The following is a 72,089-nucleotide window of genomic DNA, read 5'->3' as shown; positions in this document are numbered from 1 at the left end:
TCCCAAACACAGTCACCAGATAGATCCCCAGGAACAATACAAAAAGCAGTACCTGAGTCTGAGGATCATCAGAGAGACCCAAAAGGAGAAATTCTGCCACCCAGGTATGGTTGGTCTGGCTCATGTTCTTTCTTCTTTAGATGAGAAGCATTAGGTATTTGATGTGGGGATGTTACCTATAGAGAAGCAAAGAAATGATGACATCTGTTCATCCTGCTGCCTAACCATTATTAGGTGCCTAAACACATTTGTAATGAATATTTCAAGTGATGAGTAATGTACTGTGATAAAAAGAAGACATTTTGTTAACAGCTCAAAGTTTCAGAAAACATATTTTATTAAAATATTGAGGGACATCATGATATAGTGGAGAGGTAATGATATTGATGGTGCCTGAACAAAATTGATAAATAGAAATATTCTCACTTTAATTCTTTGCTTATTGAATTTTGACTCATCTTTCAAATATTAAATATTAAATCTTCCCTAACACTCATGATTAGTAATGATCTTTCTCCTCTGCTCTCACATGTTGCATTCTTTGGCATATCTTGGCCTCAATTCACTGAAGATCTGAACTAATATTACTGAGATCATTGTTTTTCCTCAGGAAGACCTTATCTATGCACATGATTTGGGAAAGTGGATAGTAATACCATATGATTATGGACTATCTCAACTGTGATCCTGAATAAAGTGGTGATGGTAGATATAACATTCATGAAGAATAAACTTATCCTGGTCAATTAGTTGGTGAATCATATGGGCAATCACGTTTTCAATAAAATTAGGTAAAAAGAAAAATTACTTTAAAACTCTAAGAGTTCTAAGACAATTCCCTCAGGGACTCCAGGTACATTTCTTTCTTCTTATTAAATCTACACTTCTTTCAGTACCAACATTCTTTTTCAAATAGAGGGAGTTGTTCAATTTTATTGACTATTTCTCCCACATCTGTCAAAAGATATGAATATTTATAAATAGTTTATCATTTCTAAGGGGCAGTGAAGTCTGAATTCCAATCCTCTGACATAAAATGAATTTCTACATTCATTTGATTATGAGTTTTGGATGCTACCTAAGTAGAAAACATAAAGTGGAATTGCTGGTCATTCCAATGGAAATGATCTGAAATCAATTCTAAATAGTTGCTGCTTATCATACTCCAATTTTATCTATTTGTTAAAGAGTTCTTCTAGGATTTTTACAATTTGTGAACATTTGAAAGAAATGAATTGCCTTTCATTACAAATATTCTAAATTTCAGGCTTATTCAATCTGATAATGACCCAGATTCATGCAACTTAGTGATAGTTGTCTGTCCTTACTCTTTACTATATTTAAAATATGAAGGTAAATCAGATAAGATAATTTTAAGTTGAGGTTATGGTTAGAGTCCATACTAAAATTATTATGGAAATTATGGTAAGTTTCTCATTATATCTGTTATGGATTTTTGGGTTTGTTGCTTTTGCTTCTAAGAATTTTCCTATATTCGGGGGCTTAAGTCTTGTAGCTAGTGGGGGCTTAAATAAGTGGGAGCTGGAATTCCTGGGTTTTCAGTTTTTATCCCACATTAGATTTGTTCCATCCATATTTGCATTTTCTCTATTTCCTCTCTCCCACTTTATTTCTTATTTCTATCTTAGCATAATCATGTCCAGGTCCCAAAGCATACAGAAAAAATTCATCTGGGAGAAAAACTTCATCTGCTGTGCTGTGATGAGGCATACAGAACAGCAAAATCATAAAACTGTAGAATTGTGCTTAAATATATGTACATATTAAATATGTACACATGTAATTATGTTAAGAGGAATTATATCTAGTGCATTCTATTAATTTTTGTTAAGTCATTTCAGTTATAGCTGACTTACTGCCTCTGCTTGTGGTTTTTTTGGCAAAGATACTGGAGTGATTTGCTGTTTCCTTCTCCAGCTCATTTTACAGATGAGGAAACTGAGGCAAGCAGGATTAAGGGACTTGCCCTTAAGATCACAAAATCGCATAGTTAGTGTCTGAAGGCAGATTTAACTCAGGTAGATGAATCTTTCTGACTTCAAGCTTCGTTCTATCTGCTTTATTTGCTTTAGTTTCCCCAAGTGTAATATGGTTTTTAAAAAGTACAATTATTTTACTATTCTACATTTAGGGAAACTAATAGGTTTGTTGTGAGGATAATGGAAGTAATATTGGTAAAATGCTTAGTGAAATGCCTAGCACATATTAAGAGCTTTATAAATCCTCAGTCCCTCTCCTTCCCTTTCTTCTTCCCGCTTCCTCTTAACTTCCCTACTAATGAACATAACAGTCCTATAAGTCTCTCATTATTACCACCACATGTGTCATCATAAGCCAGGAACAGACAGATGAGACCCCATACAATAGAATTCTGTTCTCAGTATGACTTTGATGAAACTTTGGAAATAAGACAGACAGAAAGACAAATAAAGATGAGTAAAAAGTTCAAATATCCCTTTTTATTTTAGAAATGTCTATTTTTATTGTTTATCATATACTTGCATTCCTTTTCTTGTTACCCCCAACTTTTATTCCTATAATCTATTTGTCCTTCCCTGAAACCTTTTCCTTCTTGGGTTCTAGAGAATATTCATTTCACTTACATTATACTTTTGATTTTGGTACCTAATTATTGTTCATTTAATCCAGAGGAAGGGCACATCTATTCTAGTTTTTATAAATAGCAAAGGAAGTTAAGGGAATGGAAGTTTTTTGGGTGTGTCAAATATGTTCTAAGCAACATAAATTTAAAGGGCTGGCAGATTACCACACCAGGATCAAAGTCCAAGATTGTGCACTGAAACATCTTAGTTTTTCAGAGCTTGCTGATCCAGAATGAAACAAAGATGTCATCTATCTCTTGAGTTTCTGATGTTTAAAAATCTATTCTGAGATATTTCTTGGTTACTGATGCTTTGCCAAGGATGGTGCTGTTTTCCTTTTTCCCTCTACAAGTCTTATCCAAGGAATGATACTAGTTTCCTCACAATATAATACTTATTTTTTCCTTGATTTTTAACTGGAATGGTCCAGAAGATGGTTTTTCTCACAATGATGATGATGATGTTGATTACTGTCTTTTAAATAATACTTTAAAGTTTACAGGTTTGTTATTTATATGTGTCTCTATACATGTATATACATAATGTTTATACATTATGTTTAATGTTTATATTATGCATATATATGTGTTTACCCATATCTATCTATCTCTTCCTTTTTGATACTCAAAATAATCATATCAAGTAGATACTATTATCATGTCCTTTGTTCCAAAAAGGAAACAAACTGAGGCAGGTTAAGTCACCTACTCAGGACCACACTTAACCACCTACTTTATGATTTCAATTTCAGCACTCTATTCACTTTGCTGGTGTTCCTAATAAAGATTTACGTAAATAGAATTCAAGTAGCCCAAACTTCAAAGTACCTATTCTTTTCATTTAAGCCATCAACCATTCATTTCATGCCAGTTCCTGATGAAGCTCTGGTGGGAGACACAGGTCTCATATGGAAAGTCATTTTTCTGCATCTACTATGAAGGGGAAAATATTGGGATATCAGCTTTGGTGGACAGAAACTCAAAACTAAAAGAATAAACTCAGAAAGAAGTTGCACTTAAATCCCCTTAAAACATCCAGTATCAAAGTTCTCCTCCTTTAGGAACCTGTTTTATTTTATCTCTTCTCTGTTCAACATCTAACTTCCTCACCTGGAAAGTAGGAAGGATGAGAAATACATTTCATAGCCAGGAAGGAGAATCCAAATGTCAAAATACTTAAGAAAATTCTTAAGAAGTAACCACTGGGCTCTGTGGGTGGAAGAGAAATCACTGGGGTCTTGTTCTGAAGACAGCGAGCACATTTCAAATTTTTGTAAAAGGGTCAAGGAAAAGGAAGCATGCAAATTTGAAAAGGAAGAGTGCAGATTTGAGTTGAAAGGGAAGGATAGAAAATGGCTTTAAACCAACTCTAACCAACACATCTCCTTGGTGATCTCCTTGCCTTCCAAATAAGAGGTGATTCTTTGGGGAGAGTGCCTATTTAATGGGTTTTGGTGTGAGTTGATGCTCTAGAGAATTCCTTCTCATTAGATTAGATCTCATATCACTTGTTTCTTTTCAGAAGAGTTTTCAGGTAGTAACAGGGGAAAAATTTTGTACAGTTTATTCAAAGCTTTAGCTCCAAATCTAAACTCATCTCTACTCTTTTCTTTGCCTTCTCCTCTGGGTCCATTTAGATGTATGAACCTGACTACCTGTGTCCCCTGTATATATCTTGAAAATTTGATCTGTGTAAAAAGTAACTGATATAAAACTTGTTTTCTTTCTTTCCCTGTTGTAAGCTTTCATTATATTCTTAATTCTGTTGATCATTAAGCAAAGACTTTTAATTAATTTTTTAGGGTAACTGAAATGATTAAATTTTTCTTTTTTGATTATCTGTGGTGTTTCACCCACTCATTCTTTAGGATTAGATTAGTTAGTTGCCAATTTAGGATTAGATTATTTAGTTGCCAATTATCTTTGGTCTATTTTCCCCTTTTATTACATGTAATTTTTATTGCATCATGATCTGAAAAAATCCATTTCTAATTCTACCTTTCTGTACTTGATTTTGAGGTTTTTATACCCTAGTACATGGTCAATTTTTTGTATAGGTTCCATGTACTGCTGAGAAAAAAGTATATTCATTTCTGTATCCATTCATTCTCCAAAGGTTTGTCATACTTAACTTTTCTAGAATTCTATTTACCTCTTTAACTTGTATATTATTTGTTTTTGTGGTTCAGTTTATTTAGTTCTGAGAGAGCAAGGTTTAGATCCCCATTAGCATAATGTTGCTGTCTATTTTTTCTCATAGCTTTCAACTTCTCCTCTAGGAATTTTTATGCTATTCTACTTGGTGCATATATGTTAATATTGATATTACTTCATTAGCTATGACACCTTTTAATGGGATGTAATTTCCCTATCTCTTTTAATTGTATCTACTTTTGCTTTTACTTGATCTGAGATCACAATTACTATCCCTGCTTTTTTTTTACTCCAGCTGAAGCATAATAGATTCTACTCCAGCCTTTTCCCTTAACTCTGAATATATTACTGTGCTTTAAATATGCTTTTTAAAGCAATAAATTGTAGGATTATGACTTTTAATCCAGTCTGCTATCCACTTTTGTTTTACAGGAGAGTTTTCCTATTCATATTCACAGTTATAGTTACTAATTCTATTTCCTACCATCTTGTTTTCCTTAGTTACACTTTTCTTTTTCCTTTTCCCTTTCCATTCTCCCCAGTATTTTGTTTCTCACCACTGCCACCGTGAAATGGCCCTCCCCTTTTGTAGTCCCTCCCCCTTTCTTATACATTTCTCCTTCTACTTCTGTTCTCTCTTCTATTAGCCTCCCCTCTTCCTTTCTACCTTCCTCTCCTACTTCCCTAGAGGGTGAGACAAGCTTCTCTGTGAAGCTAAATGTGTCTCTTATTCTCTCTTTGAGCCAAACCTGATGAGAGTAAGATTTACACAATGCTCATACACTTCCTTTCTTTCCCTCAATTGTAATGTCTTTTTGTCTATTCATGAGATGTAATTTACTCCATTTTAACTCAATTTTCCTCTTCTAGTAGAATCACCTTTCTTCCTCTAGTTTCTTCTTTATAACATCACAATAAAATAAAATTATTCCTACATCTTCTAAGTATACATATAACAGTGATACAGATATCAAGAATTAAACGTATCATTTTCTCACATAGGAATATAAGCTTCTTAACTTCTTAATTTTTTATTAAAGCTTTTATTTTCCAAACATATGCACATTTAATTTTTCTATATTGACCCTTGTCAATTATTTTGTTGCACAAGAAAAATCAGAACAAAAAGGAAAGAAAATGAGTAAGAAAACAAAATGCTAGTGAACAACAACAAAAAGTGAAATTGTTATGCTGTGATCTGTAAAGGGCTAGACCTGAGCAAATGCACTTGGATAATGGAGCACGTGAGACTAATTGCCAATTGGATGGTTCTCTAGTAACATGATTGAAGGTTGACCCTCCCCAGCTCTTCTGTGCTGACTTGATTGGTGGGACAAAGAAGGGGAAGTGACATGTGTGGGTGGAGTAGGAGGAGGAAATTGAGGAAATCTCATGGCTGTAGAGAGAGAGGAAGGTGGTGTGGAGATTACTAGACATCGAGCTCAAGAGATCAAGAATAAAGACTTTTGAATAGCCTGACTCCTGCTGATTCATTGGAAGACAGAGTTCCAGCAGTGATTCATACTCCATTCCCACAGTCCTCTCTTTGGGTGTAGATAGGTCTCTTCATCACAAGATCATTGAAACTGTCCTCAACCATCTTATTGCTGTAAAGAGTCATGTCCATCAGAATTGATCATTGAATAATATTGTTGTGGCTATGTATGTGGCTATCATCTCCTGGTTCTGCTCATTTCACTTAATATCAGTTCACGTAAGTTTCTCCAAGCCTCTATAATATCTTCCTGCTGATCATTTCTTTCTTGTTTTTAAGTAAAAACCAAGAGTTTATTTTTATTTTTCTGTATTTTTAGAAGCACTATCACCAATCTAGCGCTTTGATTCTATGATATAGTCCCCAAAAGATGCCACATTTCTTCAGCTAATTAGGAAGCAAAAAAAAAGCAAACTCAGTAGCCCCTGATGACATCGATTGCTGATGGAATACCATTTTCACTTTGTGAAATAAACATGCTCTCCCAGTTATTAAACATCACCCCATAATGAATGACTCTTCCTATTGGCATATATTATATCTAGGTTATACTGTAATACATGTAAAATGTATGAGATTGCCTGTCATCTAAGGGAGGGAGTAGAGGGAGGGAGGGGAAAATCTGGAAAAAATGAATACAAGGGATAATGTTATAAAAAAATTACTCATGCATATATACTGTCAAAAATGTATAATTATAAAATTAATTTTTAAAATGTCATTAAGCCCCCACCACTCTATGCCAGATTATTTATTATTTTAAAAGTACACATTCATGCATCTTTTTAGGCACATTATCAATTGATGTAAGTCTCTCCAAGCCTCTCTGTATTCATCCTGTTGGTCATTTCTTACAGAACAATAATATTCCATAACATTCATATACCATAATTTACCCAACCATTCTCCAATTGATGGACATCCATTCATTTTCCAGTTTCTAGCCACCACAAGAGGGCTGCCATAAACATTTTGGCACATACAGGTCCCTTTCCCTTCTTTAATATCTCCTTGGGATATAAGCCCAGTAGTAGCACTGCTGGATCAAAGGGTATGCATAGTTTGATAACTTTTTCCAGATTGCTCTCCAGAACGGTTGGATTCTTTCACAACTCCACCAACAATGCATCAGTATCCCAGTTTTTCCACATCTCCTCCCACATTCATCATTATTTTTTCCTGTCATCTTAGCCAATCTGACAGGTGTATAGTGGTATCTCAGAGTTGTTTTAATTTGCATTTTTCTGATCAATAGTGATTTGGAAGAAGATAAATTTGTAGTGGATTTAGAACACTTGCATGATTTTCTCTACTTTCATTTAGCCTCACACATGAAGGCAAAAAGAAGACAAAAGTTGGGAGTGGTCCAAGCTGAAACTTCCTTGACCATAATTGAGGACTTGATAAAGGGAGATAGATAGATTCAAAAGAGAAACTCAGTGTAGAACTGAATTGATTGAACAAAAGGTGTCTAAATGGGGAGAAGAAGAGAAAATGTTTAAGTGTAAGAGTGATAAGCTAGGAGAAATCTGAGGGTCAAGGAATTGCAGGTCAAGGTGCAGATGAAAAGTAAAGTTATATAAGTGATGGCAGAGGGAGAGGTGAAAAGTTTAGAGTATGGTTAAATAATTAATAAAATTGCATACAAATAGATAAGCTATTTTTCTTTGGATTTTTATTCCCAAATATTAACTTTTTAGATCTTTTATATCATTGATCTTTATATATAGGCACATATATATACATATATAGAATAAAAAAAAATTCAGTTATAGAGAAGTGGTAATTTTCTGTCAGAAGGCAGTATTTATACTATATATATATACTGGAAAGAGAGACAGAATCTAGGTTATGAAGGGATCTGAACATCAAATAGAGAATATTATATTTCATCCTGGGAATGAAAGACAACCTCTTGAGTTGGGGAGACACATAATTGGCTTTTGCACTGTAGGAAAAACACTAGAGTAATTGCTTAATATTTTTGACTGAACTAACAAATCAACTTAAATATTATTTACTACTTGATGGTTTCCTTGACACCTCTATTTGGTAATGACCTTTATCCTTTACCCTCATATATGACTTTGTTTTTTAGTAATCTTATTAGATTACTTATGATGCCTTTCTGTTTTAGAATCTTACTTGTTTAATAAGTAAAAGATCTGCAAGGGAAGAAACTTTTATCTACATTTTTTGTTTCTTCAATGTTTAGCATATTATTCTGCTCAAACTGAATACATAATTAATGGTTGTTGAATCAGAGAGCTAGTTCCATGGCTAAGTTTAAAGAAGATTTTAATCAATACTTCTGATATCATTGTTTATCTTCAGTGAAGTTCTATGGGCTAATTTGGGAACAGAAGCCTCCAAAGTTTGCTATTTATTCAGTGATATTGATAAGCTGAGAGAATAGTTAAATGAAATTCAAGGGACTGTAGCATACAGTCTACATATTACTGTAGAAGAATCCCACACAGGATCTGTGACTACTCTATCATCTTTAGCTGCAGTCTGTTTTGTTCTCTTTACCCATATTCTAGGATTAATGGAAAGTAAGGTAAGATGAATGTTAATTATTGTTTCATATTTTCCAAGATTTTTTTTCAACAAATCTTGATATGTATGTTAGCCTTTGTTACTGATATATTTTAAGCTATTGCTCTAAACCAGGGGTTCTCAAACTGCTGCCCACTGAGGACATTGCCGGTTATGGCAAATGGGCTGAGGGGCAGAGAGAGAGTGTGAGCTTTTGTTTTTACTATAGTCCAGCCCTCCAACAATCTGAAGGACAGTGACTTGGCCCCTATTTAAAAAGTCCTCTAAACTAAGACATTTCCTGAGGAAGAAAGGGAATCTTCTTTGGAGAAACTATCATTAGGTCACTATGGAGGCTATATGGAATCTATGATAATTTCTACAAAACTATTCTATAATGCATGGTTTAGTGGCAAGTTCACTGAATTTGGAGTCAGAGGATATTCAAAAGTCCACTTGCTACTTATTGCTCATATGATTTGGGGCAAATCACTTAAAATCTCTTTATTTCATGTCTTCAAATGTAAGAGAATGAATACTCTCTAAAGTTACTTCAAGATTTACACCTGCCATATTCTTGACCATTAACTATATCACTGAATGTTTATACTTTTCCTGCATGGGAATTTTTAGAGTGTAATTGAAATGTTGGAGACTCTCTGAGCAAAGCACTCACATATTTAGAACGATGTATTCATCGCTTTCCTTCCATGGTTGTGATGATAAGGAATTTTAAAAAAAAATTATGGGTGGTATATTTATCAAATTCATTCCATTGTGTTTTGCAACTAGAATTGATATTCAAAAATATGTATGACTATATATATATATATATATATATATATATATATATATATATATATATATATATATATATATATATATATATATATATACACACATATATATACCTTCTTAAGTTGGATGTTTTTATGACATTCTTCTTTTTCTTCTTCCTTTTCCTTTTCCTGTCCAACCTTTTCCATCATTTAATATTCCCCCTTTTATTTTTCATTCCTCTTCTATCCTCTTTTCTTGCCCTGTATTCTCCTTTTGTTCTTCTTCATCTTTCTTTTCCTTTTCCTCTTCTTTGTTCTTCTTCTACCACTTCCTATAACATTATTTGGTGATTTGTGGGAAACTGTCTTATGCATTATCTCTTTCCTAGCATTTCCTTTCTATTCAGGAAGGTTAATTTCTGTCTCTATCTGTTGCTGTCTCTCACTTTTCATGACTCTACTTCCCTTTCTCCCCAAACTTTCCTGGTCTTAATTTCATTTGTGAATTAATATGTTGGTCAATAAGCTTGTGCAAATCATGTAGGTGATTTAATGAAGTCACGAAAAATAGAAAAATAATATTTTGAACTAAGTTTAGGCAAAAAAAGTAATTAGTCTCATCATCATATAAAGGTTTTGTAATTTCTAAAATAATTAACTCCTCTACTTCAATATAAATTTCTCAAGCAAGAACACTATAGGAAAAACAGACTCATTCGAATTTAAGATGCTGTTTCATTTTATTCTTGTGATTTCAAATGTGTTATCTTTTATTTCAATAGAAAACATACCATTTTATAATAGGCTTTTAAGTATAGATATAAAAACCTAAGTACCAATAATTATATGATTTCTATTGCGTGCTAAGGTCCAAATTCTATACCTTTGACCTAAAAGTGAATTTCTATAACATCTGCTTATAATTTGGTAATAATCTATAAAGAAAACTATTGAAAAAAACCTATTGAAACTAATGGTCATTCTGAGTGAATTACTTTATATTACCTTCCATATGGTTCCAGTTTCTCAAAAAAAATCTTATCTTGTTAAGAAAATCTGCTAGAACAATATTTATTAGTATCTGATAAAAGTAAATTATCTTTCTTTATAAATATTCTAAATTTCTGACTAATTCAGCTTCATCATCACCTTTAGTAGTACTATATGATGAAATTTGATTATCCTGACTTCCTTCTAAATTATCAAAATTGATCTTCTTGGCCAATAAATACGATATGATTGTCGTAGATAAAATAATTGGGAGTCAAAATGTGTGGATTCTGTTTCAGACTGTACTTTAGATTTGCTCATGTCATGTTTCCATATTCTCTATTCCCTTCCTTACTTAACTCTAAAAAGTTTAGGACTTGGTTGTTTTCAGAGTTCCAAAAGATACAGAAAGGTAAATCCAGGAGAAGGCAAACTTTCAACTTGTATTACGCTCCCGTGAAATGAAGATGCAAAGAAGAACAAATTCAAAAATCCTTGGAATTACATAGATGAAATCCATCTCAGATCTAATCTTCTACAAATCATTTCTCACTAGAAACCATCTTTTTTCTCTTTCTACCAAATTCCCATTGTGTTCTTTATAAAACTTTATATTTTCTGCTCTGAATGTTTCCATTAAGTTTTCATATTATATCTCTAAGTTCTATCACCCTTAGCTTTGATTCAATTCATTGTCATTCATTCTAAGGTGTGATCCCCAGAACTATACAAAAAAGAAGGGTACAAGTCTGACCTCCCTTGATTTGAAACTGTTTCTAAGATTGCATTTACTTTTTTTTTTGTTGTTGTTAGTATGTCTCATTATTCAGTAAAATCAGATTTCAACATACTTGTAACATTGGTTTGAACTGCAGCATAAGAAATTGTGCTTGTGCTTATCACATTTTATGTTTTTATTTGTCCCTTTCCTTTTATCTAGAGCTTTTTAAATTTCAATATTTCTCCCAATATTTAGATATGTAATATTTTGGTGATTGCAATATCCATGTCTTAATCCAAATCATTGATTTTTAAAGGCAAGGAAGTAATTTTGATATGAGACTCCACCTACACCACTAGGGCAGTCAATTCCTTGTTAGAATTAGTCAATTCTTAAATTAGAATTTACTTTCTCCTCAACACTTTTAGGGATAAAAAATAATAAAGAGAAATTCTGAGTGGGTATAAAATAATTCATTATAATGGATTTTAGTTTTTTTGATGAAGACACAACAGAATATTTTGAGAAAAAACTTTGATGTCTAGAAGATAGTAAAGACAAAGGTATTGAGAGGCAGATAGTGGAAAAGAATCTGAATTTCCTTGAGATAGATGATTTTGACATATGAAGTGTTGCCAAAGTTCAATAATAAGGTAGGTGAGTAATCTTATTATAGATTCTGAGAATTCTAACTTCTATAAATGATTACTAAATATCACAATTCGTGGTAGAATTCTAAGATGGAGAGTTCCATTGATCCTCATAACCAATCATGTTTAATTTTCCAAATGAAGAAATTGGAGCCTAGAAATGTTAAATGATTTGCTCAGCATAACAAAAGTAGTTAGCACCAGAGCTGGGATTTTAATCTATCTTCAGTGACTACAGAACCAATTCTTTTTCCACTGTGCTATAGATTACCTTGGACATTGAAATACCCTATGGTTGGACATTAAAAATACCCTATGATCTTCTACAACTGGGTTTGTGAAAGTTTAAATAAACGTAACTTCCTCTTTTAATGACTGAAATTACATTTTGGAATTATTTGTTCAGCTTTTCTTCCACAAATCACCACCATTTCTGTATAAAATAGGGCTTTTTTCCTGAGTCAGCATAAGGGATTATGTACTCTCACATTTGGCCTATACCTATGAATGGATAAAGATATGGTTATTTCATTTCAAACCAATTTTTGTCACAATAATAATAATTTATAATATTTATATACTTACATTTATTACATATTTATGTGTTTGACATAAGCTTATGTATTTATATAAGTTTTAATTCTAACAATGCTCTTTACATAGATTTTCTCATTCAATACTCCCAACAATCCCTTGATGTAGTTGTTATTATTATCTATTCTTTTTTGGAAATTGAGGTGGATAGAAACTAAATGAATTATCTAATGTGACATAGAAAGGATTTGCACTCAAATCCTTTAAAATCCAAGTTCAGCACTTTAGAGACCGCTTAATCTCACCTAGGTATGCATCATGTAAATGACACTCATAGACTTTCTGCAACAAAGAAACTTTTCTTTTCATACAGGATTCATTCCAGGCCTGTTCCTGAGGAGTTTGGGCTGGTGATGTGACACAGCTCCCACATGGAAATTCATTTGCCTGTTTCTATTTCTAAGGGAAGAATATTGGCATGTCAGATTTGATATCCCCAAGATGATAATCACAGAGTCAGTAAGATGCATAATTCAGATCCATTTGACACATATAATATTAAGCCCTCTCTTTTTTAGTAAGTCTGTTCACTTTGCCCTTCCTCAATCTTAAAACTAGTATTCTCACCTGGATGGAAGAAAGTAATTGGAAAATGTCTCATAGCCAGGGAAGAGATTTTAAATACAGCATATGGAATATAGAGCTGAGAAGTAGCCTTTGGGTAAGATAGAAATGCAATGATCTTGTGCTGGAGGAAGAAAGTACATTTCAAATCCTTGCTAAAAGGAGAGAAAGAGAGAATGAAGCTAGGCAAGGGGAAGAAGAATTAAACCATCCCTATCATCAAATGTCCTTGGTGATACAGAGTACTTATCTTATAAGAGATGATTCTTTAAGAATAATAATGGTTTAATGGGCTTTGGTGTAAGCTAATCTCTGGAGCAACTGATATATTTTGGAGGATTCCTCCTCATTAGGGTAGACCTGGTAGTCTGTTTCTATTCAAGATGGTAGTCAGGTTTTATCAAGGGGGCCATTATAGTGCAGGCAATTCATCTTCATCTCTAAACTCTGAATATTTTTTCTCTCCATCCCCATATTCTTTGTGACCTCCTAGGTAGATGCATGGAAGAGTGACTAAGTAACTAGATATGTGACTTAGTCAATTTTACCATGATACCTGATGTTTTCTTTTCTGTTTTGACAATATGTCCATTTTAATGGTTTTATTGTCTGAATTCCTAAAAAAAATCATTTGAAGTATCCAAAAATTATATCTGTCAGTGTAAGTGTGTAATCTTGGTGTCTGATGATACTTTGATATTTGAAATTAGGAACTAGAATGAGAGAATCTCTGAAATGCTTCCTCAGAGGTCACTTAGACCAATACAAATGATCAATTATTTTATAACATCCTTGATAACAGTTTATATCACCCCTTCTTCATTCATCTCATGTGATCTCACTACTTTCTGAAGTACTTCTTTTTTTTTTTTTTTTAAACATTCATTAGTTATTCAAAGAAGTTTTTTTTCCTTTCAGGGTTGAAATTTATTGCCTTGTAACTTCTATCCATTTTCATTGTCCGAGCTTCTGCCAGAGTTGCAACTAACATGAATTTAATATATTCATATTAGCGTACCTCTCTAGGGAAAGTACATGCTTCATCAATAAGTTGATGGTTTTTCTTTACACCTGTCCTTACTATTTTTCCTTGGATCTTCTCACAATTTAGTCACCCCAGACAGCCAATCCCATTATTGCATTTCTATACTTCTGTGGTTTTTTACTTCCCCTTCTTTTATTAACTTAGGCCATACTCTCTGGGCAATGGGCTATCACATTCCTGAGCTAACTTCACTATTGGTCATATTGTTTTCTATGCTATTGTAGTCTCTTCTCTCTTCCAGGTAAAATTTCCCTAGGAACAAACATTTCTAGTTGTTGCTCTTATTTTTGGTACCAAATAGAGAAATTCTAATCTCTTTTCAATATAGTGACCATTCAAACATCTGAAGAGAGCTATCATGTTTGCTAACTTTTTCCAGGATAATTATTTTTTTCAGATGACTCAATTAATCTTCATCTGGCATGATGATTTATTTCTCATCTAGGAAAATACATCTTTGCTGGCCATTGCATGGATGAACCTTTCCTTGAATTGGTTTCTCTGCATTACTGAGAGCCTATGTGTCATAATATATCTTTGTCTTGCCCTCTCTGTTCTTTCACATTTCCCTCTTTTACATTTTCTTTCCTGCTCTTCTCCTAAAGGAGTAAGTTTTTTCTTGGAGCCATTCAGATAATTGTTCTTAAACTTTAAGTACCTAAGAAGCTTTCTCACTATTCTCCTAACCCTCCCCAAAACACCTAAATTATTAATGTAGTTTTTAAATAATGGTACATAAAAAGTGATATACCTATGGAATCTCTCAAGTAACTCACCTTGGATATTATAAAGTGAATTGTCTAAGACTGAGCTTAAAGAATAAGACTCTTCCCATCTCCCAGACCCACCACTGGACCAGGAACCAAATTTAAGGGTCTTCTGGTGGGATACAATTTATCAAGGTTTTCATAAACTCCAAAGAAAAAAAAAAAGTTTGTCAAAATTTATGTGTGAAATCAGTGATCTGAATGACCATAATTATGGTTATAAGTAGAAGCCCCTGACATTCAGGCTCTTTAACTTTAGGCCAGGAGAAAGGGATCTTTATAGTACTGAAGTGGCAGCATAGCTCCATTAAAAAATTCTAATGGTATTCAATGACTTAGAAACATTATTATGATAATCCAATTAGTCCTTTAAAAGGAAGTCAGGAAGGAAAATTCACAGAAAAATGGATCAGAGAATGCTGGACAGGAGAGAAATAAGTCATGCCAAATAAGACTTTAGTTATATCAGAATTTCCCCAGAATAAAGTCTAACTAGGAAACTCAAGAAAAATAAACCAATGTGTCATTTTTCCAATCGAAAACCAAGGATTTTTTTTTTTAGCAGGTTATCATTTCACATTACTCTTTGAGGTAGGAGGGGCTTTTTTGCTTCAGTGTCTTTCTCTGAAGATGAACTCGAATCTTCTCTATTCCCATAACTTTTTATTGTTTGGATTCTTTCTCCTTTTCTTCCTTATTTTTTAAAAGAACTGTTTGCTATTTTAATCATCTTTTAAAGAAGAAGAAGAAGGAAAGAAGAGGAAGAAAAGAAGAAGAAGAAGAAGAAGAAGGAAAGAAGAAGAAGAAAAGAAGAAGAAGAAGATAGATTTCCAAATATTTTATACTATCAGTAGTTACTTTAAATGGAATTTCTCTTTGTAATTTTAACTGTTGGATTTTATTAGTGATATATAAAAATGCTGATAATTTATGTGTGTTTATTTTGTATCCTTCAACTTTGCTAAAGTTGTGGATTATTTCTAAAAGCTTTTTAGTAGAATCTCTGGGGTTTTCTATGTATACCTTCATATCATCTGCAAAGAATGATAATTTGATTTCCTCCTTACCTACTCTAATTCCTTTAATCTCTTCCTCAACTCTTATTGTCAATGCTAGTGTTTCTAATACAATATTGAATATTGTATGGTGATTGTGGGCAACATTGTTTCATTCCTGATCTTATTGGGAATGAATCCAGTTTATTGCCATTACATATAATGCTTATGGATGGTTTTAAATAGATGCTACTGATTATTTAAGGAAAAGTCTATTTATTCCTATATTCTCAAGTGTTTTTAATAGGAATGAGATATTGGATTATGCTTTTTCTGCATTTATTGAGATGATCATATGTTTTTTGTTGATTTGGTTATTGATATAGTCAATTATACTAATAGTTTTTCTACTTTTCTGCATTCCTGCTGTAAATCCTACTTGGTCATGGTGTATTATCCTGGGAATGATTTTCTGTAGTCTTTTTGCTAATATTTTATTTAAGATTTTAGCATCAATATTCATTAGGGAGTTTGGTCTATAATTTTCTTTCTCTGTTTTAAAACTACCTGGTTTTGGTATCAGTACCATGCCCTGTGTCATAAAAAGAATTTGGTAGGACTCCTTCATTCCCTATTTTTTAAAATGGTTTATATAGCATTGGAGTTAATTGTTCTTTAAATGTTTGGTAGAATTCACATGTAAATCCATCTGGACCTGGGGATTTTTTCTTAGAGAGTTGATTAATAGCTTATTCTATTTCTTTTTTCTGAAATGGGACTATTTAAGCAATTTACTTTCTCCTAGGTTAATCTGGGAAGCTTATATTTTTGAAGGTAGTCATCCAACTTAAGTTATCAAATTTAGCATAAAGTTGGGAAAAGTACCTCTTAATTATTGCTCTAATTTCCTCTTCATTGGTGGAAAGCTCTCTCTTTTCATTATTAATTCTAACAGTTTGATTTTCCTCTTTCCTTTTTTTAATCAGATTTACCAAAGGTTTATCTATTTTATTGTTTTTTTTTTCCATAAAACCAACTCTTAGTTTTATTTGTTAATTCAAGAGTTTTTTACTTTCAATTTTATCAATTTCTCCTTTTAATTTTATAATTTCAAGTTTAGTATTTGATTGGGTGTTTTTAATTTGGTCTTTTTCTAGCTTTTTAAGTTGCAAACCCTATTCATTGAACTTCTCTTTCTCTATTTTATTCAAGTAAGCCTCTGAAGATTTAAAATTTTCCCTTTATTACCACTTTGGCTGCATCCCACAAATTTTGGTATGTTGTGTCATTGTTGTCATTCTCTTGGGTGAAATTATTAATTGTGTCTATGGTTTGCTGTTTCACCCCTTCATTCTTTAGGATGAGATTATTTAGTTTTTATACTTTTTATTTTTATTATTTTTGGTGTATTTATCCCTTGCTTTTTGTTGAATGTAATTTTCATTGCATCGTGGTCTGAAAAGGATGCATTTACTATTTCTGCCTTACTGCATTTGAGTTTGAGGTCTTCATGTCCTAATATATGGTCAATTTTTGTATAGGTTCCATGAACCGCTGAGAAGAAAGTGTATTTCTTTCTGTCTCCATTCAGTTTTCTTCAAAAATCTATCATACCTAACTTTTCTAATATTCTGTTTACCTCTTTACCTTCTTTCTTATTTGTTTTGTGGTTTGATTTATCTAATTCTGAGAGTGCAAGGTTGAGATCTCCCACTAGTATAGTTTTGGTGTCTATTTCTTCTTGCAACTCTCTTAATTTCTCCTTTAGGAAGTTAGATGCTATACTACTTGGAGCATGTATGTTTAGTATTGATATTGCTTCATTGTCTATGCTATCCTTTAGCAAGATATAGTTTCCTTCCTTATCTCTTTTAATTAGATCCATTTTTGCTTTCGCTTGATCTGAGATGAGGTTGGCTACCCCTGCTTTTTTTATTTTACCTGAGATATAATAGATTCTGCTCCAGCCTTTTACCTTTACTCTGTGTGTACTGTTCTACTTTAAATGTATGTTTCTTGTAAACAACATATTTTAGGGTTCTGGTTTTTGATCCAGTCTGCTATCCACCTCCACTTTATGGGAGAGTTCATCCCATTCACATTTATGGTTAAAATTACTAATTATGTATTTCCTGCCATCTTATTATCCCCAAATTATGCTTTTCTTTTTCTTGCCCCCCTTACTCTCCTCCCCAGAATTAAACTTATAGGCACCATTTGACTCATGCAGCTCTCCCTATTTAGACTTCCTCCTACCCTCTTTGAATCCCTTACTCTTTCTTATACTTTTCCCTTCTTACTCTTTTCCTTTTTCCTCTATCACTTTTAATGAGGTAGAAGTTTCTCGGTAAACCAAATATGTCTATTATTTTCTCTTTGAGCCAAATTTGATGAGAGTAAGATTTACACAATGTTCCTCCCCCTCCCTAAATTGCCTCAGATATGATAGGTTTCCTTTGCCTCTTTATGGGATGTAATTTCCCTCTTTTTATCTCCCCTTTCTTTTTTTTTTCTGATACTATCCCCTTTCCACTTCTACTTCCCTTTTTTATATCAGTAAAATCAAATTATACATGCACTCTTTATGTATGTCCATAACAGAAATACAGTTCTCAAGAGTTCTTTTTACCTTTTTTCTGTGTCTCTTGAGTCCTATAGTTGGAGGTCAAATTTTTTATTTAGCTCTGGTTTTTTCATTAGGAACAAATGAAATTCACCTGTTTCATTAAATTTCCATCTTCTTCCCTGAAAGAAAATGCTCAGCTTAGCTGGGTAGTTTATTCTTGGCTGCATTCCCAGTTCTTTTGCCTTTCGGAATATCAGATTCCAGGCCCTTTGATCCTTTAATGTGGAAGCAGCTAGATCCCAAGTGATCCTTATTGTGGCTCCTCAGTATTTGAATTGTTTTTTATGGCTGCTTGTAATATTTTTTCTTTATTCTGATAGTTCTGAAATTTAGCCACAATATTCTTTGGAATTTTTATTTTAGGGTCTCTTTCAGAAGGTGTTCAATGAATTCTTTCAATGCCTATTTTACCTCCTGATTCTATTACATCTGAGTAGTTTCCTTTGATGATTTCTAGTGAAATAGTGTCTAGGCTTTTTTTCTCATCATAATTCTCAGATTATCTCTCCTAGATCTATTTTCCAGGTCTGTTGTTTTTCCAAGTAAATATCTTACATTTTTTTTTATTTTTTTGGTTTTGCTTGACTGATTCTTGATGTCTCAATGAATCAATCATTTCTATTTTACATGAGTTGTTTTGCTCTATGAAATTTTTTTTTCCAATTCACTAATTTTTTTTTTTACTGAGTTATTTTCTTTTTCCAATTCACAAATCTTAGATTCCTCGGAGTTCTTTATCTTTTCCAATTCCAAATTCTGTTTCCCTAGGAGTTCTTTGTCTTTTCCAATTCACATTTTAGGAAGTTGTTTTCTTTTTCTACTTTATCAAATTTTTCGTTCATTGTTATATGCCTTTTCTATACGCTCTTGAAGAGTTTCTCTTTCCTTTCCCCATTTTTCTTTTAGCCCTCTTTTAAAATCTTTTATGATTTCTTCTAGGAGAGCCTTGTGTTATGGGGACCAGGTTACATCCCCTTTTGGCGTTTTGTCTGGAGAGTGTTTGCTATTAGTCTCCTCAGTGTTGAAAACCTTTTCTCTTTCTGTATAGAAGCTATCAATGGTTAACTTTCACTTTGCTGCTTTACTCATTTTTTAAAAAGCCCTTAGGGTCTGCCTTCAGGGCAAGGAGGTTACTAGCTTCTTCTACAGACAGGGATAGATAGATGGAAAATAGTTCTCCTGCAAACGGCTGCAAAGAGCAGCTGAGCTGCAGAAGTACCCTGGGAAGAGTCCTGCTACAGAAGTATCTCTGCAAATGTAAAGTTCTCCTTAAAATATATGAAAATAATTTATTTTTCTTTAAGGCTAGGCCATATGAAAAAGTCATTGTCTTCCCAAACTTAGTACTGGATATAATAAATAATATAATAAATAATAATTTATTATTATAAATGCCTATTTACCCTAAGAATAGTAATTAGCCTAGTACATGAAAATTTGTTAATTTTTTTCCAAAGGAAGTATGAGTCCTAGAGACTTTACAGGTCATACCTGATCTTAGGGAAATAAATTTAGGAGCCCTAAATAGGACAGTATCAGAATGTATGCCACTCTCCAAAACCAAATATATACATTGTACCATAGTATAGTCCTTCAGTCATTGCTGAGAAAAAAAAATCAGCATTTTATCTCTTCTTCAGGTTACTGATATCTGAAAATCTATTTGGGGGGAGTTATTTTCTGTTAATGAACCTTCTCCAGACCACCCCACAGCTGTTTAAGATAGATGTGTGTTTTATTGAATGATATTAGAACCAATTTCCTCTCAAATAGAGTGACCTTTGATTAGAAATGGCCAAAGTGATTATCATTCTACTATGATCAGTTTTGATTATAAAATCATCATCATCTTCATTTAAATAATATTCATATAGATGCCTGCAATTTATCTCCTCTCATTGTCTTTTTAACCTCTTACAATGTGACTTTGCACCTTATTCCTCCTCACTCCAATCTACCCAAGAAAGTCATTTTTCAAAAACATGTAGGTCACTTCATGCTGCCACTTTACTCAATAAATTTCAGTGACTTCCTATTGCCTCCAGGAACACATGTAAAATATTCTATTTGGCAATCAAAGAATTTCATAACTTAATTCCCTTATACATCTCTAGTTTTCTTATACCTCATTGCTCAAAAGCTACTCTTATATCTATAACTGGCTTCTTGGCTGCTTCATAAACAAGATACTACATTTTTCAGCTTCAAGCATTTTCTCTGGCTTTCCCCCATATCTGGAATGCTTTCACTTTTCTACTCTGACTATTGTCCTCCCTGACTTCAAGACCCAATTAAAATCCTCCTTTCTATGGGAAACCTTCCCTAACCCATCTTAATTCCAATGCCTTCTCTCTTTTAATTATTTCTTCTCTATACTGTATATACTTTACTCTGTCTTTATTTGTTTGTATGTTTGTCTCCATTAGATTGTAAGCCCCTTGCGGGTAGAGACTGTCTTTTACTTTTTTTTGTATCTTCAACATGTAGCATAAGATGTGGAACATAGTGGATGCTTAATAAATGTTTATTTATTGATTTATTGATTTCATATCTATCGAATTTGAAAAGATGATAAAATAAGAAAGTAATTGATGGAGAAAGGCTGTGGAAATCACAGTACATGAACACATTCTTGGTGGGGATGTGAATTGATCCAGAAATTCTGGAAGCAATTTATAATTATGCTTTAAAAATTCTTAAAAGTCCTTATCCTTTGACCTAGGAATGCAAGTGTTAAGGATGTATGCAGAAAATATTAAAGACAGATATATAGCATATATATATATATCCATCTATTCATAGTACACTTTTAGTATAAGAATAGGAATGGAAACAAAATAAATGCCCAGTGTTTGAGGAAGCTAATTAAAATTTCATGCAGGAAAGTATTATAATATTGTGCTTTTTAAAGTATAAATATATTTGTAGTGGTAAGAAACTGGAAACTGAGTGGATGCCCATTAATTGGAGAATGGCCGAATAAATTATGGTATATGAATGCTACAGAATACTATTGTTCTGTAAGAAATGACCAGCAGGATGATTTCAGAGAGGTTTGGAGAAACCTACATGAAGTGATACAAAGTGAAATGAGCAGAACCAAGAGATCATTATACATGGCAACAACAAGACTATATGACAATCAATTCTGATGGATGTGTCTCTCTTCAGCATTGAGATGATTCAATTCTACTTGTGCAGTGATGAAGAGAGCCATCTACATCCAGAGAGAGAACCATGGGAACAGAGGGAACACAACATGGCATTTTCCCTCTCTCTGTTGTTATTTGCTTGCATGTTTTTCTCTCAGTTTTTCTTTTTCTTCCTTCTTGATCTGATTTTTCTTGCACAAGATATATGTATAAATATGTATACACATATTGAATTTAATATATATTTTAACATATTTAACATGTATTGGACTAGCTGCCAGATAAGGGCAAGGGTGAGGGGAAGAAAGGAAACATTTGCAACAGAGGTTATGCAAGGGTCAATGTTGGAAAAATTTCCCATGCATATTTTTTGTAAATAAAAAGCTTTAATAAAAAAGCATAAATATAAATAATATGCAAAAGCATGAGACTAATGAATGAATGTATAATGAAATCAAAAGAACCAATGAAACAATATATGCAATTATAAAAAAGTAAGTATAATTAATAAAAAAAAATTAACATTATATGATTAACAAGCATGGTAACATAGAAACGCTGAGAAGTTGTACCACTATCTCTTATTAGCAGATATCAGTGAAAATGATTACCGAATATATAATAAATGAATAAAAGTTGGGTGCTATTGTGGAACACTTTGTTCACTTTATTTTTATATTCATTGATAACTTAATATGCTTCTCTAAGTAGGTGAATGGGAGTTATATAAGAAATGAACATACTAGAAAAAGAAAAGCTATCAATAAAGTAAATCTAAGAAGATGAATGCCATGCCAATATAATTTCATTTCATTTTTTGGTTAAGATTATTAAATTGGTATATGAGGAGCAAAGTATTTATCTCATACACTCAAATTTCATGAAAGTACTTGATAAAATCATTCATGCCATTTTTATCAATAAGGTAGAATGATGGAAGTTTGAACCTCAGAATAGTTAATTATATCTGGATTTAATTGAATGACTAAAATAAAAATTATAAATAATATATTAATGCAAATCCATAAATAAATTTTAGTGTAGGGTCATAAATATCTATTCTTATGTTGTTAATTTTTTTAATTCAATAACTTTAATTCAATGAAGGTATGTGGGGTTTTTTAAAAATTTTTTTGATGACAGGAAATTAGGAGGAGCAAATACCACACTAAATGCTAAAAATTTAAAGAACGAAGGATTTTTTGTCTATAATAATATAAAACTTGTAATTGCAAGGGACATGATGGCTGTCTTCCAATGTTTGCAATTCTGTCATAACTACCAGCAATAGACTCACTCTGCTTGATACTTGCAGGCAGAACTGAAAAGGATAGGCAAAGGATGTAGAAAAGCAGATGATTAGATATATATTCCCCATATTTAGAGCTATCTAAAATTGGAATATAGCACTTTAGGATATTAATCCAGCTTATTGGTTTGACCTCTTCTCAAGACTATATAGTTACAAACTGAAATAAGTCACTTCTGATATTTATTTTGAAAATACATAGTTTTAAACCTGTGATCATACATTTTCCTCTTTATACATTTATTACTTTCCTTTGGACACGCCAGCTTATTAATATTAACTCAATAAATCAACAACCATTGATTGAGAACCTACCAAGTGCCAGATACTGTTTCTGTTACTAAACTAAATTCTTATGATTTGATCCTACCTTAAATCTGGAAAGAACATAATGGAATTGTATCTGAACAAATGGAACACTATACATTAATGACTACTTGTTCAGGTTAGTTTTTCTTTCTTTTTATGGGGAGAGCATTAATTTTTAAAATGTCTCCCCCTTCCAATTCCTAAGAATCTTCACATGGTGTACTGCTCTGAACCCCTAAAATCTAGTGTGGGATGTCCAGGAAATAGGATAACTTTACATTAATAAGACCCATCCCTGAGTACTTCATATTAATGTAGATGCACTTAATTAAGTCGAGTGATAGATATATCATTTCATACTTTAGTCATTGCAAGTATACAATATGCAAATAGTCTATGTACATTTATAAATGTACACTGTATAATGTACGTTGTATAATTGTATAATGTATACATTGTATACATTGTATAATATAACAATATTAACATGCATTTTTCACCATCAATCATGATAGAAAATATATTTCTTCCCTATGGAAGGATGGTGATTGCAGTAGTAGTCATGATACAAGTTTTGGAAGTGAAAGACATTCATAAATTCAAATACATTTTGAAGCTCAAGGTCTTCAAAATTTCCTTCTGTTGGCTGCATTTACCAATGCCTTCTTCATATCCTTGTTCTGCAAGCTGTAAATAAAAAGTTTAAGCATAGGGTTCACCACAGCATAAAACAGACATCAACTTCCCCTGCTCCTCAGAAGACTTGAGTGTCATGGAAGTCATGATTCCTGATCCATAAAAAAAAAGTATAACCACAAAAAGGTGGAATCACAGGTGGAAAATGGCTTTAGCCTTTCTGAGGTTGTCTTCATCCTGATGACAGTCACTGTAATGGAGCCATAGGAGGCCAGGATCAGGGACACAGGTGCAAGAAATATCACCACTCCCATAAAGAAAATGGTCATTTGTATACTCCGAATATCTTCAGATGATATAGCCAAAATTGCTATATCACAAAAGAAATGAGCAATTTTATTGTCTCCCTGATAGGGTAGGTGTAGTGGGAATGTAGTATCCACAACAGAAATGAGAAAACAACTGGTCCATCACCCCAAGGGCAGTAGGCAACATAACCTTCCTGTCATGATAATATAATAGTGCATAGGGTCACAGATGGCCAAGTACCAGTCATAAGACATTGTATACACTCAAATGGCACATTGTATACACTCGAAAATGAGAATAAGAAGAAGCTGAGCTGCACATCTATGAAGGAAACAACCTTCCTTTTTGACAGTATATAGACTAGGGTTTGGGGAACAATGCTGGTAGAGAAGAAGTCATCTGTGGACAAATTGGACATAAAAAATACATGGGTATATGAAGACTGGAGTCAGTCAGAACCAAAGATGAGGGGCATGTTTTCCAGAACAGAAATTAAGTAGACATCAATACTAAGACCCAGGAGGATGAATTTTGTCGCTCTGGTCAAAGTTTGTCTGCCCCATGTTTGATCTTTTTATTTCTTTATAAAAGAGCAAATAATTTCATTTGGAGAAATAAATTAAATACCAAGAGAAATAATGAAAAAGGTAGCAATGAAATGAATATGCTTATTCTGGATCTCAAATTATGTTATAAAACAGCAGTCATAATAGTCATATGATATAGTGTTAAACATACTGAAGTATCTCAATGGAAGACTATTAAAGAGAGAATCAAAAACAATCTAATTCAATAGTCAAGGACTCAATATATCACAAAGCATAATTACTTTGTAAAGTACTCTTTTTTCGATTAAAAAAAAAAAACTTCTGGAAAACCAATATGCCATGAATAAGGTTTAGGGCTACCATGTTATGTCATATTCTACAATATATTTAAAATGGACACATGACATTGGTAGTAAAGATAATTCCATTAAATAATTAGAAGAAAAGCAGATAATAAACATTTAAAAGCTAAGAGGAGAGTGTAGACTAGAGGACAAAGAGAGAATAAAGACAGTTACAAAAGATAACAGGTAATTTTGATTCAATGACATAGAAAATCTGTGGAAACAAAGGCATCAAGATTAAGAAGAGAAATAGTTGAATGTGGAAAAAATACTTTGTAAAAATTTTCTCCAAAAAAAGTTTGACATTGAAGATATATGTTGGCAAACACACAAACATATAATATACCTACATACATAAAACAAACATATACATATACACAAAATATATGCATTGGTTAGAGAGAGTCATTTTTCAATAAGTCAATGGTAAATACCACTGCAAAAACAGTCCAGAAAATTGAAAGGAGGACAAAAGATAGAAAAAGTCAGTGTTGGAGGAATAGTAGAAAGGTTTCCATACTATTGTATTTTGATGGAACTATAAATCAGTACAACCATTTTGAAAAGCAATTTGAAATTGTGCAAATAAAGGGACTAAAACATTGATATACTTTATCTCAGAGTCTCTATTTTGTGCACTTCACTACCTAAAGTTTTATATTTTTCTCTTCCAGACTACTTTGTTTTGCAAATTTCAGTTATACCTATCAATACCAGTTGTCTATTGTGGCTGTCTGTATTGTAGTCCTAATTTATTACAGACCACATGCTCTAGCAGAGTAGTAACTAAATCTCATCTAAACTTTATGGCCTCCGACACTTGTTACAATATTCTGTAGGCACACTGCTGGGCTTCCTCTTTTTTTTTTTTTTTTTTTTTTTTTTTTGTTACTATTACTGGTTAGCTTCAGCAGAATATTTTTCTCTCACATATATTCACTTTTGTACTCTCTTTTTCTATCCAAGTCTTTCTCATCCTTTCCTTTTTCCATTCCAGTTGTGAGCTAAAAAGTATGGACACTAAGCTTGCAAATATATGATGGAAAAATAAAGTCATTACACTTTAAAATGAAATAAAGTTTTAAAAAAGTACAAATCAATGACATTATCATTTAGTATCAGAAAGTTTCAAGAAAATCTCTGAGCACCACAAACATCATGTGCCTACTTTCCTATCTTCCTTTAGTTAAATTGGCACGTCCTCAAGCACAGGCATTCAAAGTGGGGGACAATTAATTTTGGTGTTGTTGCTCAGTCTTCAGTCATTTCTTAATCTTTATTACCCCATTTAGGGTTTTCTTGCCAGAGATACTGGAGTGGTTTACCATTCATTACCTTCATCAATTAATTTTACAGATGAGGAAACTAAGGCAAACAGGTTAAGTGACTTGTCTAGGTCACACAGTAAGTATTTGAGGTCAGATTTGAATTAAGAAAAGATGAGTCTTCCTGACATTAGACTTAACATTCCATCTACTGTATTAGCTGACTGCTCTCTAATTTTAGTGCAGTGTTTTTTTATTATGTATGCATTATAGTATATTTTGACTATTGTAGTGATGAGGAAACCCCAAAACTCTTAAAATTTCCTTGGACTCTGCCCCACCCAAAGCACAGTTTCCTCTTTATCTAAAAACCCATTGAATTCTATTCAAATTCTAACCCTGGCTGGAACTCAAGCCAGAAGCCAACCTGGGACTCCACCCATGAACCCCTTCAGATTATCCAAATCCCCTATTATAAAAAGGGCCAAAATGGAGTCTACTCTTTGCAGAGATCCCGAACATGGCATCCTTACATCAGTCATGTTAAGGATTTCTGCCCACCAGAACCAACCCTAGGCTCTGGTGTTTTCCTACCTTTTAACTTTACTTCCAAACCCCATAATAAACCACTTTTACCAATCTAGGTTTTTGGGTCTGTAAATTCCTTTACAGAGGACTCTTTCACCGCAACTAGACCTCATTTAACTCTGTATGCTTGTGCCGAATCCAAAGGGGCTGCAGGGGAGCTCTATTTGATTCCCTGTACCCTGAACCTGCCACTAGACTTCAATTAAATCTAATTTCATTTAGGTACTCCTTATCTAGTTCTCATCAGTAGCACTATTTTCTTTTACTAGTCTTTAGTGCAAATAATCGTTTTGACATAGACCTTTGAGAGTAAATAATGGAATCTTAAGTACCCATTATAATATTGTTTCTATGGGATAATTAAATCTGAATTTCAAACCACTGACTCATAAATAAATTTCTCTAATAGGATCTTTATGAATTGGAAAATATCTACAAAGAAAGTAGCACTCAATCAAATGGTAATCATTGAAACTAGTAATTAATTCCAACTAATTAGTTTCTATTTATTTCCTTGGATTATTTGTGGAGGAGGTTTTGACATGTTTAATTTTCTTAAATTGAGATATTTTAAGGAACTTATTTCATTAATTGTTCATGTTATTGTTTAAATCATAATTAAATTTTATCTATTTATTAAAGATAATGCTTGCAGACATGTACTTAAAAACACATCACTGACAGTATTTGAAGGAAAGAAGTACTTTCTCTACAAATATTCTAAAATTCACTATAGCTCAATCCAATAGCATCTCCAAATGATATGACTCAATGTCTTGACTCCTTGACACATTATAAAATATTTTGTTTATTAGAGGTCAAGAAGGTGGAAGAAAGAATGGCATTTTTTGGGGAAAATTCATGAGAGTTAGGATTTCTGACTTTTGGTTCTGAATATTCCTAAGATTGGCCTCTTCCATGCTTCACTCTTTATGTTTTAGATTCCCCATTTCTTATTTTTACCAATGAAGCAAAACTTGATCAGGTGCAGGCCAAAGCTGATCCAGAAGATAAACTCCCAGCTTGTCCTGTCTGTTTACAATGATGTGAAGAAGCACAATGCAGAACAAACTCAGAGACTCATAGTACCTTATTGTTTCTAGTAAGCTCAGAATCTTTGTAATTTATTCTGTAACTAGATAAAGTATATTCTACAATAATCCCATATGACTTCTTAAAGACATATGGTGATGAGGGAACTCAGTACCATTTGAATCTGCTTATTCTATTTTGGGACTTTTATTAAAAAGCTTTTTTCTTATATCAAATAAAAATCTATCTCTACTTTTTTTCTTTTACTCTTAGTTTTTTCCACTGTCAAAAAAGAGAGGCTAGTCTCTTTTCCCCACAACATTCTTTCATACACTTGACAGAAGCTGTCAAGTCACAAGCACTCTCATCTTCTCTTCTGCCATCTAAATTTTTGAAGATCCTTCAAGCTCTTTAATTTGTTATGACTCCAAGGGTTCTAGTCCCATTGTCTGGACATGTTTCAGCTCATCATTCATCTTTTCTCCCAAATATAATAACTATAGTAGTTTGCATTAGTCTTGCTAAGGAAGAATCCAATGCAAATGTAAGCTCCCCCTCTCTAGACATGATGCTACTAAGATTCTATCAAAGTTCTTGACTGCCATGTCACATTTTGGCAAACTATGGATTCCACTCCATTTATTGTGAGAAGTTTCTGTTTCTGATAGTTTGAACTAAAGAATAATCTCTCTCTCTCTCTCTCTCTATATATATATATATATATATATATATATATATATATACATATATATATATATATATATATATATATATATATATATATATATCCTGGTTAGATTTCATCTTCAGTCAGAAGAAGCCCTCAATTTAAAAATTTAATTATAGTTTTTATTTACCAGATATATGCATGGGTAATTTTACAGCATTGACAATTGACAAACCTTTTGTTCCAATTTTTCCCTTCCTTCCCCCCCCCCCCCCCATGGTAGATTGACCAATACATGTTAAATATGTTAAAGTATAAATTAAGTACAATATATGTATGCTTGTCCAAACAGTTGTTTTACTGTACAAAAAGGATTTTGAATTCACTATGTTTCTTAATAGAGTTGTGCCATCTATGCCTTGAACCCACAATTAATCAAAATGCTTCCAAAGGAAAACTTCCTGGAAATACTCTCAAAGGAACTGATACCACTCATGGTACATGTTGATACTGATCTTTTAATTAACCTTCTTTGATTCCAGTTGTTCTACCAGTTGTGATTCCATGCAACTGTACCATCATAGAGACTCATGTTAGAATCCTTGCCTAAATCTAGAATATCTATAACATTTCGCATCTACAAGTCTAGCATTCAACCCTTCATAATCTGCTGCTCTACCCACATTTCTGGTCTCACACCTTATACCGCCCAACTGCTATGCATTCAGAGAACCTGTGATAATGTTCTTGAAGCCCCTCAAAGAAAACTCAAAATTCCAGACCCTTTTGATAGCTATTCCCATTGCCTGGAATAGTCTTTCTCCTCATTTTTGCCTCAGGCTTTCCCTGGCTTCCTTCAAGTACCAGATAACTTTTAACCTTCTATAGAAAGTTTTTGTTGATTTCCCCTTAATTCTAGATTCTACCCTTTGTTGATTATTTCCAATTTATCAAATAGTTGTATATACATAATCATTTGCTCACTTTCTGTTCTAATAGACTATAAGCTCTTTGAGAACAGGAATTTTTTTTTTTTTTTTTTTTTTTTTTTTTTTTTTTTTTTTTTTTTTTTTGCCTTTCTTTGCATCCCTAGCATATAACAGAATACTCACCATTAAGTAAGATCCTCATAAATGTTTATTAACTTATTGTCACAAGTAAAAATGAGATTAGTCTCCTAGGAGTTATTCTTGATAAAGCTCTATTAGCTGGGATTATTGTTTATTTTTCTAAGTGTTCACAAGTAACCCCTCTATAAATATCTATATACACACTTTTATATTGATAAAGCTTACATAGATTCCTAGTCAGAGAAGCAATTTCAGAATGAGAAACAAATAGAGCTTTCATTTGTTCATAACTTGACTTTTCTTGTTCTAATTTTTAAAGACAAAATCAGTCATAAGAACCCTCAAAAGAAATTCTTAATATTTAGTACATTAGGTATGGTCCTTAAATGTTCTAAGCAAAAACTGTGCTGTTAAGGGCTATCTAAAAGTTTGAGGGTTAAGAAATGAGAAATTTTGTTTCCAAGGAGAATCAACATTTCCCTGATATAATGGGTCCTTAATCCTTCACTTATTTCAGGGTTTGCCAATAGAGAATGACCAGCCAGACAAAAAAAAATGCTGCATTTTTCTTTATTCTCCCTTGACAGAGATAGATTGTTGGGATGACAGCACATTTATGATTCTTCAGGTTAATCTGGAGATATATTATCATTTGATCAAAAATAGATATAGAGAAAGAAAGGGACTTCAGTTACTTTGCGCCCAATACCTTCGTTTTTACAAATAATCCTTATATCAAACTTTTATATTGTCCTGTCATTTGGATCATCATCCAGGTAATAAGTGGATAAATTGTCTAAATAAGCCTTTGTCAGCTCCAAGTCTCCTTGGTGGTTCAGAGACCTTGTCTTTCAGATAAAATTTGATTCTTTGAGGACAGTTTGTATGATCTTGTCTCTAAGACACATAATATGCTCTGGAGGATTTCTTTACTCATTAGAGTAGACACTGTGTTATGTGTTTCTTTTCTGAATTGTTCTCAGGTGGTATATCAAGAAGGGAATTATAATGCAGTTAACTTGATGCTACATCTCCAAACACAAATTATCAAAATCCTCTTTCTTCCATTTTCCACCTTCTTTATGTCAAAATATGCATGACAAGATTCCTGAATAATCAGATGTGGAGCATACTCATTTTTGCTATAATACAGGAAGAAATCTATGTTAAATTTATGAGAAAAGGTAGATTCTAGATCATATTTTCCTATGTTCACTTTACTGACAAAAAAGTCAATATATCATGTTGACTGATGGAATTTAATTATCTTGGTATTTTGGTGACATTTAGATATTATTAATCCCAACTTCAAATTAGAGAGTGTCAGAATTGGACACCAATTAATTCAACCTAAATTATGAATTCTGCTTAAAGAAGTGTTTGACAAATGGTCATCAGATTTTGTTTGAAGACATCCAGAGATAAGAAACACTAATCTTATTGCAACTCATTCTGTTTTTGAAGGATTACAAGGTGAAATAGTTTTTCCCCCCAATATTTAAAATTTACTTTTTTTTAAAAACTCTATCCAGTTTTTCTAGTTCTGCCTTCTGTTTTTCTAGTTCTAGTTTCATCTTAAGAAAACTAATATAGCTTTATCAGTGAGGTGATAGCTGACTTTATATCTTTCCTGGTAGTTCTTCACTGGTGTATCTCATAGCATAGCAAACCTCAGGCTTCCAAATCTACTATTATAATATAATTCTGCACTGCAATTTTCCCTAACATGGTTTTAATATTTTGTGGGTGGGCATAAGAAATGGTAAGTTTTGGTAGATGATACACAAAGATCTCCTAATGAGACACCGAAAATGTTTAGAAACTCAGAAATGCATAAAACATATGTATAGTATTATATAATATTAACATCTTAATTTTAATGCCATGAGTATACACAATTTCTTTTTAAAGGTTAAAATAACTAAAAAGTTAAAATTTGTGAAAGAATGCTAAAGCCAGCAGATAACACACAAAGGCTAATATTTTTACTTAACATTGATGTACCTATGTACATGTAGCCTATGACCAAATACTTAACCCTAACTTTAGAATAAGATAATGTAAAAAGCTCAAGAGAAATCAAGAAAGAAAAAAAAATATGATTTATGTGACATTCAAATTCCATCAGTTCTTTCTCTGGAAGTGAATAGCTTTTCAACTTGAAGCCTTCAGAATTGCCCTGGATCATGTATTTCTGAGAGTAGCTAAATCACACACAGTATTACTGCTTCTGTGTACAGTGGTGCCCTGGTTCTGTTCACTTCACTTTGCATCAGTTCATATAAATCTTTAGAGGGTTTTTTGAAAGCATTTTAATTATTATTTCTTATATCACAAAAATATTTCATAAAAATTATTAGGTATTATCTTCTTGAAGGAACATTCACATTGTTTTTTGTTTTCCAAAGGAAGATTAGAAATAGTGTAAGGAAGCTCTTAAAATATTTTAAATATTGAAAACAGTTGTTAAATAACCCTTCAGAAAAAAAATGCAGAAAAGAAAATTTGTATAAATAAAAAAATGAAAATAAAATAAAAACAAATATGTTTATATGTATATACATATTTGTTTTTCTTTCTTGGTTTCATTTTTCTATTTTAATATTTAATTTTATTAACATATTATATAACATTTTCATTTCTTAAAATAACCTTTCACCTTTTCTTAGCCAGAAATCACTTGGTTGTAACCAAGAATAAAAAGAATTGATTAAAAAAATTATGTGAGCAAAGCAATGAATACAGCTTTTATGTCCAACAGCATATTAAGTACTCTTCACGTCAAATAAGGGAAAGAGGTATATTTTTAGCCTATTCTTTAGAACCTGGCTTTTAAATGTTGATTGTTTTGGTCCTTCAGTTTTATTTTGTTTTGCTATTTTTATTTTTATTTACTTTGTTAAAGTCATTATGTATTTTTGTTTTGGTTCTATTTGCTTCACTTTGCATCAGTTCATAATATTCCTCTCATTCTTCTTTGAATTATTAACATTTATTGTTGCTTACCATATTTATGTAATAACATTCAATTATATTAATATACCTAGTTTATTTATTTTTTCTAATTGATGAGAATCTACTTTCTTTTCAAATTTTTGCTACAACAAAAAGTAATGTTATAAACACTTTGATGTATAACAAAACTTCCTTGTGTCAGTCCAGAAAAGAAAAATCCTTTCCTAGTTATCATTTTCTTACATTAATTGTCTTGTCCTATTAGAAGATAAAATTTTAAGGGCAATTACTTTTTTCACATTGGATTTTGAATTCTCCCATGTCTGGCATAGTGCCAATAACAAAGAAGATTCTAAAATAAACAAAAAAAATGTTCATTCATTCATTCATAATTCCAATTTTTTCCAGCATAATTGAAAAAATTCATGAGTATGCTCATGAATCTACCTGTCCTCAATCTCTCAAACATTTACTAATTTTTGTTTCATTTACCAATTTTTTCTGTGTGTGTGAAATAAACCCTGAGTAGGTTTTATTCAATTTTCTATAAACAGATTGGAGGAATCATTTATGTTTATTAAAATTTGACTTTTTTGTAGAACTGTTTATTCATCTCATTTGACTGTAGTTAAGAATGTTTCTTGATTCTATAAATTTATGTGAATTCCCTATATATCCTAGATACTAAACCATTCTCCAGAATATATAATGAAAACAAATTTTCATGGACACCTTCCCATAATCTATAATTGAATTAATTTTTTTCAAAAAACCTTCCAATTTTATGTAATTTAAGTGATGTTTTATCTATTGTAATCATTTATTTTTAAGCACACTATATTTCCTTCTATCTCTATAACATGTTTTTGATGATTATTAGTCTATAATATAAATCAAGTACTGCAAGTATTACTCTTTTCATGCCTTCATTTACCATTATTTTTCTTGAGATTCTAGAATTTTTGTTTCTCCAAATAAATTTTGTTGTTATTTAATTTAATCCATTAGTACTTTGGTATAACAATAATTTCTATGAATAAATAATGAAAAACAAAGGAAACTATGAACTATTAACACCACATGAAAAACTTAAACATCATTAATAATAAGAAAAATCAAAATCAAAACAACTTTGATGTTTTATCTATCATCCATCCAATTGGCCAAAAAAATGACAAAAAACTAATAACTGTCAACACTGGAAAAGTAATGGAAAATCTATGAAGCATATGTTCAAGTCCTCTTGTTCTCTTAATCACTATGATTTTGAATGACTAAAGTTTATCAATATTCTTCTTTAAATGCCACATTTAATAAAAAATATAGAGTTCCATATGTGGTTTTATCATGAAAAAGCATTATAGCTCAGATTTCTGCTAGAATCAACTTTGGATTTTCAGAACCAATTGTTAAAATTTAAGTGTGAGCATTTATGCCTCAAAACCAGGGTTTACTTTTTTATTTTGTTAATTATCTAGACTTAAGAAAAGGAGAGGGAATATGTTAGTAATTCAGATTAATCAAAAAAAATTATTGTCCATACTTTTTTTTTTCTCTAGAGAGCAGACTGTTAACACCAGTATATCCCTGCTGCAACCTTACTTTTTAAAAAGCATTATACTTCTATTAATGACAGTCTAAGATAAGAGCAATGATCAGTAAGACACAATGGAAACTTAGCCAGATTCATCATGGTCAGGAACATCTGTGTTCAATATCCATGTGACTTTGTGGTCTTTGGCAAATTACATTCCCTACCTTGACTCCTCCCAGTGCCACAGAACATCAAATATTTGGCATTATATGCTTTACAATAGTTGCTAAATTTCCTTGGCAGAAAGAATATTCTTAATGGTACCAGTAAAATCACAGGTTTAGAGTGAGGGGAAAAAATGGGATCAGCTTTTTATTTATATCAACAAATATGCCTAGTCATTTATAATAATAAGAACCATACCCCAATTGATAAGTGGTCAAAAGACATGAATAGTGCACTTTTTTTTCAATGGCTAAAATGATTCCGTATTGATGTTTTTTTCCCCCCTGAGTCATTCATGTTTCTATCCAAATCTCCAGAAATCACTACATTGTGACACATTTCTCTCCCAAACCAGGTATATATTACAAATGTACAATATACAAATATTCCATATATAATTAAGGAACAATGTAACCATGCTTTCCTTATTATCTACCATAAGATCATTTCCCTTTGTGAAGAATACCACAAGCTTTGGAGGAGAGTCATAAAGTTAAATACAATTATCATGAGATAATAATCATGGCCTGAAAGGTTTTACTCCATTGGCTACATTCCTGAATGCTCTCTTCACATCCTTGTTCCTCAGGCTATAGATAAGAGGGTTAAGCATAGGGTTTATCACAGCATAGAACACAGACACCAACTTTCCCTGCTCCTTGGAAGACTTGGGTGTCATGTAAGTGATAATTGCTGACCCATAAAAAAGGATGACTACAAGAAGGTGGGTGCCACAGGTAGAAAATGCCTTGAGTCTCCCTGAAGTTGTCTTCATTCGAACCACAGTCACTATTATTGAACCATAAGAGACCAGGATCAGGGACACAGGTGCAAGAAGAATCACCACTCCCATAAGGAAAATGGCCATCTCTGCTTTGTGAATATCTGCAGATGCCAAAACCAGAAGGGCAGGGGCCTCACAAAAGAAATGAGCAATCTTATTGTCTCCTTGATAGGGGAGCTGTAATGTGAATGTAGTGTCCACCAGAGATACCACAATACCACTGGCCCAGCATGCCAAAGCCAAATGACTACATGCCTTCCATGTCATGATGAGAGGATAGTGCATGGGATCACATATTGCCAAGTACCGGTCATAGGACATCACAGATAACAGTGCACACTGTGTACATCCAAATATGAGAAAAAGAAGAAGCTGAGCTGCACAGCCCATAAAAGAAATGACCTTTTTCTTAGATAGCATATGGATGAGAGCTTGTGGGACAATGTTTGTGGAAAAAAATAGGTCAGCAAGAGACAAATTGCAAAGAAAAAAATACATGGGTGTATGGAGCTGTGAATCAATCATAACCAGGGAGAAGAGGAGCAGATTTCCAAACACAGTAACCAAGTAAACACCCATGAATAATACAAAGAGTAATAGCTGAGTCTGAGGGTCATCAGAAAGTCCCACGAGATAAAATTCTGTCACCCAGATTTGGTTGGTCTGGTTCATGTTCTGTCTTTCTGCTTCTTTAGAAAGGACTCAACAGATATTCAGTGTGAGGATGCAACCTACAGAATCACAGAATCTTAGAGTTAGAAGAAATCAAAGAAATTATCTTCTTCAACCTCTACCATCATTAGCTTTCCTAGTAGCTATTTACTGGACAATTTCATTCATAACTTGTATGTTGTCTTATGATGAAGGCATTCCATTGTTGGATAACTCTTTTAGGAAATGGTCCATTCCAATTCTCCCAATTTTTCTTCTGTTCCATTCAATTATATGGTTAAGCATGCAGCATAATATTCTATTTGAGATCTTAACAGCAAAGAGTTCAATGAAGCTATTGGCCCTTTTGATCATGAATAAAATTTGTTGTTCGTTTGTTTGTCATGTCTGATTCTGTGACTCCATATGGGATTTTTTTAACAAAAGTCGTGCAAGGATTGGTTATCTCCTTCTCCACTATGAATAAAATTACATTTACTTTAATGCTGCCTAAGATTATGTTCTTTATTGTCAGCCACAAACACAGTTTATATTGAATTTATAGTTAATTTAAACAAAAATTCTTTTCTCAGATTCACTACTGTCAACTAGGTCTACCTATACTCCAATTGTGTGGATAATTCTTCTCTCTAATCCTCATTAAATTTTAGAACTTCAGATTTAGGGTGTTAGAGTTAAACTCTCAAGTGTTAGTATTGAAATCTGTTTCTGTTATTTATTATATGTATGATCTTGGATCATTATATATCTTTGGATTTAAGTTTTCTCATTTGCAAATAGAGTGGACTGCTTGTAAGGATTTTCTAATAAGACAAAACATTTAAATCCATGATCTTAGATTCCTGTATTGGATATTTAACTAAGATCAACTGGTTTAAAGAATGCTTATACTTTTCCTGTGGTTTCTTTGTATGATAATCTTCATTGTATTTTGGGACAATTTAGATGGGGGGGGAAATCACATACCTTAATATGCAATAGACTTATTAGTACTTTTGCCTGATTGTTAAGGAATGGCTTAATTAGGCTTACTTAAGAATAACTAAGGAATGGCTAAATATTTGTTGGTAGTAACAGATATTTCTTGTTTCTCCTGAATTTTTGTGTTTGGTTTCTATAACCTCACATGTGAACTATATATACAAATACAGATATAGATATATTTATACTAAATCTGTATTGTCTATATAACTTTCCAACCTCTTAGTGCCAAAAATGCTATAAAATTATGGAAGTTCAGTAAAGTTTTTGATCTGCCATGATATATAGAGTTTCTTCAGTGATAATCCACTATCCAATGAAATCACAGATCACAGATTTGGCTACACAGAAATATTTATATAATATATGTATATTACATACCTGTATAAGTCTTTCCACTCACAAATACACAGCATAGACCTAATTGCATAGGTTTTCATTGAAATAAGAGATCCCTAGCAAATGAACTCCATCCATCAACTTAGATCAAAAATTCCACTGCAACTTATGCTCTTAGAACCTTATTATAGCAGTAAGATTTTAAGCAGTATGATTTATCAGATGCCAAATGGCCAATATATGTTAAATATGGCACTTGAAACTAATTCTTTCTGATTTCAAGGTTAGTTTCAAGGTGGACATTTGACAATGCTTTATCTCATCTATAATCATCTACATATCTACATTTCTATAAATATAATCTATGTATCTATATATTTAAAACAAGACTACATATTAATATTAATTTCTATGAATCCATGGATTCTTGGTTCCATGTACTTTTACATACATACACACAGCTATACTATAATTCCAAATTTCATGTGTGTGTACATGTAGATGAGGTCCGATTGAAAGAAAGAGAAAGGGGGAAAGAGATAGAGAGAAGCACAAAGAAAAAAATGTACAGAAGCTAATTATAAGATAAGACATCACTATACATAAAAGAACATTGGGGGGAAAAACTAAGAATATATGTATTATTCCAAATATTTGTTAATTCTCTTCTTAACTAAAACAAGGGTACCAATAAATATATCAAAAATCTAGATACAAGACCTCTCCTAGATAGTCTCTATAATTTTTACTCTAAAGATTACCCATAAGGAATTCTCAGGATAAGTCATTTATTGAAATAGTTAATCCTAATAAATAGCCAATACAGCATCCCCTATCTAAATTTAAAAATGATATTAGAAATCAATTTCAGGCTCTTCCATTTACAATTAGAAAATGAAAGTCTAGATATATAAAATTATCTATCTAAGATTATAGAGGTAAAAAGTGACAGAAGCAAGATTCATCAACTGTGAAATATAGGAAGAGAATAGTGTTAGACTTATAAAAGTCAAGGTGCTCCACAAATACTTCAATTAAAGATCTAAAAATCAACCAGAAGAAGTACTTGATAAAGAAAAGCAAATAGAATAATGAACCTCAATTAATTTGGGACCATACAAAAAGACTGCCAGAAATTTGCAGAGTGAGAAAACAAACTAAGAGGAATCTATTAGAAGGAGACAGGTCAAGAAGCAAATTTGAGTTAGGGTAAAATAAAGGACATTTACTGAACCAAAGACAGAGTCATAACAATACTCAGATCTATTATACGAAAACCCAGAACACTCATCTCAAATAGAAGACAGGTGTAAACTAATATTGCATGTGGGAAACCAAGAGCCCTATCCATGGCAAGAAATAAGACAGGACCAGTATTCAAACAACTTATTTTTAACCAAATATTTGAGCAATCAGGAATTGAACAATAGTAAGAAACAAATTCAGAGAAATCTTTTTTTTAAATAGTTGATATGAGAACAATCATAAAAAAATCAAATAAAAATTAACTGAAATAACCAATTCAGCAAAATTTCAAGATTTTGAAGTAAATTCACATATATGAAAATAAGGGAAAAACAAACTTCTTTTTTTAAACCTGTATATCATTGCATTTACTAAACATAAGTCGTTAGTTTGTAAAAAAGACTCTTGATAAGTAATCACAAAATAAATAGAAAATCTGTACAAGATGATGCTATATTCCTGCATACTTCTTTCTCTACTAAGAATTTAATTGGAATTTGGTGGAATGGATACAACACCAATATTGCAGACAAAAAGATATGAGTTCAAATCTGATCTCCAATACTCCTGTGAGACCTTAGTAAAGTCACTAAACATCTATTTGCTTCATTTGAAGAAGGAAATTGCAGACCATGTCAGTGTCTTTCCCAAGAAAAACTCATGGAGTCACAGACGTGACTGAATGATTGAACAACCAAAACAAAGAGGATATGGGCCACTTAATCCCAAATTTTATCTATTCCATGATGGTACAAACCAGTTGCATACAATAGAAAATTTGAGAAGTTTAAGTTCCAAAGAACTTGGCTGGTACCACTTGAATCTCTGTGTAATGCATTTACTGTGCTATTATTAAAAAATTTGTGATGAGTCTTCAAATTGTATAACTGTCTTCCCAAATGGAACATGTACACACACTTGGCTTATTTAGTACAATAGAATAGATAACAAAACAACCAAGAAAAGGACCTATAATAACATTCATGAAAAGTTGAATAATTGGAAATGAAATGGATTTTTCTGCTCATAAGAGAAAAGCCATCAAGATTTTAGGGAGAAGGAAGTGGGAACAAAATCAGGTCACTTACAATAACTTCTCTCTTATGATCTTCATGGGAAATGGTCTATAGTTCTTTTACAATTCTGGCACTCAGAATTGACTGTGATTCATTGCTTTCTCTACTCCACATTCATTGCCTCCACTCCCGTATACAATGAAATAATAGGAATTTGTCATTATAAAGTATCACAGGCAATTCTGAGTGCCATATTTTAGAAAGAATGTTGGCAATTTGGCCAGCATTGTGACCAGAATTGCTCTCTTAGAATAAGAGAAATGAAACCACAAAATAAATAAGGAAGAGGACAGGTAGGTAGCTCAGTGGATAGAGCACCAGCCCTGAAGTCAGGAGGACCTGAGTTGAAATCTGGCTTCAGACACAATACTTCCTAGCTGTGTGACCCTGGGCAAGTAACTTAACTCCAATTGCCTCATCAAAAGGAAAAGGTAGGTACAATAGATCTTTGGAGAAAACTGAATGGAGACAAATAAGAATATACATTTTTCCTTATCAGTACGTGGAACCTATACAAAAATGACCATGTATTAGAGCATAAAAACCTCAAAATCAAATGCAGAAATAGTTTATGCATTTTTTTTCAGATCATGATGCAATAAAAATTACACGCAATAAAAGCCAGGGAGAAATAGGCCAAAAATTAATTGATTTAATTTAATCCTGAAGAATGAGTGGGTGAAACAATAAATCATAGATACAATCAATAGTTTCATACAAGAAAATGACAATGATCAGACAACACACCAAAATTTGTGGGATATAGCCAAAGCAGTTCTTAGAGGAAACTTGCTGACTTGCATAAAATAGAAAAAGCAATGAATTGGGCATGCAAATAAAAAAGCCAAAAAAAGAACAAACTAAGCCCTCCATTAAATACCAAATTTGAAATTCTAAAAATAAAAGGAGAGATTAATTAAAATTGAAAGTAAGAAAACTATTGAATTAATAAGCAAAACTAAGAGTTGATTTTATGAAAAAAAAAAAAAACCAACAAAATAGACAAGCCTTTAGTTAATATGATTACAAAAAGCAAAGAAGACCAAATAGTTTATATGAAAAATGAAAAGGAACAACTTTCCATGAATGAAGAGGAAATTAGAAAAATAATTAGGAGATATTTTGCCTAACTATATGTAAATAAATCTGATAATATAAGTGAAATGGAAGAATGCTTACAAAAATATAGATTGTCTAGATTAACAGAGAGGAAATAAATTGTTTAAAAAGTTGCATTTTAGAAAAAAAGAAATTGAACAAGCTATTAATTAACTTCCTAAGAAAAAATCTCCAAGGTCAGATGGATTTAGATATGAATTCTACCAAACATTGAAAGAATAACTAGTTCCAATACTAATCAAACTCTTTGGAAAAATAGGGACAGAAGGAGCCCTATCAAATTGTTTTTGTCACACAGATATGGTGCCGATACCTAAACCAGGTAGAGTCAAAGCAGAGAAAAAAATTATAGACTTATTTTTCTAATGAATATCAATGCAAAAAATTTAAATAAGATATTTGCAAAGAGATTACAGTAAATTATGCCCAAGATAATACACCAGAACTAAATAGGATTTATACCAGGAGTGGAAGGCTGGTTTAATAATAGGAAACCTATTAACATAATTTACTATATGAATAACTAAACCAACAAAAATTATAGGATCATCTCAATAGATGCAGAAAATGTATTTGACAAAATCCAATAGTCATTCCTATTAAAAACACTAGAGAGCATAGGAATAAATGGAGTTTTCTTTACAATGATGAATAGCATATATTTAAAGCCATCAGCAAGCATCAGATGTAATGGGGACAAACTAGAATAATTTCCAATAAGATCAAGGGTGAAACAAGGTTGCCCACTATCACCATTACCATCCAATAGTGGATTAGATATCTTAGTTGTGGCAATAAGAGAAGAAAAAGAGATAAAAAGAATTGGAGTAGGTAATGAAGAAACCAAATTATCATTCTTTGCAGATGATATGATGTATATTTAGAAAATCAGCTAAAAAACTACTAGAAACAATTCACAACTTCAGTGAAGTTGCAGGATACAAAATAAATCCACATAAATCATCAGTATTTGTATATATTACCAACAAAGTTCAGCAGCAAGAGGTACAAAGAGAAATTCCATTTAAAATAATTGTAGATAATATAAAATATTTGTTAGTCTACCTGCCATGACAAAGTCAGGAACTATATGAACACAATTACAAAACACATTCTACACAAGTAAAGTCAGTTCTACCCAACTGGAATAATATCAAGTATTTATGGGTAGGTCTATAATGTTTGGACTAGTTCTCTGGAGCTAATATAATAAAAAAAAGCAATACTACCTAAATTAATCTACTTATTCAGTGCCATACCATCAAATTCCCAAGAAAGTATTTCATAGAGCTAGACAAAACAATAACAAAGTTCATCTGGAAGAACAAAAAGTCAAGAATTTCAAGGGAATTAATAAAAAAAGCAAATGAAGGTGGCCTAGTTGTATCGGACTTAAAACTATATTATAAAACAGCAGTCATCAAACTATTTGGTTAAGTGGCTAAGAAATAGAATAGTCAATCAATGTGCTATGTTAGATTCACAGGACAAAATAATCAATTACTATAGTAATACAATATTTGACAAATCCAAAGACCCCAGCTTCGGGATAAGAACTCACTATTTGGCAAAAACTGCTGGGAAAATTGAAAATTAGTATGGCAGAAAGAAGGCACTGTCCCACATTTTAACACCATATGCCAAGATAAAGTCAAAACAAGTTCATAATTTAGACATAAAGAGTGATATTGCAGACAAATTAGAGTAACAAAAGATGGTTTACCTTTCAGATCTGTGGAGAAGGAAGGAATTTGTAGCCAAAGAAGAACTGGAGTACATTATTGAATACAAAATAGATAATTTTGATTATATCAAGTTAAAAAGGTTTTATTTAATGAAATCTATACTTCTGTAAAATCTCTTCCACAAATATTCCAGAGCTTTCTTAAGTATATCCAATGGGTTTTTTTGTAGCTCTTTGCATCTTCAGGAAGTTCTAATAGTCAGAATTTAATTTTCCTTTTATTGAAGAAAAATCTGTCTCTCAGCAACTTTTGATCACTATTCCTAATTTTGCTGAATGGAATTAAGCAAAGTGAATATTTGTTATAACAATATTTCAAATACTTGATAGCAGCTAATATTTTATCTACATCTTCCATAATTTTCTTGTTCATTCTAAACATTCCTAATTCATTAAAATTTTATTTATATGGAATGGCCCCAAATGTCTCCTGATTTTGGCCACCCCCCCTAGATATGCTCATATAGAAATGTCCTAGAAATATGGTCCTTTGATATGTGCACAATAATCTTGATGTGTTTTGGCCAAGGAAATCATACAGAGCAATATAGATATTCTAATTATGTACACTAAGTTTCTGAGATTGCATTAAGTTTGACTGTCATATAACATTGAGGAAGCCAAATTTTGAGTCTATGGAACGTCTAAAGTTTCTTTACATGAACATCTGTTTAATCATGCCTACTTTACTTCCCACTGGCTTAAAACAAGATGTGGTACTTTACATCTTTCCTTAATGCATTTCATCTTTTGGAATTTGTCTCTTTGGTTTAATTGGTAAGATATTTTCCAATACTTTTTTGTTATTCAACATATTACTTATATCTACACACTTATCTAAGACTTTTATAGTCATATCATCTATTTCTTTATTCAAGTTGTTGATTCTATTACAGGACTAAAGAGAGATCTATGAAGACATTTTAATAGGAACCAATCCTTATTCAATTTCCATATTAAAAATAATTTAATCATTCATTTTTCTTACAATCTTTCAATTAGAAATAAATTCATCTAATGAATTCATTATCCAGATCACATTTCTCCATTTTCATAATAATGTTATCATGAAAAATGTCAAATCTTTGCTCAAAGCTAGAATGTTAAAATCATTCCTCAAAGAAAAACCAGGCTCTTTTGTCATTACTTGTTTCTGATAAAGCTCTCTTAGTTATTCATGATCAATACTTAACTTTCTAAGTGCTCACATGCCATTCCTTTCAAAATATCTGAAAATACTTGTTATTAGTAGAGCTCAAAATTATTCTTATAGAAAGGAAGTTGCTTCACAGTGGGAACCAACATAATAATCAATTCTCCACAACTTAACTACAATTACTCCTTTGCTTGGGAAGGGAGAACTCAATAAAAATCAGAAAATGTTCTCAGAAGGAATTTTCAGAATTCATCACAATAGGTCTGATTTTCTTGATAGGTTCACACTTAAAGATTCTAAGTTAAAACTGAAGACAATGTTGTTAGAGCTTAGGAACTGAGAAACTGAGAATGAGTAAGAATCAGAATTAATTTATGATTGCTCATTCTGATACCTTCACTAGTCTGAGAATTTGCCAAAAGACAATGAAAGGCTAAATGAGGGCTATGACTTTAGGCCACAGGTTCTCCTCATAGTGACAGGATTTTATAAGTTAGTATGAGGTAACCTACTCATTCTATTACCATTTGTCTAGGGATATAGTTAATGAATATCTATTTGAACATTTTACCAGGGCCAAGATGGTTGTTATAAACAAATTATACCAAGAGTACACCTTTCTTTCATGGTGTTTTTCATATGTATCATCAGAGATTAGTATATTGCATAGTTCTGGAGAAAGGTAGAATAGTTTAGAGACTAGTATTACTCTTATGTGTCTCTTTTCAAAAGAGAGAGTCATAGAAAGATCCAAAGAAGTCAATGAAGAACTATATACTTCTTTTCTAACTTTGGGATATATTATCTCTCATTCTCTATCATTCATCCCCAATCTCCATATTTTAACCACTATCTTACAATCTATCTAGTCCCCCTTGAAATTGTCTTCCTTAGTTCTTCTATATTTTCATATTTTATATCCTGTTTTAATTCAGGTACCCTATTGCATCCAGGGAAGACTTAATAGAAAAATAAGTCTAGAGTTGTTTTAATAAACAACAGAGATGGGGAAGAATGAGCATGTTTGGGGGTTCATTTGTGATCTTAGGGAACTAAATATTGGGTCCTCAGGGAGGACTGTATTAAACTGTTATGCCGCCACTCTGCCAAATGTGTATACTTACAAAACTCCATGATCTTCCAGAACTGGGTGAACTAAAGATTTAATGCATCACATCTTCTTTGAGGCTTTAATCTAAAACTTCATCTTAAACATTAAATATTCAGTGGTACTCCTACAAATTATTCTCATAAATTTAAGAGATAGGTTCACTTTTTCTGAGTGAAATTTGAGGACCATCTCCTTCACCATATGGAGTTTGTCTCTCATTTGATCTGTTACTAGGAATTTTCATGTAGGTGCTCATTTTCATCACTCAGAGAAAAGATATGAAGGATTCTCTTATACTCAAATACTTATCAAATATAGAGGAATTTGCCTACCATTAAAATAGCTCCTGCATCAAAGGAACTTTATTTTGATGCAATTATCATTTATAATTTATTACATCTCAGTTTCTAAGGTGATTGTTATAGTGAATATGGATACAGATATTTTAATGAAACAATCTAGGTAAATCATCTGCCCAGTGGAATATATTAGTTTATAAGGCTTGTTAAACAGGGTATCTTGAAACAAAAGGAAAAATAAAAAATAAAAAGATGCTAAATCTGCATGATATGACCAAACTCAACTTATTTTAGTAACATCTTCCCCTTTCCCCTCTTCTTTCTCACCTGGAAGACAGAAAAGATCAGGAAACCATTTCATAGTTAGTCAAGAAAGTCTTAATAGAGAAACAGAGAGATGTTTGAGGAGTAGCTACTGTGTATATGTAGCAAGATAAGTAGTACTGAGACCTTGGTAACAAGGCAGAAATCTTAATTCAAATCCTTATGAAAGAATTAGGAAAGGAGAAAGAAGAGAATTTGGGAGAAAAGGAGAAAAGTGGAGAATTGGTTGAAACGAATACTTTTGCTTCAGCAAATTTCCTTGGTATATCTTGAGAATTGTCTTTCAAATAAAAAAATGATTTTTTTTAGTACAATGCAAATTTAACGGGCAATGATGAGAAATAGTCTCTAGAGTATTTATAATGTATAATGCTCTAGAGCATTTCTTGCTCATTAGTATAGTGATGAATTATGTTTCATATCAGAGTAATTCTTAAGTGTTAGTAAGAAGAAAATTTTAGTGTAGACAATTCAAAGCTGTATCTCCAGCCCCAAATATTCTGAATATTTCTCTTGTCTTTCCCCATATCGTTGATGTTGTTGTTGCATCATTTCTCTTTTTTGGATTGTTCTAGACAAATATTCTGATGTGGTTTGTCATTTCTTTCTCCAACTAATTTTCCAGATGAGGAAATGAGGCAAATAGATTTAAGTGACTTGCCCAGGGTTATATAGCTGTTGTGTCAGATTTGTCCAGATTTGAATTCAGATCCTCCTTATTTCAGAAATGATACTTTATTCATGTGCCACATACATCTCCTATGTTATTCATGTTCAAATAGGCAGATGCATGAATGAGTGACCAAGGTATTGGGTATAAAATCTACTAGAATTTTTACATGATAACAAAATCTGTTTGCTTATAAAAACAATACATAAGTTCTAGATCTTTACTGTTTTTTTGCTGAGAAAAAAAATAAGTCAATTGAAATAACACATTGAATCAGTTTTATGATCTCAGTGATTTTATTATATTTGTATAAATATTTTTTGGAAATGAATTATTATTTAGTGAACACCTTGCTCTGAAGGATTTTATATATTCAGGAGGATACCTTTTGCCCTACCCCAAAGTTAAAATTGTATAATGCTGTTCCTAATTGAATAGAGTCATGATTAAAAAGAAAACTGAACACCTACAGAAGGCTAAACTATCCTTGTTTCTTTTGCTTATTTTTTAGATATTATCTGTTCCTTCCATTGAATTTAAATTGAATTTAAAATACCCTCAAAACAAATAAATATAGCCCACTAAAAGAAGTTTCCATAAAAAAATGACCAAAAATGGCTTAGAAGAAATGATCTGGTGCTGATTAAGAATTTATTGATGGAACAGTGGAATAGACTAAGACCATAACAAATGACCATAGTAATCTATGTTTGACAAAGCTAAATATCCAAGATTTGGAGATAAGAAATCACTATCTGACAAAAATTGCTGGAAAAACTGCAAAGTAGCTGGGCAGAAACTGGATACAGACCAACATCTCACCAACATTATATATTGAGATAATGCTAAGATGGGTTCATGATTTCAACTTAAAGGTTGATATCATAAGCATATTAGAAGAGCATAACGTATTTTACCTATCAGATTTATGGATAAAGGAAGAATTTATGACCAAGCAAAAGGCAGAAAACATTGCAGTATATAGAATAGATAATTTTGATTTGCCAAATTAAAAAGATTTTGCACAAAACAATGCAAACTAGATTAGAAGTAGGATACTAGATGGAAAAAAATTTAAGCAAGTTTTTATGATAAAGGCTTAATTTTTCAAACATAGAGAATTGAGTCAAATTTATAAGAATAACATAAGTCATATGAACAGGCAGTTTTCAAACAAAAAAAATCAAAGTTATCTGTAGTTATAAAATGCTCCAAACCATTATTGATGAAAGAAATGAATGTTAAAACAGCTGTGAGATACCATTTCACAACTATTAGACTAACTAATATAATAGAATGCGATGGTACTGTAACAAACAACAAAAATAAAAAGTTTTCATGAAAAACCTTGAAAGATTTATGTGAAAGGATGTAAAGTAAAAGGAACAGAACCAGAAAAATACTGTACATAGTGACAGCAATATTATGTGATAATTAACTGTAAATGACTTAGCTATCCTAAGCAATAAAATGTTCCAATTTACCACCTCCAGAACAAAAAAGAATGAATGAGTCTAAATACAGATTGCATCATGCTTTTTAAAATCTTTTTTTTTTGGGGGGGGGGGCAGAGAGGAAGAGAGTCTGTATTTTCTTTTGCAACATGGCTAAGGTGGAAATTTTTCACATGATTGTCCATGTAAAATCCCCACATGGGGACGAAGAAAGAGAAAACATTTGTATCTCAGATTTAAAAATGTTTAAAAATTCATTTACACATAATTGAGGAAAAATTAAATAATGCAAAAGAAAATTTGATCAGTATTAATTGGTTATATGGGACTGGAGAGTTAGAACACAGTAGTGTATAATTAAGAGAAACACTGAGATGGGAACTCCCACTGGTAACAATTTGAAGGAGACCTCTAAGATAACCCTAGAACTTTAATGTGAGAAAAGTAGCCAGCGTCACTTTAGAGCATTAGAAGAAATTGCTACAATGATATTCAGGTGTTTTTATTTGTCATAGAGTTAAATATCTTACGGAGAGATCCTTTATCATATATTTACCTTTACCAAGAATTAAATTTTGTTGGTTTCTTAATTCTCCATTTAGTCATCTGAATTTTGGTTTACATTAATTTCTAGATTCTTATTTTAATAATTTTATTTATTATTTAAATCAACAAGGGATTTCTTGCTGTTGTCTTATTATTTCTCTCTAGTTTTGGTGCATATTTCTTTTTATTTGAGGTTTTGAGATTAGAGCAGTTTTCATAGAACACTTATAGAACATTTATTCAACAAGATCTTATAAATCATACATCATTCTTTCTGGTTTCATAATTATCATTTCTTTTTTATTATTATTATTATTATTATTATTATTATTTATTATTATTACTATAACTGTTGATATTTATGTTAAATTTTATGTGCATTATTTCACTGGGTCCTCACAAAAACTCTGGAATAATCATGAGGAAGGAGAGAAGTATCACTAGACTAAAGAGAGATAAAGGTTGTCCTGATTTTCATTTAAAAAAAGAAAGTATATTTGTTGAAATATATGTGATTTGGGGGAAACATTGCAATATGTATTTTTTGAAAACTAAAAGGTAATTGATAAGTATTTAAAAATAAAAGAAGAAATTTCTGAGAGATGGCATGGTTTCATCAAAAACCAGCCAAATTTTATAAAAGAGGAAACATATCATTTTGATTATATGAAACTTAAAATCTTTTAGCTGAACAGAATCAATGCAGCTAGAACAAGGAGGAAACTAGCAAATAGAAAAGTGTTTTCTTTATATACCTTAGATAAAGAAGTTATACTCAAAATATATATACATACATATATATATTTATACATACATAGAATCAATACAAACATATAAGGCAATATATAAGACCATTTCCAATGGAAAATTGGATAAGAGTTATGAACAAATAATTCTAGAACAAATGTAAAACATTAGAAGTTTTGGAGATTAAGAGATTACTGAACATCAGTAAAAATACAAATCAATACAACTTTGAGTTTTCATTTCATGTTCACTAATTTGGCAAAGATTTCAGATATGATATTTATTAATGATTATGAGACAGTAAAAAGACAAGCACATTAATAGAGGTGGAGCTGAGGATTTGTCTGTCCAATCTGAAAACTGATCCAGAATTAAGCTAAAAGAATTATTTGAAAGTTCATGCCCCTCTTCCAAAAGATCTGTCTTAATATGTACATCCTTTAAGAAGATTAAATACAGAAATATCCTTTATACACCAAAATATTCAGAGCAATGTTTTTGTTTTTTGTAACAAAGAACTGGGAACAAAGTAGATGCTCATTGCCTATGGATTAGTTAAATAGACTGTGGTGCCTAAAGGTAATGGAATGTGTTATGCAAAATACTGAATATGAATAATTTAGAGAAATATAGGAAGATTCATATGAACTGATTCAGCATAAAGTTAGGGGGAAAAAAAGAAAAACAATATTCATGAGGACTTGAAAAATATAAATAGTAAGAACTCTCCCAAATGAGACCATATGTTATATAATTATAATGATCAAGCATGAGACTAGAGAAAACAAAATATACCATATTCTCTCCTTTGCAGAGTTTGAGATTCTGGCTGCAGAATATTAGATATATTGTGAAAAGCAGTTGATGTATGGTTTGTTTTGCTGAATAATAATAAAGAATTTTTATTCTCCATTTCTTTTATTCTTTTGTATTTATGATACCTCTTAGAGAAATTTAAGAGAAATATTCAGAAATTAAAGTGATACAAAAATGGAAGATACCAACAAAAGAAAAAGGCAAAGTAATGACATTAAATATAATTTCTTTTGGACAAAGCAGTTAAATTGGCTTTTTAAGAGACAACTGTGCATACAATGTATTGAGATTTCAGGAAAATATTTGAAAAATATTTTTTACTATTCTTATTGGCAAAATGTAGAATAGGTCAGAAAATATTTAGATGGATCTATAAGATCTTGTTGGATAACTGGAACCAAAATGAATAATGAATTAATGTCAACTTGCTAAGAAGTATGTAGCATAGTGTTATTTTAATGTGCTCTTAGTTTTGTGCCATTTAACATTTTTATAAGTGATGTATATGAAATTATGTTTATCAGATTTGTAGACGATAAAAATAAAGCAGGGGACATTAATCTTTTGAATGAATCAAGATCTAAAAGAATTTCTTCAAGTTAGAATAATGGGGTAAAATCTTTGGAGATGAAATTTAATGTGAGTAGTTGCAGGGTCCTGTATTTGAGTGAAAGAAATCTATTACAAAGCACAAGATAGGAGGATTGATCATTAATAATACTTTGAGTGAAAAAATCGGGAGGCTTCAGTGAATTTCAAGGTTTATATCAAGCAAGTCCACAAAATGGCAGCTCAAGATAGTGATGGATATTTAGCTTATAAAAGAGAAAACAGGAATGTGGAAAGATAGGTGGGAAAGAGACATGGTAGCTGCCTTCAAATGTTTAAAAGATTTTCTTTTGGAATATAGATTAAACTTATTCTACTTGATCCAAACAAGTAAATCCAAGAGTAATAAATGGAATTTGTAGAGAAACAGACTTTGATTCTACATACAAAAAATCAGAGACCAGGCCTAGAATAGATTGTCTTAGTAGATTTTCTAGTATAGACTATCTTCAAACAGTGGTTGACAGTTTCTCAATCATGTCTTACATGCTATTCTTCTCAGGTATGAGTCGAATCAATAGAAGTCTGAAATCTCATTAAACATTGCAGTTCTGTGATTTGAAGCATCCTTCACATGGCATGTTTTCAAGTCCTTTTTATCATAATAGCTACATTCCTCTGGACACTCTCTGGCTAAAAAATATTGTCCTTTATATGTTACAACCACTTATAGAACAAAACCCTCCCAACAATGGCACTTAAACATTTAAAATGTCATATTGAGATTAATAGCTATTTAAGGTCAATTTTATTTTGAGTGTATAACTACCCATTTAACTTCCTAAATGCCTGTCCCTTCTTATGCCCACTAATTTTTATACCATAATACACTCCGTCCCTCAAAATATGTTGTACAATTTCCATTAGCTATCATGGGATCATAGATCTATTGTTGAAGAAGATTTCAGAAGCCATCTGGTCCAACTCATTTTGCTAATGAAGAAGCTAAAGGTTGGGGAGGCTAAATAAATTGCCCAAAGTATTATATGCTGGAATTCTGTCTTCCCAGAAATCAGCTGGAATCAGGATCACTAAATGTCTTTATTCTTGATCTTTTCTAGTCAAGGTCAGGGGGTTAGGCCTAACAATCTCACACACACTTTCCTCTTTCAAATGTCAGGAGAGACTGACTCAGCATCAGCGTCTCAATTCCTCTTCCTCCTCCTACTCCTCCCCCCCCCCCAATGTCACTTCCCCCTCTTTATCCCACCAATCAAGTCAGCACAGAACAGCTGGGGAGGGTCAACCTTCAAACAAGTTAATAGGGAACTGTCCAATTGGCAATTAGTCTCACCTGCTTCATTATCCAAGTGCATTGCTCAGTTCTAGCCCTTTACAATTATAGATAGAAAGGATAAGACATAGGAATTGACTCATGTTCTACAGTTCAAAAAGTGGTGCTCTTTCCACAGTATTATGCTGATAATGACTATTATTTATTTTTATTTCACATTAAAATAACTATCCAAATCTTCATGATTATGTATGTATCATCTCATGCCTCTCTACCCACTTGAGACATATTGCAGATATAAAAGTATATACACATTCTATCCATAATGATTTACATAGGTATACAGACAGCTATTTAGAGCAATATAAATATAAATTTCCTTCATTCCCTCATTCCTGAGAGAAAAGACATCCCTCCCCCATAAAAAACAAAAAAAACCAAAAAACAACAACAACAACAACAAACAAACATGTAGTAATTTTTGGAGATGAAACACATTTCCAAAATCAACTGTATTGAGAAGATCAAAGTTTGCAAGGTTGTCCTTTCATGATGGTGTTCCTGAATGCCCTCTTCACTTCCTTGTTCCTCAGGTTGTAGATAAGGGGATTCAACATTGGAACTATCACAGCATAGAAAATAGACACCAGCTTCCCTTGCTCCTTAGAGGATTTAGGTGTCATATAAGTCATGATTGCAGATACATAAAAAATGGTGACTGCAATGAGATGAGAGCCACAAGTGGAAAATGCTTTGAGTCTCCCTGAGGTTGTCTTCATCCTGATGACAGTTACTATGATTGAGCCATAAGAGATCAGGATCAAAGATACTGGTAAAAGAAGAATGATCACACCCATTAAGAAAATGACTGTCTCTGCTCTGTGGGTATCTCCAGATCCTAGAGCTAAGAGGGCTGGGGCCTCACAAAAGAAATGAGCAATCTTATTGTCTCCTTGGTATGGGACTTGTAGTGTGAATGTCGTGTCCACTATTGACACTAACACACCACTGACCCAGCAACTCAAAGCCAACTGGAAGCATACCTTTTTTGTCATGATGAGCGGGTAGTGCATAGGGTCACGAATTGCCAAGTACCGGTCATAGGACATCACAGATAACAGGGCACACCCTGCACATCCAAAAATAAGGAATAGGAAAAGCTGAGCTGCACAACCCATGAAAGAAATTATCTTTCTCTTGGTCATCATATGGACTAGAGCTTGAGGAACAATGCTGGTAGAGAAGCAGAAGTCAGCCACAGATAAGTTGCACAGAAAAATGTACATCGGCATTTGGAGCTTTGAATCAGTTACAACCAAGATGATGAGAAGCAGATTTCCAAATGCAGTAACCAAATAGATGACCAGGAATAATAGGAATAGTAGAAGCTGAGTCTGAGGGTCATCAGATAGACCCAGGAATAAAAATTCTGTCACCCAAGTATGGTTGGGCTGACTCATTTTTTTTATATGTGTGTGTTTGCTTTTTCCAGAACAGGTATTTGTTGTGAGGATGTAACCTATGTTATTAGAAAGTCTAGTATTAGAAAGTATATTAGAGATTATCTAGTTCACCCACCCACTACTGTAACAGAGAACAGCTTTCCTAATACTTGAAAACATCTTGCATATTTTTCATAAATTGTCTCTTTTCTAAACTAACCACCTCCTATGCATCAACCTTCTTCATAATTAATATATATTTTCTAAATTCTTCATTATTGTGTCTAACTTCTCTCGGTGTATTCTATTTTTTTGATGTTCCTTTCATACAGTATTAAGATTTTAGAATTCAGTAAGATCAATAACTAAGTACAATATTCCACATGTGGTTCTGCTTTGGCCAGAAACCCAGAGGGTCTTCCCTTCCTAAATTCATTCATTATTTCATTTATTTATTTTGATTTTTTTGGACTAGGTGAAAGAGAAGATTCTTTGCCTCAAATAGCCTTATTCACTGAATGGTTATGACCTCAGTCAAACTGAGACATGTTGAAAATCTTAGGAAATGACCAAGATCTCCCATTAGGTCCATCTACAGTCAATTTGATTCATATCTTGCCACTGGACCCAGATAGCTCTGGAGGGGAAAGTGAGGTGGGTAACCTTGCATAGCCATCCCTCACTTAAATCCAACTCACTTGCAAATTATGGCATCATTTCTCTTACGTCATGTTTTAATTTGAGAACAAAGGACAAACAACTACCAACCCACTACATTTTTCAATGGATCTTTTAGGGATTTATTTTTGTTATTAATCATACAATACCTGCTCTAATGGACTCTGAGAATTTTTAGTTTTGGGGCAACACTTGATATTTATCTTATGTTTCATATTGAGCTCAGTCAAGTAAATCCTTTACTTCCTTTTATGTGAACAACTGTTAAATTAGGTCTATCCCCTTCTATAAATATGCAGATGACTTTTTCCCCAATGAAATTCAGGAGAACTTCAGATTTTGTTTTCTTAACTATAAGTTTATTTAATCTTATTTAATGCTCTCTTATAAGAGTTATGAGATGCATATAGAGAAACATTGCTCATATTCTGATTTCTTGCTTACTGAACAAGTCTGAGCTGGAAGAATGATTAGATGGGAAGGATAGCACTAACTCACTATATATGTTTATTTCCTTGAACAATATTTAGACATCTTATTGTTTTTCTGGATGACTTTAAATATATAGATCATCTTCTATTGTTGCTGAGATGCTCTCAGGGTGACTGAGTATGAGAGTAGTGATCTCTAAGAAGGAGAATTACCTCACATGGGACTTAATACCATTATTCCTTCTATGGCTCAAAATAACATCAATAGAAGGATGTAAAATTGTATGAAAGAATTTCCTATATGGGTACCAAAGGCAAAACCTATGTTTCCACTAAAGGGAAGGAATTTCCTGTGCACATAAGAAAGTGACCTTAGAAAGGTAATTTCAGGAAATATTATTTCTCCATATAAGACTACTACCTTGTTAAAATTGTTAGCTTATTTTATATTTCAAGATGAGAATTTAATGTTTGTTATCTTTGTTATGCCAGCTATACAGTTTCTTCCAACACTAAACTATTTCCAATGCATTTTTACTCACAACTTACAGAATTTATCAATTTCAAAGAGATTTTCCATCTATTTGCTTCTATTATAAACCAAAAACTGATAAGAAATGTCATCATCTACACTGTGGCCCTGCATTGTGTTGCTCTTGATCATCATAATAGCTTAACATCTAAAGTCCTACTATGAATTGGAAAGATTTTACTTTCCTCACCAGACGGACTAGATGACATAAACTAAAATTTGGATCTTCTGAAGTAAAGGAATAAAACTTGAAATTTCTGGTCTTTATTCTTCTCCATGTTTAATCACTCTTTCAGGGGACGATTACATTGTATTTTTTGATATCTTTTTGCTTTGTTTTTCTTTTACCTGTACTAGTTTCATTTTCCAGGAGTTCCTATGTCCAGATTCTCATATCACTGAGGTCAGACTTGCCCAGTAATGCACCTAAAGAGATTCAAGTTGTGGAAGGTCCTATTTAAACTATAAATAAGAGAAGATAGCTATTTAGTTTCTTGCCATCTAGTACAGAACCATCAACCTTGCAAGAAAATCTAAGTTCCCTTATAATTCTGAGATTTTATAATTCATGGAGACTTCAAATAATTCATTGGCACTTATTTAGATGATATTTGCATTTTCCTATTTTAGATGTTAATCAGGGAAAACTGTGTTAACTTGAATTTTCTATGGAGGATTATATTAAAAAATACAAACAACATCAAAACTATACCAATAGAATATAAATTCTTTGAGGATAGGTGCTGTTTCTTCTTTGTCTTTGTAACTTCAGTGTCTGGGGATACTATATAACCACATTTAATAAGTAATTGTTCCAAAGATAAATTTATGTTTGAGATACCTGGTCAAGGTGACCACCACTTTCAAATAAATCTACTCTACTTTAAAAGTGTTCTATATTAAGTCTCATTGCTAATAATTGAGAACTTTGGGGATTTCCTTAGGAAAGTATATAGGAGAGAGACTTGCTGGCTCTAAGAAACATATTTATGGTAGCCTCATTTTTAGTACTGTTGGCTGTGGGCCACCTTTCTACATTTATATTATCTATGCCTTCACCAAAGACAGTGATTTAAATGTTTAATGGTATAGAACAAAGGTGAGAGATTTCTAAGGTATTCCAGTAGGCATTGTCATACACACACACACACACACACACACACACACACACACACACATGCTATCCCCAAACTTTCTCCATGACAATGATATTCTAACAATCAGTCCTTGGTTTTAGTTATTCAAACATCTTTACATGCTCCCAATTATGCTTCCACACAGTTCATATCTCTCCTTTCTTGTTTACAAGGCTATCATTAGGATTTTTTTTTAAAATTCCCTTTGAAATCTAAAATTTCCATGGAAATTTCCCATATCTATAATTCGAGTAACCTGTTACAAATAGAAATTAGTTCAACCACCACAACTTTTTTTTTTGGGGGGGGGAGGTGAAAGTTCTAGTTAGTTTCTAGTTCTCATATGCTCATAAAGCATCTCATTAATAAAAATGAAGAATCCTTATTATCAAGTTCAAAAGCACAACTAGACTCCTATAGAGAGAACAAGCTGAGGATAAAGATCCACTGGAAAAATTAATTTTCTTTATAGTGGCATTTCTCAAACTTTAGGTTTTCTAGTGGCAAAAGTACGAAAGAAGCTCTTGGGGCATATTCTCAGAATTTAGTCCAATAAGTTCATATTTCTTGACAAGGAAAAACTTATAAATTCTGGGTGACAATACTAGGTTTCTGAGGATGTTAAAGGCTAAGAGCCAAAGAAATATGTAGTGAAGAAGAATTAGCACTTCCTTGAGATAAACTAGTTCTGATTTAATTCCTTAAACTGGGAGTTCAGGAAAAGACACTATCTTAGAGTTTGATCTTCCAGGATAAGGATAGGGATAGGGTTTGTTCTTGACTTCTGTGAGTGTAATACAGTAGATAGATTATTCAACATTGATTCTAAAGAGTGTTTGTATTCACAAGGACTTTTCTGAGAACCCTTGAATTTTGTCCATCAGTCTTGATGATTTCTATAAACAGATATCAATTGCTCAAAGCCTAATCTGCCTCAATCCTTGTCTACCTCATGTGTCAGCAGAGGTACAAAACTGAAAGGTGTAATTCTAAAAAGAATTAGAAGAGTTTATATGGTAATGTTGCTCTGATATATTTTCTTTTCAAAATGGACAAACTAGAGAGAAACATAGAATTCAAAGGAGAATTCCAAATTTTTCTTTTAGGGAATATTCCATGCTATTTTCCCTGTCATTCTTCCCTGCCCTTCATCTTTCTCCCATCACCCATATAATTCACTCCTATCAAATATCTAAACAACTTTTAATTGTTTGCTTTTGTTGGTTCTCACCTGAGATGCAGAAAAGATCAGGAAAAAATCTCAAAGTCAGTGAAGCCACTCCAAATGTGGAACACAGAATAGATGTATGAGAAGTAACCTCAAGGGTAAGTGGATAGCATAAGAAGAAAAGGAATCTTTTCTGCGAGGCAAAAAACATATTTTAAAACATTGTAAAGTACAAATAAGAGAAGTTGGGAAAAGGGGAGGGAAGAATGGAAAACTGGTTCACATGCTTATTTCTCACAGAGAAGTCTCCTTTGTGCTTCAGAAGATATACCTTTGAAATAAGAGCAATTTCTTTAAGGATAGTAATGGGTTGTGAAAAGAAATAGTCTCTTGAGCAAATATACTCTAGAGGATATTATACTCATTAGGAGAGATCTGTTGCTGTGTTTCTATTCTATGTGGTTCTGATGTAGTTGTAAAAACCAAATTTTAGAGCAGCTAACTCAAAGCTACATCAATAGGATTTGGGGGGCTTGGGCAAATCACTGGTCTCAGGTGACTTTTCACCACATCCTAACTTTCTGTTTGAGTTAAGGCTATTGCTCTGAGTACTATAAATTGAAAGGTTTTTTTTTTTTTCCCTGATTGATACATGGTGAAGCAGATCATTATTTGTCATTTCCTACAAAGTTGCAAGGTTTGGACAGAGTCTCAGATATAGGAAATCCATATACTTGGACTTTGAGACATAAACTTGAAAACTTATAAAAATTCTTACTGCAGGAGCATGTGGAGTCATTTGAGAGTAGACATGAGAGTAGATTATCTAAATATTAAAGCATTCCAATGTTAAATATGTGGGATTTCTTATTATTTTGTGGGATTCTCTGTACTTACTTTATATGTGATATTTATTTTCCTTTGAAGTTTCAGAACAGGAAAAATTTGTAGAAATCAACTATTCAACCATGTTGTTAGTCATATTATTCTCATTTCTTTTTTTTTAATTAAAAGCTGTAGCAACTAACATTTATATAGAGTTTTAATATTTTCAAGTGTTTTACCCATTTCATTTGAGTCTCACAACTTTTTCATTTATATATCATTATCTCCATATACATAGGTATCATTATCCCTGTTTAATATATGAGAACGATGGGCACAAAGAGGGTAAATGATTGTCTAATATGGGGTTTTAACAGAGATCTTTCCAACTCCAAAGCCATTTCCCCTATTTAACTATTCAACTAGCATTTGTTAATTTCTACATCATGCATCTCTTTTTCTCCTGTCACTGACGCCTACTCAACTCAATCTTCTTTCTAATCAAGTTGTTCTAAATTTGGGAATAGTAGTGAAAGATATTTTAAAAGATCCAAATGAGTATAGCTTTTATCTCTCTGTTCCAAAGGTTAACTCAATTGGGAGTTAGTGGTCCATGATATCTGGACAATACAAAAATATTCACGTCACTGAATAGTGATGATATGCCTAGGTCTCTTGCTCACCTAAGCACTCAGTAGCCCCAAGAAGAATGTATAACCCATGTTAGATGCCCAGCCAAGAAAAAGATTGTTGCTTCCTTGGCCAGAAGAGTTCCCTGTATTATGTTCACTGTGATCTTGTTGAATCTGATTTGTAAGAAAAGTAAGAATGATTTCTAAGATGATTCTTTTTGAGGAAGAAAAAGGTGCTGCTGGACAGGGAAGAGTCAGCCATAGTGACCAATAATGCCCAGGATTATTAGAATGTTGCTCACAAAGATAACAAAATAAATGACCAGAAACAGGAGGAAAAAGTACTTTAGTTTTGGGGTACAATAGAAAAGTTTTCAAGGATAAATTTACTATTGTTTAAAACCATCCACTTGGTCAGGACATGCAGACCTTGGAGAAGTAAAAAGACTGCTCTTTGGCCAAAGGAAATAGGGAATTTATCATCTACTGCTTCCACTTCCATCATGCTCTCCAGACAATGGCTTTACAATATTCTTCTCTGCTGACATTCTCCCATTACTCTTTTCTCAAGTGTCTGAATATCATTCTTTTTGCATGTTCCAAAAGAATCATACATTTCATAGAATGAATACAAACTGAATGTCCATCTATTCTTAAAGCTGTATTTTACAACCTGACTTCTATCTTTTTGCAGAAGAATATCAGAGAAAGTATTTGACTTTCTTTTCTTATCATGGCTGCTTTCTCACTTTCCCTATTTGTCTGAAAAGGGATTTTTACAATTTTGTTGATAGCCATGTAGATTGGAAAAGAATCATTTTGCTGAGAGTTTGGAGAAGGGATAAGCCATGCTGCTATGTGGAGAGCTATCTGAGCTTATTTATTTCACAACATCTGTAAGCTTTGATATTAATACTTTCAAATAAGTTTATTTTCTCTGGACACATTTCTTCTGCTATTTTAATCAAATGTGATTTAAATAATTCATCATGTAAAGGGCAGCTAGGAAAGGGATAGAAAGACCCAGTCCTATGTTCAAATCTAGCCTTAAAAACTTACTAACTGTAACTACAGGCAAGTCACTTAACTCTGTTGGCCCCAATTCCTCAGCTGCAAAATGAGCTAGAGAAGGAAATACCAAACTACTTCAGTATTTTTCCCAAGAAAACCCCAAATGGGGTCATGAAGAGGTAAATAGACTGAACAAAAACATTAGTAATTGGCTTTCCTTTCTTGGCTAGTAAATCTGAACTATTCAGAAACTTATTTTAGTTTCAAACGCATTTTCATATTATAGATTTGTCAATAAATTTTTCTTCAATGAGGTATCTTATTTAAATTTTCCAAACTTTTGACAATTGTTTTCCTGTTACTTTGGAATATTGTTATGAGTACTTAGCAACAAAGAAATGTGTAAGCACAGAGAATGTGAAAGCAAGGAAAGCGAGAATGTGAAAGCAAGGAAAGCAAAAATGTTATTTCTCAGGAGTTTTGTTTTTAGGGAAGGAAATACATAGGATAAATATTAAGAGGACAGTAAGGTCAAGTGCATAGTTTTTGTATTTTGTTTTGTGATGTTTATAAAATTCAATAGACACAGTCTCTGGGTATTTAATCATTTTATTAATAATGCTAGCATTTTATTAATAAAAAGAAGGATCATTTAGCTGTCTCTCTCTTAGACCAAAGACAACTCATGGTAATGAATTCACAGTTTATATAGCCTTGGAAGCATTGGTGTACCTGAGGATAGCAACCAACTCTGATTAATTAAAATAAGAGGAATGAATATGACAATAAGAGTTGGAACCATTATTTTTAAATGTTATTTATTTGTTTGTTTGTTATTCATGCACATTCACTTAAAAATACATTTTCTTACAAAACTTGAAAAATAAGAACAAAAGAGAAAAGCCAAGAGAGGAAAAAAAAACAGAAAAATAAAACAAATGGAACATAACATCTGTTGATGTAAATTCAATCTTCGTGTTTCTCTCTCTGGATGAAATGACATTGCTTTAGTTTATTGGGGATTGCTTTAGATCATTGAACTATTGAGAATAACTAATTCTTTCATAGTTGATCAATGCAAAATCTTGTTTTTACTGTGTACAATGTATCTTGATTCTACTTATTTCACTCAGCATGAGATCTTATAAATCCTTCCACACCTTTCTAAAATTAGCTTGGTCATCTTTTTTTATAAATCAATAATATCCATTACTTTCACATTTCATAACTTTTTCAGCCATTCCTTAAATTGACGAGAATCCACTCATTTTCCAATTCTTTTCTACTATAAAAAGAGCTGCTACAAATATTTTTTGCACATGGTTCCTTTCTCCTCCTTTATGATTTTATTGGGATACAGAGTCAGTAGTGGCTCTGCTGGTCAAAGTGTGTGCACAGTTTTATAGCTCTTTGGGCATAGTTCCAAATTGCTCTCTAGAATGGTTGAATCATTTCACAACTCCACTGACAATGAATTATGGTCCCAGTTTTCCCACATGCTGTTCAACATTTATCATTATCTTTTGCTGTTACCTTAACCAATCTGGGAAGTATGAAGTAGTACCTACAAGTTTTCTTAATTTAAAGAATTTCTCTAGTCAATAGTGATTTATGGAAATTTTTATATGACTGAAGATACCTTTAATTTCTTCATCTGAAAATTGTCTATTCATATCCTTTGACCATTTCCCAATTGGAGAATGTCTTGTATTCTTATACATTTGACACTGTTCTTTATATATTTTAGAAATGAGGCCTTTATCAAAAAGACTGGCGTAAATATTATTTCCCAGATTTGTGCTTCCCCAACAAACTGGAAAAACATGTTTACAGTTAAAAGTTCTGATAAAGATCAGAGAAATGTAAATTAAGACAACTCTGAGATACCATTACACACCTGTCAGATTAGCTAAGATGACAGGAAAAAATAATGATGAATGTTGGAGAGGATGTGGGAAAACTGGGACACTGATATATTGTTGGTGGAAAGAATCCAACCATTCTGGAGAACAATCTGGAATTATACCCAAAAGTTATCAAACTGTGCATACCCTTTGATCCAGCAGTGCTACTACTGGGCTTATACCCAAAGAAATACTAAAGAAGGGAAAGGGACCTGTATGTGCCAAAATGTTTGTGGCAGCCCTTTTTGCAGTGGCTAGAAACTAGAAGATGAATGGATGTCCATCAATTGGAGAATGGTTGGGTAAATTATGGTATATGAATGTTATGGAATATTATTGTTCTGTAAGAAATGACCAGCAGGATGAATATAGGGAGGCTTGGGAGAGACTTACATGAACTGATGCTGAGTGAAATGAGCAGAACCAGGAGATCATTATACACTTCAACAATAATACTGTATGAGGATGTATTCTTCAACAAAGAGAAGATCTAATTCAGTTCCAATTGATCAATGACGGACAGAATCAGCTACACCCAGGGAAGGAACACTGGGAAATAAGTGTAAACTGTTTGCATTTTTGTTTTTCTTCCCAGGTTATTTTTACCTTCTGGAATCCAATTCTTCCTGTGCAATAAGAAATTCAGTTCTGTACACATATATTGTATCTAGGATGTACTATAATATATTTAACATGTATAAAACTGCCTAGCATCTGGGGGGGGGTGGATGGAGGGAAGGGAAAAATTGGAACAGAAGTGAATGCAAGGGGATAATGTTGTAAAAAATTACCCATGCATATGTACTTTCAAAAAAGTTATAATTGTAAAATAAAAAATAAACTTAAAAATTTTTTAAAATTGTGTCTTATTTGTGTTGATGTTTTTTGTGCAAAACCTTTGAAATTTAACATAATCAAAATTGTCCATTTTGTATTTCTTAAAGTTCTCTAGTTCTTCTTTGGCCATAAATTCCTTCCTTCTCCAAAGATATGATAGGTAAATTATCCCTTGCTCTCCTAATTTGCTTATGGTATTACCCTTTATGCCCAAATCATGTACCTGTTTTGACATTTTAATATGTGGTGTAAGATGGAGGTCTATACTATGTTTCTGGCATATTTTCCTGTTTTCCCACCAATTCTTCTAAAATACTCCAGAAGCTAGAGTTTGGGGGGTTTAACAAATATTAGATTAATACAGTCATTGATTATTGTGTCATATGTATCTAATATATTCCACTGATCCATCATTCTTAGCTTGTACCATTAGAGAAATTGAACAAGCCATCAATGAACACCCTAAGAAAAAAAAATCCCCAGAACCAAATGGATTTACAAATGAATTCTATTAAACATTTAAACAACAATTAATTCTATTTAAAGAACAATTAATCCTTTGTAAAGGATTTGAGAAAATAGGTAAACAAGGAATCCTGCCATATTCCTTCTATAACATAAATATGGTATTGATACCTAAACTGAGAAAGAAAAGTATAGACCAATATCCCTAATGAATATTGATGCAAAAAAATATTAGCAAAGATATAAAAACAACTTAATAGAAAGACAATACACTATAACCAAATGGAATTTACACTAGGAATAAAGGGCTTGTTCAAGATAAGAAAAATTATTACCATAATTGACCATATCAATAATAATATTAGCAGAAATCATATGATAATCTCAATAGATGCAGGGAAAAGCTTTTGACAAAATACAGTACCCATTCCCATTAAAAAACACTATCATAACTTATTTAGCCATTCTCCAATAGATGAGCATCCACTCAGTTTCCAGTTTTTTGCCACTACAAAAAATACTGCCAGAAATATTTTTGCACTTTTCCCTCTTTTATTATCTCTTTGGCATATAAGCCCTCTTTTATTATTTCTTAGGCATATATGCAGGATCAAAGGGTATGCATAGTTTGATAACTTTTTGAGTATAGTTCCAAATTGCTCTCCAAAATGGCTAGAGCCATTGACAACTTCACCAACTATGTATTAGTGTCCCAGTTTTCTCACATCCCCTCCAACATTTGTCATTATCTTTTCCTTTCATCTTAGTCAATCTGAGAAGTATATAGTAGTACCTCAGAGTTGCCTTAATTTGCATTTTTTCTGATCAATAGCAATTTAGTTGAGGTTTTAATATGATTAGAAATTATTTCTTTTTTTGCATCTGAAAATTGTCTGTTCATATACTTTGACCATTTATCAATTGGAGAATGGCTTGAGTTCTTATAAATTTGAGTAAATTCTCTATGTATTTTAGAAATGAGGCCTTTATGAGAACTCTTGAAGGTAAAAAAATTTCCCAGTTTATTGCTTCCCTGCTAATCCTGTCTGCATTCATTTTATTTGTACAAAAACTTTTAATTTAATATAAGCAAATTTATCTATTTTGCTTTCAATAGTGTACTCCAGTTCTTCCTTGATCATAAATCCCTTCGTTCTCCACAGATCTGAGAGGTAAACTCTCCTATGTTTTTTCTAATTTGCTTATAATATCACTCTTTATAGCTACATCATGAACCCATTTCAACCTTATACTGATATATGGTGTTAGCTATGGGGCAATGCCTAGTTTATGCCATACTAATTTCCAAATTTCCCAGCATTTTTTGTCAAATAGTGAGTTCTTATCCCAAAATCTGGAGTCTTATGGTTTGTCAAACATTAGATTTCTAGAGTCATTGATAATTTTGTCCTGTGAACCTATTCTACTGATTCATTACTCTTATTTGTTAGCCATTACCAAATGGTTCTGATGACCACTGCTTTATAATATAGTTTCAAGTTTGGTACATCTAGGCCACCTTCATTGACATTTTTAAATTAAATCTCTTGAGATTATTGACCTTTTGTTCTTCCAGATGAACTTTGTTACTATTTTTCTATCTCTGTAAAATAATTTCTTGGGAGTTTGATTGGCATGGAGCTGAATAAGTAGATTAATTTAGATACTATTGTCATTTTTATTCCATTCCCTCACCTAACCCATAAGCACTTGACATTTGTCCAATTGGTTAGATCTGACTTTATTTGTGTGGAAAGTGTTTTGTAATTGTTTTTATATAGTTCCTGATTTTGCCTTTGCAGGTAGACTCTCAAATATTTCATATTATCATAGTTATTTTAAATGGAATTTCTCTCGTATATTTTGTCATTGGACTTTGCTGGTAATATATAAAAATGCTGATAATTTATGTGGATTTATTTTGTATTGTGCAACTTTGCTAAAGCTGTGAATTATTTCTATTAGTTTTTTTTTTTAATTTGATTCTCTAGGATTCTATAAGTATACCATCATATCATCTGCGATGAGTGATAATTTGGTTTCTTCATTACCGCACTAATTCCTTTAACCACTTTTCTTTTTAGTAAAGCTAAAATTTCTAATACAATATTAAACAGTAATGGTCGTAATGAGCAACCTTACTTCACCCCTGATCTTACTGGGAATGGTTCTAGTTTGTCCCCACTACATATAATGCTTGCTGGTGGTTTAAATAGAGGCTACTGTTCATTTTAAGGAAAACTCCATTTATTCCTATACCCTCTACTGTTTTCAATAGGAATGAATATTGGATTTTGTCAAATGCTTTTTCTGCATCTATTGAGATAAGCATAGGATTTTTGTTAGTTTGGTTACTGATATAGTCAGTTATGCTAATTATGTTCCTATATTGAACCAGCCCTCCATTCCTGGTATAAATTCTATATGGTTATGGTGTATTATCCTGGGGATATTTTGATGTAATCTCTTTGCTAATATTTTATTTAATATTTTTGCATCAATATTCATTAGGGAAATTGGTCTATAATTTTCTTTATCTGGTTTAAATATAAAAAACCATATCTGTGTCATAAAAGGAATTTGATAGGACTCCTTTCTCTATTTTTAAAAATTGTTTGCATAGTATTGGAATTAATTGTTCTTTAAATGTTTGGTAGAATTCACATGCAAATCTATCTGGCCTAAGATATTTTTTCTTAGGGAGTTGATTAATATATTGTTCTATTTCTTTTTTTTTCTAAAATTCTTATATTTAAGTAATTTATTTCCTCTTCTGTTAATCTGGGCAATCTATATTTTGTAGAAATTCCTCCATTTCTCTTAGATTATCAGATTTATCAACATAGAGTTGGGCAAAATAGTTCCTAATTATTGCTCTAATTTCCTCTTCATTGGTGGAAAGTTCTCCCTTTTCAGTTTTGATACTAACAATTTGATTTTCTTCTTTCCTTTTTTCTAATTAAGCTTTGTCTATTTTTTATAAAAACAACTCTTAGTTTTATTTATTAATTCAATAGTTCTCTTACTTTCAGTTTTACTAATCTCCCATTTTATTTTCAGAATTTCAAATTTGGCATTTAATTGGAGGTTTGTAATTTGTTCTTTTTCTAGCTTTTTAATTGCAAGCTCAGTTCATTGACCTTCCCTTTATTTTATGCAAATAAGTATCAAGAGATATAAAACTTCCCCTAATAACTCCCTTGGCTGTATCCCACAAATTTTGATATGTTTTCTCATTATTGTTATTCTTTTGGATGAAATGATCAATTGTGTCTATGATTTGTTGTTTTACCTACTCATTCTTTAGGATTAGGTTATTTAGTTTCCAATTAATTTTTGGTCTATGTTCTCCTGCCTTTTATTGCATGTAATTTTTTTTTTTTTGCATTATGATCTGAAAAAAAAGCCTTTACAATATCTTCCTTTCTGCATTTGATGATAAGGTTTTTCTGCTCTAATACATGGTCAATTTTTGTATAGGTTCCATGTACTGCAGAGAAAAAAAGCATGTTCCTTTCTGTCTCCATTCAATTTTCTCCTAAGGTCGATCATACCTATCTTTTCTAAAATTCTATTTACCTCCTTAACTTCTTTCTTATTATTTTGTGGTTTGACTTACTTAGTTCTGAGAAAGCAAGGCTGAGATCCCCCACCAGTATAATTTTGCTGTCTAATTCTTCTTGCAACTCTCTTAACTTCTCTGGGAAATTGGATGCTATACCACTTGGTGTATATATATATTTAATATTTATATTGCTTTATTATCTATGATACTCTTTAGCAAGACATAGTTTCTTTTCTTATTTCTTTTAATTAGATCTATTTTTCATTTAACTTGATCTGAGATCAGGATTGCTACCCATGATTTATTTACTTCAACTGAAACATAATAGATTCTGCTCCAGCCTTTTACCTTTATTCTGAATGTATCCCTCTGTGTTAAATGTGTTCTTGTATTAAAAAAAAAAAGGGGGGGGGGAGAAAGGATTCTGCCTTTTAATCCAGTCTGCTATATGCTTCCATTTTATGGGAGAGCTCATTCCATTAACATTCACAGTTAAATTTTCTAACTGTATTTCCTTCCATCTAGTTTTTCCACAGTTATACTTTTCTCTTTCCTTTCCCTCTTTCCCTCCTCCCCAGTATTTTGCTTTTGACAACCTCCTCCACAAGTACCCTTCCCTTAGCCCTTCCTCCTTATACCTTTCTCCTTCTACTTCTGTTCTCCTTTCTATTAGCCTGCCCCTTTTCTTTCTCCTTTCTCCTTCTACTTTCGTATAGGGTAAAAGAAGCTTCTCTGTGAAGCTAAATGCATCTGATATTCTCTCTTTGCACCAAAACTGATGAGAGTAAAATTCACACAAAGCTCATCCCCTTCCCTTCTTTCCTTCAATTTCTTTCTTTTCTTTTTTTTTTTTTTTTAATTCTGAGGTGGGTCATACAGCTAGGAAGTGTTAAGTGTCTGTGACCAGATTTGAACTCAGGTCCTCCTGAATTCAAGGCCAGTGCTCTATCCACTGTGCCACCTAGCTGCCCCCTTTCCTTCAATTTCAATAAATCTTTTTTTTGCCTCTTCATGAGATGTAATTTATAACATTTTAACTCCATTTTTCTCTTCTTCCAGTAGAATCATCTTTCTTCCTTTACTTTCTTTTTTATATTATTATAAAAAATAAATTATATCTGCACTCTCTTAAGTATAACCATAACAGAGATACAGATTTCAAGATTTAAACATATCATCTCAAGAGATACAAAGAGAAAATTCATTTAAAATAACTGCCGTTAGTATAAAATATTTGGGAATCTCTCTGCCAAGCAAAAGTCAGGAACTATATGAACTACAAAACACTTTCCACACAAATCAAATCAAATAAAAAAAATATCAAGTGATCATGGGTAGGCCAAGCAAATATAATAAAAATGACAATATTACTAAATTAATCTACTTATATAATGCCATACCAATCCAACTCCCAAGAAATTATTTTACAGACCTAGAAAAGATAATAACAAAGTTCATCTGGAAGAACACAAGATCAATAATTTCCAAGAAATTATTGAAAAAAAATGCCAATGGTATCAACCTAACTGTAGCAGATATAAAACTATATTATAAAGCAGCAGTTATTAAAAAAATTGGGTACTGACTAAGAAATAGAGTAGTTGATCAGTGGAGTAGGTTAGGTTCACAAGAAAAAAAATAGACAATGACTATAGCAATCTAGTATTTGAAAAACCCAAAGACCCCAGCTTTTGGGATAAGAATTCACTATTTGAGAAAAACTGCTGGGAAAACTGGAAACTAGTATAGCAGAAACGAGGCACTATCATACAGCTAACACCATATACCAATATAAGGTCGAAATGAGTTAATGATTTAGACATAAAGAGTGATATTATAAGCAAATTAGAAGAACATAGGATAGTTTACCTCTCAGATCTGTGGAGGAGGAGGGAATTTGTGTCCAAAGAAGAACTGGAGCTCATTATTGAATACCAAATAGATAATTTTGATTATATTGTTAAAAAGTTTTTTTTACAAGAAAAACTAATGCAGACAAGATTAGAATGGAAACAATAAATTTGTAAAACCTTTTTTACATTAAAAGGTTCTGATAAGGGCCTCATTTCTAAAATAAATAGAGAATTGACTCAAATTTATAAAAATTCAAGCCATTCTCCCATTGATAAATGATCAAAGGACATGAACAGAAAATTTTCAGATGAAGAAATTTAAATCATTTCTAATCATATGAAAAAGTGCTCTAAATTATTACTGATGAGAGAAATGCTAACTAAGAAAACTCTGAGGTACCATTACACACCTCTCAGATTGGCTAAAATGACAGGAAATGTTAATGAACTTAAAGAGGATGTGGGGTATTGGTCAGCCTGCCATCCAGAGGAAGGGGTGGGAGGAAGGAGGGGAAAAGTTGGAAAAAAAGGTTTTGCAATTGTCAATGCTGAAAAATTATCCATGAATATATCTTGTAAATAAAAAGCTATAATAAAAAGAGGGGATGTGGGAAAATTGGGACACTAATGCATTGTTGGTGGAATTGTCAACTGATCTAACCATTCTGAATTTTTTTTCTTCTGAGGCAATTGGGATTAAGTGACTTGCCCAGGGTCACACAGCTAGGAAGTGTTTAGTGTCTGAGACCAGATTTGAACTCAGGTCCTCCTGACTTCAGGGCTGGTGCTCTATCCACTGTGCCACCTAGCTGTCCCGTTGATCTAACCATTCTGGAGAGCAATTTAGAGGTATACTAAAAAGATTATCAAACTCTGCATACCCTTTGATCCAGCAGTGTTTCTATTGTACTTATATCCCAAAGATATCTTTAGCAGGAGAAGAGATGAAAGGAACCCACATGTGCAAAAATGTTTATGACAGCCCTTTTTGTAGTAGCAAGAAACAGGAAAATGAGTAGATGCCCAGCAGATGGAGAATGATTAAGTAAGTTACGGTATTTGAATGTTATGGAATATTATTGTTCTATAAAAAAATGATCAGCAGGATGATTTCAGAGAGGCCTGGAAAGACTTACATGAACTCATGCTAATTGAAATAAGCAGAACCAGGAAATCAATGTACATGGCAACAGTAAGATTATACAATGATTAATTCTTTTTTAAAAAAATTATTTTATTAAAGCATTTTATTTTTTAAAACATATGCATGCATAATTCTTCATCATGAACCCTTGTAAAAGCTCGTGTTCCAATTTTTCCTCCTTTTCCTCCCCCTTCCTCTAGGTGGCAAGTAGTCTAATATATATTAAACATGACAGAAATATATGCTAAATCTGATATATGCATACCTATTTGTACAACTATATTGCTGCACAAGAAAAATTAACTCAAATAGGGGGAAAATGAGAAAGAAAATAAAATGCAAGCAAACAAAAAAAGTGAAAATACTATGTTGTGAATCACACTCAATTCCCACAGATCTCTCTCTGGGTGTAGATTGATATCATCATCACAAGATAACAAGATTGACTATATTGGATTTACATAAAATTTTACCATATTTGACATATGTTGCATTACTTGCCATTTAGGGGAGGGGATGAGGAACACTACATTTTCCAAAAGTCAGTGGTGAAAATTCATCTTTGCATAAGTAAAAGCTTCAATTTAAAAAAGCAAATTAAAATAAATTCTGGGGGTGGAATTAAGATGGGAGAGAGCAGACACAACTTTCTGTGACCTCCTCTGACCTCTCAAACCAAGAGTAGATTAAGCCTCTAAACTGGTTCTGGAGTCAAAGAACACACACAAATATTTGGAGTATATCACATTTCCAGAAGAAGATACCTTGGAAGAACTTCAGAACAGAATGGGCAGGGGGACAGTGTGCCGAGTCCAGACAGCAGCAAAGGGAGATCAGGGCAACAAGTTGGGCAGGGGGAGTCCAAGCATTGTAACTTCCACACACCTGGGAATCTTCTGTGAGCCTCTTAGGCTATTCTGTCCTGGTTGCAAGCAGCTGGTTTGGCAGATTTGCTACAAAAGGCAAATTGTATACCACTGAGCCTATGATTGCCCATCACCAGAAATCAATCAATGGAGCTGCCCCAGGGCAAACTAAAGTAGCTGTCACTCCTTTTCATTAAGAGCAGACCTCAAGCCTTAAAGAATGAGCAAAAAACTAAAAAGACCTCTCACCATAGATAGCTTTTATGGAGAGAGAAAAGAACAGATCTCAAATGCCAAGGTTCCTAAAGGCAAATCAACTCCAGATGAAGCCCCAAGAGAGATATGAGCTGGTCCCCATTTTAAAAGGCTTTTTTAGAAGATTGTATAAAGGATCTTAAAAAAGAGTTAGAAGAAAAATGGGGAAGGGAAATGAGATCTTTGCAAGAAGGAATGGGAAAAGCATATATCTCCCTACAAAATAGATTTGATGAAATGGAAAAAGCATATAACTGCTTACAAAATAGATAAGAAAAAATATACCAATTTATTGAAAAACAAAAATTATGAAATGGAAAAAGAATGCAATGATCAAAACAATTCAATTGGCCAAATACAAAAGGAGCTAAAAAAAGGTAACTGAAGAAAACAATATACTAAAAAATTAGAATTGAACAAATGAGAGTGAATGACTCATACGACTTCAAGACTCAGTCAAACAAAAACAAAAAAATGAAAACCTAGAGGAGAATGCAAAATAGCTCATTGGAAAAACAACTGACCTGGAAAACAGATCTAGAAGAGATAATATAAGGATTATTGGACTTCTGGAAAACCACAATGAAAAAAAAAAAGAACCTAGATATTATCTTACAGGAAATCATAAAGGAAAACCATCCTTATATCATACAATCAGAAGGTAAAATAGACATTGAAAAAATTCATTGATTACCTCCTGAAAGAGACCCAAAATTAAAACCTCAAGGAATATCGTGGCTAAATTTCAGAACCATTGCACCAAGGAAAAGATATTGCAAGCAGCCAGAAAGAAACAATTTGAACACTGAGGAACCACAATAAGGATTATCCAGGACCTAGCAGCTTCTATCTTAAAGAAAGCATAATCTTAAACAATTCAATTATTTGAAAAGAGTTGTCATGTTTCCCTGAAGTTTTGCCTGCAGGAACTCTGGTTCAAAGCAAATCATTACAGTTAATCTAAAGCAAGATTTCTTACCTTTTTTATGTCATGTTGAAACTTAATGGACCCTTTCTCAAAATAATATTTTAAACACATAAAATTCATAGAGTTCAAAGGAAATCCTTCCTATTAAAATATAATTATCAAAATATGTTGTTTTTTAAAAAACAAGTTAATAGACTCCAAGTTAAGAACCTTTCATTTTGAGGGTTTTTTTCTTTACTGTCAATTAATTGTTCCTATATTCCACAAGTTGAAGCTATGTATGCTAGATGTGATCTTATCAGAGCAGGTTACAGTGGGAGTTAGAAGGAACAAACACAAACTATTTTTCCTTGATAAATGAAACCATTGATGATTTTATGGTAGTTTCTTTCCACATCAATGTTCTCTCTATGATGCTTCTTTTGATGTGTCCCCTTCTCACTCTCTGCATAACTAATATCACAATAAGGAGATAGGAGTCTATGAGATAAATTTGGTAGAAAAGGAATTACCAGTGTCTTTTTATATCCACTCAAAGCATAAGAATTAGAAGTAAGCACTGAAGGAGCAGGACACAACAAATAAAAATGGAAAAGAGGACCCAGTTTTTACAGTTCTAATGATTATGAATATTGTTACTACATTTTTAAGAAGGAATAGAATCTTGGGGAATTAAAAGTTTAATTGTCATGTGAAGAATTTCTTGACAAGACTGAGAATTCAACTGTCATTATAAAAAAAGATCATTACCTTGGAATGTTGGAGAATAGGTATTTGAGGATTGAAAGTACTGAAAAACTTCTTTCCTGAGAGAACGAAATTTAACATTAATCTTATGAAGAAATGTTATTAAGACATTTTTTGAGAATAATCTTTAACCAACATCCAAAGAGAGTTGAATTGCTAGATTATAGTCTGTAATCATTTTTTTCCTGGAGAAAATGTTGAGATTTTTAACATTGTCTTTGTATTGTTTTTTATATTGATACTAAATTATATTTCTAGTA

The 72,089-nt window shown here is 32.3% G+C and overlaps 3 protein-coding genes and 1 pseudogene across 3 annotated transcripts in view; all 4 read right to left on the bottom strand.

Annotated features, from left to right (window-relative positions):
* The window catches only part of LOC141552923 (olfactory receptor 2D2-like), a 936-nt gene extending 812 nt beyond the window's left edge, over nucleotides 1-124 (bottom strand). Inside the window, exon 1 of the mRNA XM_074284835.1 lies at nucleotides 1-124. This exon is cut by the window's left edge and continues 812 nt beyond it. Coding sequence (XP_074140936.1) covers nucleotides 1-124 — 124 coding nt within the window.
* A 17,471-nt stretch (nucleotides 125-17,595) lies between these two features.
* On the bottom strand, nucleotides 17,596-26,955 carry LOC141552922 (olfactory receptor 2D2-like; annotated as a pseudogene).
* An 8,049-nt stretch (nucleotides 26,956-35,004) lies between these two features.
* LOC141552920 (olfactory receptor 2D2-like) lies at nucleotides 35,005-35,940 on the bottom strand. Its single transcript, XM_074284834.1, has one exon. The coding sequence runs from the start codon at nucleotides 35,938-35,940 to the stop codon at nucleotides 35,005-35,007; it is 936 nt and encodes a 311-aa protein (XP_074140935.1).
* Nucleotides 35,941-51,934: 15,994 nt separating this feature from the next.
* Nucleotides 51,935-52,870, bottom strand: LOC141553619 (olfactory receptor 2D2-like). The gene has a single exon (XM_074285178.1). The coding sequence runs from the start codon at nucleotides 52,868-52,870 to the stop codon at nucleotides 51,935-51,937; it is 936 nt and encodes a 311-aa protein (XP_074141279.1).
* Nucleotides 52,871-72,089: the final 19,219 nt, after the last annotated feature.

This window comes from Sminthopsis crassicaudata, chromosome 2, assembly GCF_048593235.1.
Source record: "Sminthopsis crassicaudata isolate SCR6 chromosome 2, ASM4859323v1, whole genome shotgun sequence".
NCBI lineage: Eukaryota > Metazoa > Chordata > Mammalia > Dasyuromorphia > Dasyuridae > Sminthopsis > Sminthopsis crassicaudata.
Note: the sequence above shows the minus strand (reverse complement) of the source record. Positions and strands in the feature narration are given on the sequence as shown.

Excerpts from the sequence above, each read along its gene's own strand:
- LOC141552920 (XM_074284834.1), bottom strand. The coding sequence starts at position 35,940 with ATGAACCAGACCAACCAAATCTGGGTGACAGAATTTTATCTCGTGGGA.
- LOC141553619 (XM_074285178.1), bottom strand. The coding sequence starts at position 52,870 with ATGAGTCAGCCCAACCATACTTGGGTGACAGAATTTTTATTCCTGGGT.